Consider the following 72,089-nt stretch of genomic DNA (forward strand, 5'->3'; position numbering starts at 1 on the left):
AACATAAAACACGCTCAGGGGGAGAATCAGGTCATGGATGGCCTGTCCTGGGGCCACAGAGGCCGTGTGGACTTGGAGTTGGGAAGCCCCGGCCGACTGCTGTGAATCCTGACTCTACTGTTTATTGGCTGTGTGACTTTATGTAAGATACTTAACTTCTCTGAGCCTCGGTTTCATCATCTGTAAAATAAGGGTAATAAAATCCATCCACTTCCTAGCAGTTATGAACACCAAATGGCTGCTCTCCAGCAAAGGCGTAATGAAAGGAGGCTGCTCTTGAACCACTGTCACCTGTGAAAGGGCCTGGAAGAGCATCATAGTAAATGCTCCATAAATGTCATTTAAAAAATTAATTGAATTCTACAGCTGTTCTATATTTGCTCACTGAATTGAAGTAGAAATAGAAGAGAAAGAGAGCACTGGAGAGAGTCGGTTCTGTTGACGAAGGTTGAAATGTTCTGCGCTCTAGAACAGGGGTCCCTGGTCCACGGCCTGTTAGGAACTGGGCTGAAAGGCAGGAGGTGAGTGGCGGGCGAGCAAATGAAGCTTCGTCTGCAGCTCCCCATCACTCCCCATAGCTAGCATTACCACCCGAACCATCCCCTCTGCCCCTCCTTCTGTGGAAAAATTATCTTTTACAAAGCCAGTCCTTGGTGCCAAAAAAGTTGGGGACCACTGCTCTAGAACACAGTTGTCACTCTCCAACTCATAATCATTCAGTGTCTTCCATCTCACTTTGACACTCAACGTCAACTCCTCCCCTCATGTGGTCTAGCCCTGGCCGTGTCTGTAGCATCAATTCCTACTGTGCTCACTGGGTTCCAGCCACAGAGGTCTTCGCCCTGCTCCTAGAACAAGCCAAGTGAACGCACATCAGGGTCTTTATGAGTTTTGGTCCCCTCTGCCCGCATCCCCCTTTCCCATCATCATGTTTACAGCCATCTTCCTCACTTCACTCAGGGCTGTGGTTAAATGTCGCCACCCCAGAGAGACTTCCTTGGCCATTCTACATGAGACAGTGCCCCATCTCTCCTCTTCACCCTACTCTATCCATCTTCCTGCTGTTTAGTGAGGGTACTATCTGTGTGTTTTATCATCTGGCTACGCTGTTAGAAAGTAAACTCCATGAGAGCAGGGACTTTGTGGTTTGCCTGTGTATCTAGAAGAGTGTTTGGCATATGTTGAATGAATTAATGAAGGAAGGCTGGGTGAGAGAAGAGAAAGCTGAGCATTTCCTTTGCTAGGTCCTGAGCTGGGCTTCACCATCACTCTTTAGAAAAGTATATCCTCAGCATTTCACACTTGGGCTCAGTCTTTGTCACTGCAAAGCCATAATGTCCCAAATCACAATTATGGTCTTTCTCCTCAGGCTGCTTTGCTTCCAGAGAATCCTGTCTCAGTGAATGGCAGTAGCATCTTCCCAGTTACTCAAATTAGAAACCTAGGAGTTTTCCGGGGTATACCCCACTCCTTTGTTGCCTAGATCCAGTCCATCATAACATCGTATTGATTTTGCCTTCTAAATATCTCTCAGGTCCATCTGTGTCTCTCCATCTTTATTGTTAATACTCTCATCCAAGGAATCATTATTTTTCACTTGGACCTTGTGACATCTTACTATCTAGTTGACTCCCTATTTCTATGCTTGTTCCTCTAACAATCCATTCTCTTCACAGAAACCTGAGTAATCATTACAAAATGCAGAACTGATTATGCCCTGGCCTCCCTCCCTTGCTTAGATATTGCAATGATTTCCCATTGTTCTTAGCATAACACTGAGGTCCCAACCTTGGCTCATTGGGTTGGGTACCATCTTGCCCTTACCCCATTTCATCAGTTTCCACTCTGCGCACTGGGTGCCAGACCCTCGGGCTTGTGCCGTGTTGATCAGGCGCCTTCCCAGCTCCACCGGCACACTCTCATTGTCCTTCTGCCTTGTTGCCCAACTGTGATTAGTTAATTTCTCATCCTTTAAGTTTCAGTCCAGTTATAGTCTGAAGTGTATCCTGATCCCACAGACTACAGACTGATGTGAAACATCATAGAACAAGTGGCTTCTCTGTCAGGGAGTTTGTCACAGTTGTCACCAAGGAATTGTGAAATGATGCCTACATTTCCTACTAGATTATAAATCCCTTGAAGTAGCATTCTATACACCTATCTTTTTCTTAGTTTATTGAACTTGTAGGAAAGCATGCATTTATTATTTTGTTTATGCTTATAGAAAAGATTATCCACCAAGTTGAATTTAAAAAAAAATTTGTGTCTGTCAATTAAAGAAAATGAAGAAATAACATGTACAAACTCCTTTTGCATGCTATCATATTTCGTTCTTAAAGACGAAATGAAACTGGTTTCTTGTCCATTTTGTAGCCAGAGAAACTGAGCCTCAGAGAAGCCAAGTATCTTGCCCAAGATTCTGTATATACATCTATCTTATGACAGTTTTTCCAACATTTATTATAGAGTTGCACAGAGAAAGCACTTAGTAGGTATTGTTGAATTAATGAATGTGACCCCACCTTGAATGTGACCCCACCTTGAGTGGTGGACCTGATGGGATTAGGTCCTGGCTTTGAACCTGAGGCTGTCTGACTCCTAACCATACCAACATTCTTTCCAGAAGTGTCCTGGTCCAAAGCTTACCAAGGGCCAAGAGAGGAGAGGAGGACTGGAAGTTCCAGCAGGCTAGAAAGTTCTGCCTGAAAGCAGGGGCTGGGAGTCACCATCTGCAGTGCTGTGGTCCAGGTCCACAGAGGTGCTATGTTCTCAGCCCTCACCATCAGCCTCCAAGACTGGTTTAGATTCTCCAAAAAGAGTTTACCTTTGCTTTTTCACTTCTCTCAGTTTTTGAAGCCATGACAGAATATCACCTTGTGGGAGGCACGCTACCTCATTTGGAGCTGTTAAGATAAGGGAAGCAAAAGCTTAATTGATGGGAGAGGGATGAGGTGGGTGCTGCTGTATATCTGAACATGAGGCTTGTCAGAGGAAACTGGATTTGTGGTGACAGCAGCAGCTGAAACTGGGCCATTCTGCTAAAGAGCAGAGAAAATTCATTCATTCATTCATTCATTCAATCATTCATTCAAAGTATTGCTAGAGCTCTACTATGTACTGGGCACTGATCTAGTACAAAATATACAAAAATGAGGAAAAGAAAGAAACAGCTGGCACTGTCCTAATGGACCTTATATTTCAGTGTGAGAAGACAATAAACAAATCATAGTTACATATATACTCACATTAGCTGATAATATACACTTTGAAGAAAAAGAGCATAAGGTAAGGGGCTGATAGACAGGGATGGAGAAGGGCTAGATTATTTTAGATGAGTAACCAGAGAAGGAAGGCCTTTTGGAGTGGATGACATTTAAGTAAAGGTCTAATGATTAGGCCATATGAATACAGAAAGCTTTCAAGCAAAGGAAGTAAGTGACATAGGAAGCAGTTTGGTACATGATTAGTCAGGAGAGGATAATGCTTTAAAAAATACCATTCACTCCCACCGTGGAAACTCAGTGGTTTAATATAAAATAGGCTTAGTTCTTGCTCAGAGCAAAGGCTGGTGTGGTTTTAGGGGATGTGCTTCACATATTGCTTCAGGAATGCAGGATCCTTCCCTCTGGTGGCTTTACCACCCCCTAGGGACTGGGCCCTCGGCCAGGTGGTCTGCATCCCAGTGGCAGGTGAGAGAATGGGTTATGTGGGAGGTTTGTGCAAGCTCTGTCTGGAAATGGCGTGTGTCGCTGATTTTCTTATTCCACTGCTCAGAGCATAGCCACATGCCACCGCTAACAGCATGGGAGGCTAAGAAAGGCAACCTATCTCTGCGTCCAGGAGGAGAGGAACCAGGTTTGGGAAGCAGTTAGCCAAATCTCTTCCCAGCATATATGAAGAATAGATAAAAGCCAGAATGACTGTTGCTGAGGGATCAAAGGTGAAATTTGAAAGTTGGGCAAGTGCTAGGGAAGGTAGAGCCTTCAGGCCATAGTAAGGACTATGCATTATTTTCCTGAGCATGTTGGGATGCTACAGGGAGATAGTAAACAAGGGAATGGGGGCTTCCCTGCTGGCCCGGTGGTTAAGAATCCACCTGCCAGTGCAGGGGATACTGGTTTGAGCCCTGGGCCAGGAAGATCCCACGTGCCGCGGAGCAACTAAGCCTGTGCACCACGACTAATGAGCCTGCGCTCCAAAGCCTGCGAGCACAACTATTGAGCCCATGTGCCTCAACTACTGAAGCCCGAGCGCCTAGAGCCCATGCTCTGCAACAAAAGAAGCCACCACAATGGGAATCCTGCGCCCTGCAATGAAGAGTAGCCCACACTCGCCACAACTAGAGAAAGCCTTTGCTCAGCAATGAAGACACAACACAGCCAAAAATAAAATAATTAATTAAAAAAAAAAAGAAATTAAGGCTCACATGATTAAGTTGCTCATGTCAGATCATATTATTTGAGCTGGCAGAATTAGACCTCCACCCAGATTTGGGGGCTGCTTGCCCACTGCTTCTTCATCTATCTTGTAGTCAAAATAATAATTCCTGTGCTGAAGGAGAAAAAGAGGAAGCAATAAGATGAAAGAGAAAAAGGGAGGGAAACAAAGTGTGCAGGATAATCTGTTTTCCCCTCCGTATCCACTCTTCATTCTTCTAGTAGGTGAACACATTCTATGGAAAGGCTAGAGTATTCGATAACGTTTGTGTTATTTCAACTGGGAAAGGACTGGAGAGACCTGAACAGTCGCTAACACCTTGCTGATTTGGCAAGAAACACATCTCAGATTGAGTGGGGAAAGTAGGATGAGATGTTGGAAGAAAAACAAGGGAAAACTCCATCCATTGTCCTTATATCATGAAGCAGATGTTAATCTGGGTTTGCCCCTGTGTGAGAGCGCTAGATTTGGGTTGCAGTTGGAGGTGAGGGAAGGTATGACAGGCTAGACCCATGATGGAGATGATGGACGTGGTAGAAAAGGGCAGAAGAGCCACAAGGGGCAGGTCCCATTTAACTGAAGTGTGAAGAGGTCAAATTCAGGGACTGAAAAATAACTGTAGATGGTGGAAAAATAGATGGGACTGACCAAAAAAATATCCAGAATGATAAATAAGGTGCATATAGTGAAGAGAAAGATGAACCTCGCCAAGGAGGAGAGGGAACAGCCCATCCATCTGCTGCCTCTGTTTACCTCAGTAGTTGAACCAGGCAGTGTCAGATGGAGATTTTCTAACTCCATCATCCCTTCTAGATTTATGAATTGGCAATCTATTGTAGGGTGGAACTTTCCCTTCTCCTCCATTTATTGATTCATTTGTATTAGCATGTACTCATGGCTTTCCATTTCACTCAAGGTGTTACAGTATGTTACAATTACTATTTTTATACTCCAGTTGTCCTGGGCTTGGCCAGTGGGAATCCCTTTAAAGGGATTCGTGTGCCCTTCTGATGTCTCCATCATTCTTCAGCATTTCATTACTTTCTGGCACAAAAAGGCATTCGTTTCATTATGTATGTTTCTTGCCCCAGCCCTGGAGAGAGCCAGGTCTTCAAGAAGCCCAGGTTCCTCTTAGTGGAAAATGGTATTAAGAAAGCAAGATCAGCCTTCAGAGTGTTGTTGCTTCTAGAGGCTCTCAATGTATCAATCAATGTATGGATACACATGTATACACCTTTTCCTGTTTAATCCAAGTATCTTGTCATCTATCTATCTACCTGCCTACCTACCTGTCTATCTATTACAGTCCAGCCCAGTGCTCTCAAGTGATTAGCATTCCCATTTCCTTCATTGTAACTCCCTTATCTGACAATGAAAAACCTGGCTCCCATTACTCTCAATGTATTTATTTATTTGCTCAATCTCCTGACCACACCAGCTGAAAATCTGACCCGTGGCACATTGGTCCCTCCCATCACACCTCCATTCCCACCAAGCATGCTAGCCAACAGCTTGGAGCCAAAGAAGGGAAGGCTCTTCTCTGCCTCTTTCCACTACTTGACCCCAAGGCCCCTCAGCTTGAGCTCAGGAGTGCACGGTTCCATCAGCTTCTGGCTTTCACCCATGCCCTGATGTCTCCCCAGTACTTTCATTAAATAACAATCACAGCCACAAAAACACTTCTGTCGATTTCTGGTCCTTCCATTTTGTCACAGAGACTCTAACCTAGTTTATTAGCTGAATGCGGTGTGGTGGTTTTCTGCTCCTATTTTCTTAGCATCCCTTCAGGGCTTCCTCATTTATCCCTCATTCTTCTAATATTCAGATTTCCCCGTCTTTTCTGGATAACAAAACAGGTGCCAAACATGTTGAGGGATGTGAACAGATCCTGGAAGACAGAGGGTGGAGTGACATCTGATCTAGAGCTCAGTCAACCCCTGGTGCCCACCTCCCTGATCTGAGGATCTCTTGCTGCTTTTAGCACCCCAAAGACAGGCTAACAGCAGCACCTAAAGAAAGGGCTGGTCACCCCCCATATCCAGCCAAGCCCTATGGTACGCTGGAGAGAAATACTCTGCACCAGAGCTGGTCCAGCCCTAGCAGACTCACATTACTAGCAACAGGCTGAATGGAGCAACAGAGTTATGGGGAGTGGTGTATCGTGCTTGGATCACACCATGAGGGTGGTTGGCTTCCAGGTCTCTTCAGCTGAGAACACAGCTCCGAGTATGTCCTGCATTCTAGGTGGTGCTAAGTGGTAGGGTTACAGGGTTGAGTATTAATATTAAAATAACAATAAATAGTCCTTTTGTTGGACATGTACACACTGCTATTATTTAAAGTAGACAACCCGCAAGTACCTACTGTATAGCACAGGGAACACTGTTCAAGACTCTGTAATAACTTAAATGGGGAAAGAATTTGAAAAAGAATAGATACATGTATATGTGTAACTGAGTCACTTTGCTGTACACCTGAAACTAACACAACGTAGTTGATCAACTATGCTCCAGTATAAAGTAAAAATTTAAAAATAGATAAATAAATAGTCCTTTTCCTCAAGTAATTCACTGCCTAGTTTAAGGGACAGGCAAGTGAACAAATCATTGCAATGCATTACATTTGGTGGGATGCCAGAAGTATGACAGAAAAATAGAACAAAGAAGATCTGGCAGAGATTGGTAAGGAAATGTTTTCAAGACAAGCTCATGAGCATAGGAAGGGGAGCAACCATAGCCAGGCTGAGTTTACAATAGAAATAAAGGCATGGAGGTGACGGAGAACTTGACACTTAGTGGGTGGGGGGTGGGTAAGGTTTACGTTAACAGAATGTTAGGAAATCAGCCCGGTCACACGTGGAGAATGTGCTGTACAGTCCAATTGGTACAATCTTCCTGTCCTGGAGGACAATCTATATTTCAGCTTCCTTGGTCTTTGACCCATTAATCTCACCTTTATGAATTTATCCTAAGGAAGTAATCAGAGAGGTAGGAAAATACTTATGCACAAAACCATGCTTATCTCAGTATTATTTATAATAGCTATTTATAATAGATAAATAAAGTGCCTATGGTGAAAAGGACGATGAATCTCACAAAGGAAGAGAGGGAGAATACTCATTGGAACAATAATATTTCAAAACATTGGAAATGACTTCTCTGTCTAATAAATTAGGGAGGCATATTCATGCGTCCGTGGAATGGAACATTACACCGGGGTGACTATGGAGACTTTAAACGCAATGTTTTAGCACGCGATCAAATGAGGTGGGGAAACGTTACAGTTTATTATTGTACAGTTAAGCAGGACGTGGTTTTCCAGGCATCCAGGTTTCTGCTCCTTGTGCCAAAGTAGCTTGATCTTCCATTTATAAAGTCAACCATTCCCTTGGTGGAGCAGCTATGGGTTTAGGGGAGAATAGACCACAGCCCCCAGCTGTCAGCTCCAGGGTGGGGTCGCGTGGGTTCAAGTCCATCAGCTCACCCACTTTGTCACTAGGGAGGCCCTCCCTCCCCCACCCCCCCTGCCGTGAGGTTATGGGAATGAAACTACAGGCTTCTGCTTCATGATGCAGAGAGAAGTCTTCTCTCGATTCCCTTCTGGATGGTGTTGTACATGGGTTCAAAGTCTGAAACTGAAATTGTTAATTTTGCTGCTACAAACAATGAAGTGAGCCTGAGAATGAAGCCAGCCCATGTGAATGGCATAGGTGACAGAACGGCAGAGAGAGGGAGCTGGACTTCTGAAAAAGCCCTACTTTTGGAATTTTCTATTATAGGAATAAAGAAATGTCTTTGGTGGTTTAAGACAGTCTGATTTGGAATTTTGGCTACTTACACATGAAAACATCTTACCAGATACAATTAAGAGGAAATAGCAGTAAATGAAACTGCAAACACAGATAATTAATTTGCTATTTTTGTACATAATGAATTCCTCAACATGTTTTTAAAAGTAGAGTAATGGGGGAGATGACAATTCAATGGATGTAGGAAAGTTGGTGGAGAGAAGTGCAGAGAAGGGGGTGTGTGCGCAGATGTGGGAGCCTGTGAAAGACCCCTCGTGGGAAGGAGAGGTGAGGATAAGGAACTCAGTACAACCACTGTGGATGAGCGGAGGAGGGGAGACCAGGCAAGCCTGGGAAAGTTGGAGGGTCAGATCAGGCCAACGTTAACTTCCTTTTCCTTTTCCTTTTTTTTTAAAAAAAAAAACTTTTTATATTATATTGTAGTTCATTAACAATGTGTTAGTTTCAGGTGTACAATAAGGTGATTCAATTAAACATATACATATCTATTGTTTTTCAAATTCTTTTCCCATTTAGGTTGTTACATAATATTGAGCAGAGTTCCCTGTGCTATGCAGTAGTAGGTCCTTGTTGGTTCTCCATTTTAAATATAGCAGTGTGTTATCTTTTAAGTCATGAGGCGGCGTGTCTTAATTCTCAGAGCAAATGGCAAGTCAGGAACAGTTTTAAAGGGAGCTTGGGAAGCAAAAACTGGGTGGGTCTGGAGAGAGGATTGGATTTACATTTGAAGTGGAAAGATGATTCTCTCTGTAAAGCGGAGAATAAATTCAGGGGGGTGTCAAGAGGGAATGAGGTGGTCACTTAGGGCCCAGGTCAGTGCACACAGGAGTGGGTGATAGTTGTGCCACAGTATAATGAGTGCATGATTTGGGAGTAAAATCAATGAAACTTTCCCGTAGAAGAAACATGGGGAGGTGAAGGAGACTCCTCAGGCTGACGTCTACAATATTTAGAACTGATTGTACTACAGGTGTACCTTGTTTTATTGTACTTCACGAATATTGCATTTTTTTGTTTGTTTTTAGAAATCTTCATTTGGTGGCAATCCTGTTTTGAGTAGGTCTATGGGCTACTTTTTTCCAATAGTTGCTCACTTTATCACATTTTGGTAATTTTCACAATGTTTCAAACTTTTTCATTATTATATTTGCTATGGTGATCTCTGATCAGTGATCTTTGAGGTTACTGTTGTAGAAAGATTACAACTTGCTGAAGGCTCTGAGGATGGTTAGCATTTTTTAACAATGAAGTATTTTTTAATTGAGATATTTATCAATACATTTTTTAGACATAATGCTATTGCACACTTAATGGACTACAGTGTAGCGTAAATATAACTTTTATGTGCACTGGGAAACAAAAATATTCGTGTGACTTGCTTTATAGCGATGCTTGATTTATTGGAACCAAACCTGTAGTATCTCTGAAGTATGCCTGTAATGAGAGAGAAAAGGTATGAAACATGAAACTGTATGGCAGGATATGGTGACAAAATTAACATGCAGCCCATAGGCTACACTGAAGCTGGGGTGGAGTAGGAGCCGGAAGGGTGCTGCAGGCTGTAATTACCAGAGGAGACTGAGGGAGGAGTAAGGCCCTGAAGGAATGGGAGAGTTTGGACAGATCATGGAGTTTTGTGGTTAAAATGTTGTAGTGGACTTTTTGCTATCTCAAAGGGAGCAGAAACATTTTTTTTTTTTTTCAATCTGAGAGAGACTGAAAAAGCTATAGGATCAGTCTGAGATTTCATCCAGGGGAGAGAAAAGAAAACACAGTTCATAGAGCAGGCTGCAAAGCCCTGAGAACAAGCATCAAGTTGGTTTCTGCTCAGACTCTACTCTGTTGAGTGTATTTAAACATTGATAGCTTTTGGCAGAGCTAGTGACTTGTGGTAATCTCTATCCCAGGATTAGTAACAAATCTGTTGGGATTTCATCTAGAGCAGGGGTTGACAAACCATAGCCCAAGAGCCACATCCGGTTCACAGCTGCTTTTGCAAATAGAGTTTCACTGGCTCCCCGTCACACCCTTTTGTTTAGTACTGTACCCAGGGCAGCTTTAGCAATACAGTGGGAGAGTTGAGGAGTTGTGACAGAGACCCTTTGGCCTGCAAAGTGAAACATATTTACTGCTTGACCTTTAAGAGAAAATGTGCTGATCTCCAATCTAGAGAAACCAAAGAATAAGTTCACTTCCTAATGCAACGTAATTTTACAGAGAGAGATACTGATTTAAATGGAAAAAAAATTTCAAGAAGTTTTTATTGAACAGAATGTGAGAGGTCAAATACTAGAAAAAAAGAAGTGAAGTTTTATCCACATCTCTACTGCAGTGTTACTCTACCATTTATGCCATTCTTCATTCACCTAGTAATTACTTACCGAGTACGTACTGTGTGCCAAGCCCACAGCTAGCTGGGAAGAACCCCTGTCACCTTGAAGCTTTGTTCTTAGGAGTAGGGGAAGAGTGATGGGAAGAAAAAATTGAAATGAAAGTAAAAATGTATGGAATGTTGATGGTGATGCGTGCTACGGAGAATCATAGAGCAGGAAAGCTGGGGGGGAGGTGGGGGGGATGGGGATTTGAAATAGGACGGTTAGGCAAAGCCTCACTTGATGAGGGGACATTTGGGCTGAGACCTGATGGAGGTGAAGGAACGTTGCCATGTGGCTCTGGGGCAGAAGCCCCCTCAGAGGGGCCAGAGGGCCGATGTCTTAAGGCATGAAAGTGCCTGCTGAGTTAGTACAACCGGAGGAGGCAAGTGTGCCTGCAGTGGAGCGAAGCTGAAGGAAGCAAAGTGAGAGAAGACATAGCAAAGTCAGATGATGAGGGATGATTGTAGGAACTTTGGCTTTTCTCTGAATGAGAAGGTGGGCAAAAGAATAGTATGACCTGACTTACATTTTGAAGGGTTACGCTGCCTGCTTCTTGAGCGTAGACTGTCAGAGGCCTGGAGAGATGGAGGTGAGCCAGTTCAGAGGCAATAATCCAGGCCAGAGGTGATGTGGTTTGGAACAGGGCAGGCAGCTGAAGTGACAGCTCCAATGGGACTTGCAATTGTGGTGGACATGAAGTATGAGAGAAAGCACAGCCAAGTGTGACTCCAGGGTTTTGGGGATGGGTAACGGGATAGATGAGGGAAGCCTGTGGGAGGAGCCAACTTTGGTTGAAGATTAAGAGATTGAGTTTGGATTTGTTAGGGCTGAGATGCCTATGACATCCACATGGAGATGTCAAACAGACAGAGGGGTGTATGGGTCTGGAGTTCAGGGGAGAGGCCCCTTTTGTTTTAGTCCCGGATATAACCATTCCAGAAATCTGGGGAGACCACAGGCCTGAGAAGGGCAAGATGCTGTTGAATATGATGGATTCAAACGCTTTCAGACTTAGGGGCTATATAAAGCTTGCCTTTAGGTACCTAGAGGTACCTTTTCCTTCTTTTAAAGGAACTGAATGCTGAAAATCACTTAAAACTTATTTTACCTAACGAATAAAACGTCTCAACAAATATGCTTCCAATATCCTATTGCTTGATTTTCCTAGGAAGGCCTTGTAGCTGAAAAGTTAAAGCAAAACAAAAACAAACAAACCAACTGTTGAGGTTCAGGGCAGACCACCCTGAAATATACCACTTTGACATATTATTTTCAATTAAAGTTACTTAAGAAACAGCTGGTTCAAGAAGGAGTCTGATCCTCCATTGTCCCCTTGAAAGCAGGAGATATATCTCTCGTGTGAAAGGTACCCTCCCTGGACCAGTGGATAGAGAGACCTCTTTATCACCAGAGGCAGGGAATTCAGGTCCAAGAGCTGTAGAAACAAACTCCATTACTTCCTCCCTCATTTACTAAACTAAGCTCAAACCTCTTTGTCTTATCAATTCTTCACAAATTTATCATTTCTTTGTCTAAAAAATTTAAAAGCTGCCTGCTTTGGTCACCTCTTTGAGTCTCATATCTTTGGGGCCCCTGTACATACAAAATTAAATTAAAGTTGCTTTTCTCCTTTTAATCTCCCTTTTATTATGGGGTGGGCGGAGGCTCAGCCAAAAACCTAGAAAGGTAGAGGGAAAACTATTTCCCCTCACCCACACAACCGACCACAAAAGAAGAACAAACTGTAGTTCATAAGAATTAGTCACAAAGGGTCTTGCAAAACTTAAAGCATGTTATACATGTCTCTTTAAAATGCAGAGTAAAACCTTGTGGAGAACCCACGTTTAGCCGTTCTTTTTTAATGGAAAAGAGAGTGAGATGGTAAAACACGGTCCCCGTGAGTGATGTTTAGAAAACCACACACCAGCTAATGCTGGAGAGGCTCATCTCTCCCATCGTTACAAATCCAGATTATCTGCTCATTCTTTCTGACTGAATCCCGGAAGTGGTCCCTCACCCTCTGAATAACACGCCTCGAGGGAAACTTTCCCCCCCGTGCTGGTCAGTCTTCATTTGCTGCTGCCTCCTCCAAAGCCGTCTATTCTCTGCCTTTCTTTGCTCTGCTTTGGGCCACAGAAATCGGACCTCTACATGCTGTGCTGTGTATTTTCCATTGCTCTTTGGCGTATGGTTGAGTTGATCAGTGGGAGCACCAAGAGGAGATTGGAAGGTGGGAGGAGAGAAATGTTGGGGTATTTCTTCCCCGGCTCCATCCCTGCTCTGGGCTGAGATTCTGGTGTGTCTTCATCCCTTCGTGGCTCAGCTCTGGTTGAGCATCCTTTCTCCTGCAGTAGCTCCAATTCACTATGTTCTGTTTTTGTTGTTCTCGTGGTTTTTTTCCTGTTTCTTTTCTTCTCTTCAGGCTCGGGAGCAGTGGGACATTCCCACTGCTGCCTTCCCTGGATGTCTCGACATCCCTTGGTAGCTCCTCAACCCTTGCAACACCTCTGTAAATGGTTCCGCCATTAAATAGTTTTCAAAATCTCCCTTCAGGTTGTCTTTCATTTCCTACTGGAATACTGACTGATAGATACATCACCTAAGTTTTTTAAAGAACTATTTCGAAAAGGGAACTTTCTTTCTCATTGTCAAGTGAACTAAGCACATGTTACTGAGCATACCAGGGGTCGGGCACTTTGCTAAGCATTAGGAAAGAACAATGAATAAGAATGATGAAGAAGAGATCCATGGTCTGAACAAGTGGACAGTCTAGTTAAAAAGAGAGTGCCTTTTTTTTTTCTTATTTTGTTTTATCCTATTTTCTTACAATTTGTTATTTTTTTCTTATTAGTAATGTATATATGGCAATCCCAATCTCCCAATTCACCCAAGAGTGCTTTTTTTAATACAAATTGTATACCCTCTATTTATCATTGTCTCCACATTGTATCCTGGCCACATATCATGTAACTAAGTTTGCATCTCAAGGCAGCATCTATTAAGAAGCACATGGTCCGTGGACACAGTTATTCTGCCATAGACCATGTTATATTTATTACCACCTCATGAGAAAATCATGTAAAAATAATATTTAATGAGTTGAGGTTTTATTGACCTTTCCTTGCAGTAAAATGCTCAACACTCAGCATTATATTGATACTTGGACGAGATCTCCATGACTGTCCAGTGGGAAAGTTTGGGGATGAGAGAGTTAAACATTTCCAGTTGGGTAACCCCAGGTTGTGTTTTGAAATGTTCTCTCTTTCACTTGTTTCTTATACATGCATATTATTTGTGAATGAGTTAATCACATCTGGCATCTTGCCTGCTTTCCCCCCACCCTTTACTGCAGTGAACAGAAAGAGGACCATTCTTTTCTTTGCAGCTGATAGGATTTTATTAAACTGAGTTAGAAAGGATCTGAACAAACAACTCCTTCCTGATTTTTGCCAGAAAAAGGCTACAGCTTGTTTCCTAACTGAAGTTGTTATTTTTGGTAAACGTCCTCAATAAATAAGCATGCTTTATTGCGAAATAACTTCATGTATTTTCCTTGGCATACATTTTGGAAGTGGTTCATTTTGTAGAGTACATCAGAAAATAACCTCACTGAAAGCTGGGCAATCAATTGATAAGGGCTTTATGGAGAGTTTGTTTGGGGAAGAGTAGCTGTCAGGTTTCCTCCTCCATAGAATGATTTTCAGGTTCCAACTCTTGTCACCATGCTTTGTGGAAGAAAATGCTGAGGATCCCGAAACTCACTATTTTATGTGTTGGAATAAATTAAAAATCACCTCTACGAACTACTGCTCACCTGCCTTTGATAGACTTGTCCCAACAGGATTTTCTTTCACATCATCATTTTACACGATTGCACAAAATTCTATTGCATAGATGTGTCTCAGTATTCTTAACCGGTCTCCTATTTGAAAATCTCAGTTGTTTTTAGTCTTTCAGTATTAATAAAGATGATCCAGTGATTCCTTGTCGTCAATCTTTACTCTCATGTATGACTAGCTCCTTAGTTGTGCAATAGTGGGGTCAAAAAATAAGCTAACCTGGAAGACTTGTGAAGATATTGCAAAACTGCCTTCGAGAAAGGCAGACAATGAAAAAGTTTGCTTTCCTGCATGCATTTGACTAGGATATTAAAAATTTTTTTTAAATTTGTTAGGTGAAAAACAACCTTTAATTTGTATTAATTTGACTAATGGTGAAGATGAAAATTGTTTGCACATATTTATTAGCCATTTCTCTTCCTAACCTTCCTCCCACCCTCTCTCTTGAACTAACTTCCTTCTTTCCTGCCTTCTGCTTCCCTCCCTCCCTCCTTCCTTCCTTTAACCCTTCATTCCTTTGAATTGCAGGGTCACCCTCATGGCAGATGCTGTAACTGGCTCTCCCAATATCCATTCTCCATTTCTTTTTTAGTGCAACAACTTCAATTTTATTCAGGGCTGTTATTTGCCCAATTATTATTGTTAAATTGCAACGATAACAATATCAACAACTGTGTTTCTCAGCCTATCTAGCAGCTGGGTTTGTGCAGTCCTAGCCAATGAGATGTGGACGTCACTGGGAGGGGCTTCAGGGAAAGCCCTTTAAAATGCGGGAGATAAACCAGCCTGTTGCAATTTTTTGACTTTGACCTGTGTCTTTCGTCTTCTTCCTGCCTGACAATAAGACTGCACTGCTGCAAACCTTTTCACTGTGTGGTGAGGAGGTGAAGAAAGTCACCTGCTAGAGATGGTGCAGCAGGAAGATCTGGTCCCTGTTGGCAAGATGACATCATGATGCTTCTATAACAGCCCAGATTTCCCTGCTTCCCTCCAGACTTATTTTACATGAAAACAACAAAACCTCTGTTTGCTTAAGCCCTTCTAAGCTGAGCGTTTTTTTAGGTGGAGCTGATATACTCTCTGTCCCTATTTAATTTTGGTTATTAATGTAGAAGAGCTCTTTTGATTGAGAGGGTATGAACACCTTATTTAATGAGTATGGTCAAATCTTTTCCAGTTTTTCATTTTTTAAAATCTTTTTTTTTGTGTGGTCTCTTGATATTTAAAAAATTCTGTTATCAAATTCATCAGTCTTTTGTTTTATATTTTCTGCCTTAGTGTCATACTTGGGGAAACCTTCTGCAGTATGTGATTATTCACTTATATTTTCATTTAAAACTTAGGTTTCATTTTTTACATTAAAAACACTATGATGGCTTATCTGCTGTTTTCCTCTCCCACACTCATGGCAGACATTGCTAATCGATTATGTCACTCATTCTTAGTGAGCAGCAAGGTAGGCTGCAAATCTTTTTCAACACCATTTTCTGGGCCTCCACTACCAAACAATAAAGGTTCGTGTAGCATAAAAGTCACTTGTCATCATTGATTTATAGCATTTTGTATTAAAAAAAATCTTCCCCTCTAAGCTACCTTAAATAATGTCTTAGATAAGATGAAACATAAGTAAATAAATAGAGAGGCTGATCTACTGGTAATTTTAATAATATTGGTCAAGCATCACTGAGGGCAGATTATCAACTGTTAATATTTCACAGACTAGAAAAGAAGCTAAGAAACATTTAAAAAAAAAATATGTAGCTTTCCGTCTAAAAAGAAAGTCAAGGAATTTCTCAGTGGTCCAGTGGTTAAGACTCTGTGCTTTCACTGCCAAGGGCCTGGGTTCAATTCCTGGTCGGGGAACTAAGATCCCACAAGCTGCGCGGCACGGCCAAAAAAAAAAAAAAAAATAAAAGGAAAGTCAGTACAATTCAAGTGATATCCCTCAAATGACAAAATCACTGATCTATTTAAAGGAATCAACAACAATTATTTAGACAGACACAGATGTCGTCTTTCAGCTTCTCACTTCCACAATATAGGCTAGTGTTTGGGTAGTCTAAGTAGTTGTGGAGGCGTCTAGGTCCCTGGTGTGTGAAGAACCATGCCAAATTAATGGGAGGACTTAAGAGGGAGATGTGCATCTTTGCAAAATAGCTCAGAAATAAGGAGCAGCAATTAATGAATTAGAAACAATAAATACAAATCTTTTGGGGGCAAAAAGTTCTTCAGCAAGATTTGAGGAACTAAAAGGAAGAGGAACATCATCTGTGGATCCTAGAAATAAATTATCAGGAGCATTTGGGAGTCATGGCAATTTTTCTTTGACATTCAACTTGGCCCATTCCCTTCATTCTCTCTCTTGGAAACTGCCCGCCTTCTACCTAATTTAGAAGATGCTGATACCTATTATGACTTTCCTTCTCTCTGTCTCCTTGGAATGCAAACAAAGGGGCACTGCAGATGTAGACGCACATAAAATTGAAAGGAAATAATTCTTAAAAATATGTGTCCTGTAGTTCCTTTCAGGGTTTAATTTATATTACTGGGTTCTGAAAGGAAATGCTAGACAACCTCTAAAAGCTTCCTTCTAGCTAGTGTGTGCCACGGAGCTACTAACTGAAGATGAGTGGCTGGCTGTTCTGATGTTATCGATGGTGATACCACAGCATAAAGTAGGAAGAAATAAATGGGACTGGGCTTCATTGGTTTAACCTCTAGAAGAATCATGGAGCTAAGAAGAGAGGTTGTGGGACGGGATCAATAGTTGACAAATGAAAAGAGTCTCAGTCAGTTGGAAAGGGCATTTATTTTCGCATGACGTAGCAGAATAAATCACCTGTAGAATCCCGCAACTCAGGATGTCTTTTGCTAAATAAGACTCTCTGTTTTTTGTTACCTAAAATCTTTGAGAACTATAGTACAAAGTTTCCTTTTTCTCTACATTGCATAATCAGGAAAATAGAAATACAGCTCTCTAAATTCATGCTGGAAGAGAAGAAAATCTATCATCACTGTCATTGTCCTGATCAAGTACTTATGCAATGTATAAATTATGTGGAACAACGTCGGGTACCATGGAATCAGCTTCAATAAAATGTGATTCCTCTTCCCATCAAGTTATTTCCTCTCGAAAAAGTAGCTTATAGACTACTAGTAACCTATGGTCTCCACTTTCTTTTCTACTGAGAGGATGATCTCAAATCGTTATGTATCTCTCACTAGTTCTTGGTGTAAGTAAAATTTATCTTTTACATTTGTAGGACTCTGGGTTGCATGCATCATAAATATGTTTGAGTTATTTTGAAGTTATTCTACCCTTGTCCTTCCTGTTCTCCATCCATTCCCTGCCTTTACGGCTAATGGCTCGTGTCTGCCATCGCGTTGCTCTGTGCACTGGGGTGCTGAGTCCTCTGGGCTCATTCTCGTGGACCATCTTGTTGATTGACCTCTGGTTGGTTTTGACAGTAGGAGGTGCTGTCAAATATGAACGAAGGTAAGAGGAGGGAGAGACCTGGATATTCATTTCTTTCCTCTGCTCCTCTTTGAGCAGTGGTTGCATTCCCCAGACCACAGCTTCCCCCTAGGTTTTCCTCACTCCTGCAGCTCTTGTTGGCTCTCAACATACTATGTCTTCCTTTATTTCTTGAACCTAAGGTACCGATGCCTTCCAGGTATTTGCTCATCTATGGGTGCCTCGCTGTATTTGTCAGTTTTTATTGTGGCAACAAACAACTGAAGAGTTTCAGGGGCTTAAAACAATAGACACTTGTTTTTGGCTCATGTTACATGAGGTGTGTGGGTCAGCTGTGGATCAAATTCCAAGTGTCTTCCCATTTTAAATCCCAGGCTGAAAGGATATGATGTTTTCACGACAGAGGGCAGCAACTCAAGAAGGAGGGCCAACACAAACCCTGTAATTACGTATAAATCTTCTGCTTGGATAGGACAAAGGTCAAGTCTACTCATATCCAAGTGGCCAAAGTATGTAACATGGCCAAGCCTAAAGTGAAATAAGTGGGGATAGTTACTTCTTCTACAGAATTCTCAGATGATCTGGGTGACCTTTATTTCTTGCTATAACACTGGCTAATACAGTTATCTATAGGGAAAAAAAGAACATTTATTAAAGTGATACATAGAGTAGTCTCTCTGAACCCAAAGGCAGGGACTGCAGTTGGCCCCTGGCAATGAACTGGAATAAGAGACTTGCATGCTTGCTGTTTCTCATCTCTGCTTATTGCTGTTTGCTTCCCTCTTTCTCTTTCTGTAGCACAGCTTCGTTTGCTTCTTTACCTTCATGTTGGAAACATCATGGCTAACAGTCCCTAAGTGTCTCTTGGTTCTACCTTTACATTCCCAGAGAAAACTTCTGACTGGCTCAGTGTGCAAGAGGTGCTCATTTCCAGCGCTACTGAAAGAATCCAACTGGCAAGGTCACATTGTACAAAATAGCTGCTGGGATCCAGCAATGTCACTACATCGATTATGCCAAAGTAAAACTGATAGGAAAAGATGGGGGTGGCAAGACCATCCAGTAGGTGCCCCCACTATACATAGATATTGTTTTGGTCAAACAGCATTTATAACTAAGTAAAAGTAATTTACTTTTGCTTTACCTTTTTGTTTAGTGCAATATCTGCTCTATACTTAAAAGACATCTGGGCTTTATAATAAGTCAACTGTCCCTTGTTTTTAAAATCTTTGATTTTCTCTATGCAAGATATTATGTCTAAATATTCAACTTCTTCCAAATAAAGAAAGAAAACATCTTAAGTAGACATCTCTCTGAAGACACCTGAGAAGTCCAACTACCTGTTTACTTGCATATATTGCTTTAAGCCTAGTAATAAGAACATTTTCACTGATATACCAGGTAGTTTTGAGGGAGGGATTTTGAATGAAGTCTAATTATTTACACAGGCTTTGGTATGTCTGCACTTGTATAAAAGTATTGGTAGCAAGAAAATAATAAAAAGAGTATTGTGTGGGCTTCCTAGGTGGCACAGTGGTTAAGAATCCACCTGCCAATGCAGGGGATACGGGTTCGAGCCCTGCTCCAGGAAGATCCCACATGCCACGGAGCAACTAAGCCTGTGCGCCACAACTATTGAGCCCATGTGCTGCAACTACTGAAGCCCACGTGCCTAGAGCCCATGCTCTGCAACAAGAGAAGCCATGGCAATGAGGAGCCCGTGCACCACAACGAAGAGTAGCCCCCACTCACCGCAACTAAAGAAAGCCCATGCACAGCAAAAAAAAAAGAAAAAGAAAAAAAAAAAAAAAGGACCCAACACAGCCAATAAAAAAAAAAAAAAAAAAAAAGAGTATTGTGCTTTAAGATTCTTATCATCTGTTCAGCTCATAATCTATGTGATATTTACTTCCACCTCAACACTGCTATGAGCTAAGTATTCTAACTCTGTTTTGAAGATGAGAAAACTCAGGGAAGTTGAGTAACTGGCTCAAGGTCACACAGCTATTAAATGACACTCAAGACACAAATCTAGGTTGAACTAACTCCAAAGTCTGTACTTGTTTGAAAATTCTCTAGGATGGTGTCAGACCCACAGTAAGCATTGATAAACATTAGCTCCCTTTTCCTATAGACTCTTTCCCTCTGTTATACTATGATTTGAACGGTTCTTTGAGAAAGTGAGTAGAGTGGGATTGTGATAAGGTAGGCTGCATTTGCCACATTAGTGCCAGAGGGGCTCTGCGAGTGAGCTGCCTTCCTAGATCCTATTGGGAGTGGGATCTGAGCTTAACCCTCTTAATTAAGATTTGTAATTTCTCCTCGGCCTACCAAGTTCTGCAAAATTGTTTTCTGTTTCAGGGATTGGAGCAATTCCATGGGACCTCTGTTTGTTGTAGTGTGGATGACAAGAAAGAGAAAAGGTAGAGAGCGTGCATTACTCGTATAGTCCTGGGCTTGTTCCATTTTAGAGGCCATGTGGAGCCATGCACCATCTCTCACACGATTTACTTGGGAAATGTTCTTATATTTTCTGAATGTCTTTATATTCCAGTCAAAAATTTTACATATAAGATACAATGGTATATTTATTACATTACCATACTGTACCTATTGCAACTACATAGAAACTATATATAAATGCATGTGTACACACACATCCATATATATGGGTACAGATGAGAAGAAACATATTTATTTTATTGGTGATGAGATTATGGGTAATATTTTTAAATTAAAAAATACTTGACATCTGAAAGTGATTTGTTGAGTTAAAGAAAACAATAACGAATACATCATAACACTTCAGCTAAACAGCTACAAACAGAAGGAAGAATCTGGGGAAACTGAAAACATTTTGAATCATTTAAAACACTTCAGAACATAATCATTTATCTCTGCCAGGATACACAAGACATTTACACTACGGTTTTCCTCTGGAGAGGGAAGCAGAGAAACGATAGAAAAGGGGTGGGAGAGAGGACTTCCATTGTATATCATGTTGATACCTTTAGAATTATGGATCCACATAAGTGTGTCACTAACAAAAAATAAAGACGGAAAAGAAAACATTCTTCCCTGTTTTATTAGGTGAAGTAGAATCTTTTAAGAATTCACCAACTCTGTTTTTTTAATGGGTGTTTGTAAAACAAATGTTTTTAAGTACATAACTTCCTATGTTATCTCAATACATTATACCTTCAGATACATAACACTTAAAAGGCAATAGATTTATCTGGGCATTGTGGGACTTTCCAAAAAAGTGGAAAATGTGATCTCTGGCTTTGGTGAACTTACTATTTTTTGGATGATAGAACACATAAAGTATAAATAATAAGGCAAGCTAAAAGTTGTGTATATGCAATTATTACTGCAATGCCTAATATAGACTGAAATTAAACAAACAGAGATCAGAGTGGGCTAGAGCACATAGAGAAGATCTTATGCAATGTTTGTATTAGTTAGCTCATGCTAAGGTGCCATAACAAATCCATCCCAATAATTCAGTGGCTTAAAGAATAATATATATATTTATTTCTCCTGTAGCAGTCCAGAGTGGGCTCTCAGTTAGCTGGGTTGGAAAGATGCTCAGATGGACAGTTGTTTTGCTCCCTTCACTACGCAGCATCTCAGGTCCTTTAGGTCATCTATCTGAGCTAGCCAGAGGGAAAAGAGCACGGACAAGCCTGAGTGAGCTTTTACATGAGCCCACACTTCCCTTTCTCTCACGCTGTACCAGGCCGTACCTCACTGCATGAGAGACAGCGACATGCAGCCTAGGCCAGCCACACCCTTGACCCTTCCACTGCAGTGGGGGGAGGAGCCGGCTCCACGCTGGTGGACAGCTGACAGTCTCTATCATAAATATGGAACATTGGTGATTCAGAGGAATAAAGAAGAGAAAGAATGGCTTTATCCAGACAGGAATAACAGTAAAAATAGCCAGGCTGTTAAACCTCATCAGGTCACTGATTCTTTATTTTCTTTTTTAAATCTTTATTGGAGTATAATTGCTTTACAGTATTGTGTCAGTTTCTGCGGTACAACAAAGTGAAAGAGCCACATGTATATGTATATCCCCCCTCCCTCTTGAGCTTCTCTCCCAACCTCTGTATCCCACCCCTTTAAGTCTTCACAAAGCATCAAGCTGGTCTCCCTGTGCTCTGTAGTAACTTCCCACTAGCCATTTATTTTACATTTAGTAGTGTGTATACGTCGACGCTACTCTCTCACTATGTCCCAGCTTCCCCTCCCCCTGGAGGTCATCGATTCTTTATCTGATAAATAAAACCTACTCTAGATCACTTCCAAAAATGTTTCCATCTTTTAAGTTTCTGTGGTTCTGGGAGCTAGCATTCAATGAGTATCGCATTCAGCTGGAGCAATGTCTTCCTGTTGGAAATGGTACAAGATAACTCATGTCAGGTGGGTAGAGGGGGTGTTGAATAATCTGTTTTTCACTGGAGATTTTTTAAAAATCAAGTGACAGATATTGATCAAGTACCTACTACGTACCAGACAGTTTGCCCAGTGCTGTAGCAGACGCAGTTAACTCATTCTTTCTGAGAAAAGATTACAGACTATTTATGGGGGAGCTGAACGGAAAGAGAAGATTACAAATGAAGCAGAACAGGATATGTTCCCAGGGTTCCAGACCTCACAGTATGGGGTAGGACATGAGGTGAATATGAAATGACCCTTGAAGATCCTTTACAAGATTTTTATGAAGAAAAAAAATCTGTAACAAGAGTTTGTTTGCCTGTGATTTTTCACTGACAATTGGGAACATAAAATTTCCATTCACTGAAAGTTCTGATTAATTAACTTGGGGTTAACTATACTTTTGCTGCAAGTAAAAATGCATGACTCCATCCCTATTTTATAGGCAGTGAATTAATTTAAGATTCTTTATGAAGCAAAATTGGACCTTTAGGCCATTAAGGCTTTCCGCACAATTTACCTATTTCTATGAAAATATATTCTCAGGTGTTAAAATCAGTTGAAAATTCTGTCAAGTGTAGTAACTGCTGTTAATTCTTAACCAGTCATACCTCTAATACATCCTAGGATGCTCATCTTTGGACATAATGGATTTATTCTGACTTTATTTTTCTATAGTTTTAGCTTTAGAAAATTCTGTGTTCATAGAGAAATCACAATCCTGAGGATTCTGGAAAAAGAGCATTTCCAGCCAATTTCATGTTCAGTTTTGGCTTCTGGATCACATCTTGCTATAAAGTCACTGCAATTATTTTTGTTTTGTTTTGAATATCTGCTTCAATTACATTTCTGCTATAACACAAAACCTGGGACAAGGAGTCAGGAGACCTGCATTTCAGTAGACTTTGTCACTTACCAACTGGGCACGTCCTTTACTCTGATGGAGCCTTGGTTTTCCTTGTCTGTCAAATGAGAGGGCTGAACCAGAAGACAGTGCAGGCTGCACTCTCTTTGAAATATTACTCTTCTATACGTTAATGTTGGTTTGATTACTTTATTTGGTTATCAATCTATTAGTTTAATGTTCATTTTTAAAAGGGTCGGTTCCTTCAACCTTTTTAAAAGTATTGTCAGAAGCCTTTTTGAATCAGCACAACCTAGGGTGCTTAAATAAGATGCAGATTCTCAATTTCCCAATTTACAAACTCCATTTACTAAATCAGAGTTTCTCAGGAAGTAGTTCTCAGTCTTTAATGTAAATATAAGTCACATGGGGATCTTGCTAAAATGAAAACTCCAATTCGGTGTCTGAGATAGGATCTGAGATTCTGTATTTCAAATAAGCTTACAGGTGATCCTGCTGATGTTCCGATCACACTTTGAATATCAGGACTCTCTAAGCTATAATGACAGCTCCCGCCCAGCAGAACCATGTCTTGTTTTTTTTTTTGGCGCATGGGCTTAGTTGCTCCACAGCATGTGGGATCTTCCTGGAGCAGGGATTGAACCCGTGTCCTCTGTATGGGCAGGCGGATTCTTAACCACTGCACCACCTAGGAAGCCCCCAGAACCATGTCTTGCACGGAGAAAAAATTAGCCAATTGTGGATTGTTTAAGATGTAGCAATTGTGTTTATAATATAGCATGTAGCATCTGGGTCATATAAAGCAAAGAAGACTGGTGTTGTGGAATAAACATTAACGAATAGAATGTGATATGATTCAGGTCCCCTTACGAGCAGTCATGTCAGAGAACCACACTCACTATTGCTCTGTTATTCTAGATCACAAGAATGTGTTGAAATTCCAAGAAGCAGTAGGAAGAAAGAAAACTGTTTCCTTTCTACTGATTGCTGCTGTGCTACATGCTGTCCACAGGTTTTTTCTCTTCCCCAGATTTTACAGGACATGTAGTTGGTATGATCACATTGTCCATAGTCGTGGAAATATGACTTCTTTTCTGGTTCTGCTTGGTGATGAGTAATAAGATTGTATCCATGGAGGGGTGAAAAGGTCTTCAAATTAGTTTGCTTTCTTGTAAATAGCTGGCCTCAAGAGATGCTGAGAAGACACCTAACATCTCCCTGAAGATTACATTTCTGCTAGTGGTTTTTTATTTTTTAAATTAATTTTTTTATTGAGGCATAATTGACACACAATGTTATATTATTTCCAGGAGTTCATCTATTAGTTTAATTTTGATTTTTAAAAGGAAAATTACATTTTGAACAACTTGTGATTGGGTATAAAATTAGATTTCATGAATGTCCTTTTCCTCAACTGCGGTACTCAGAGGCAAAAATGGTTTTATAGAAATGTGTGCATTTGCATGTTTAAATGGAATCTGATTTATATTGTGCCAAGTACCATTACTGACAATTATGTAGGCTTTGAAATGAAACTACGACTAAAAAATACATACGGTGTATGTTCTATGCCAATTAAAAAATATGCCTGGGGAACTTTCTCTCTTTCTTTTCTAATTGCACAAATCCTGCTAAAATCTAAGAATCATGTAGACTGATTTAGTTTTTTTTCTTTGCATAGATATGTTGATACCACTCAACTTTTGAACATCAGATAGTTTTAAATAACATTTCATTTGTCATAATAATAATTATAATGGCAGCTCACAATTACAGAATTTTTACTAGAAGCCAGGCTATGGGTCAAGAGGTTTATATGTGTTATTCTTTTACTCTGCTTTAAAATCTCCATAGCCTAGCTGCTCTGCTTACTATGAACATATGGAAAATCTTAATTCTCAGTTGATAAAACACACACACACACACACACACACACACACACACACACACACACTAAACCACTGTGAGGAAAAGAAATAAGAACAGTCTTAAAAGACAAAAAACCTTAAAAAAACACACCCTGAAGTCATGTGACAGATTTAGCAAATTCTTTTTATTTACATAGAAATGTGTACACATACTTTCTCTGTACACGGAAAATTCTAAGTGTATATACATATATGCTTCCCACATATTTTACAATAAATAGTATTTTAATCTTGCTTCTAGGTGAAAATAAAAAGATGTCTCAAAGTATTTCACACCAACCACAAGATTACAAAAGCACCCGATGAACTCAGAGCAAAAATTTCAAGCCTGTACTACCACACACTAAGTCTAGTACAATTTTTACAAAAGACAAAAACCAAACACTGTGCAGATATCACCAGGAAAATGAAAGAGATGGAGATGCAAAATAGAGATGCAAGCTATTAGCTGTTTGAACAACATAATAAGAGCCTTTTTGTTGGTTAGGACTGGTCTTCCTTCAGTCCTCAATTTAAAGTTTTACTTTAACTGATATTTTACAGATAAGAAGGGGGAAAAAGTTAACATCTATTGTAAAAAAGAATAACCATTCCATGAGTCTTACAAGCTCTAGAAACCTTTGCACTGGTCAGCCAGACTATCCTTCTGTGCTCATTCAAAGACCATCCAGTTCTTTGACACAGGATGACCGCTGACCCCTTCAGAGAAGATAAGGAGGACGTGGTTGTGAAGCAACATTAATTAGGAAGTCATCTCAAAAGCCTGGTGAGTCAGATATCTTGGTTATTAACACTTAATAATTAGCAATGTTTAAATATGCTCTTTATTTCCACCATCTGATCCCTTATGTAAATAACTAAATGCTAGAAGAACTGAACCTAAGAGGCTAGAAATAATGAACACATTATCCCAGAACTCCCTCCCTCTAGTTCCAATTTCTTTCCCATTCTAGCCTAGAAAACAATCACTTTCTCTCAATTTCAGCGTTGTCACACACAAGTATATAAAAATCATACTACCAAATGAGTAGAATGAGGTTATAGGGTGAATACAGATTTATGATATTTTTGACAACCTCACATCATTGAATTTGGCAAAACATTCTAAAAACACCCTGATCGTCATTATTGTTGAACTGACTTACAATAGATCCAGATTTGCTTTCTTAATACACTAATATTGCTACTCAGATGAGAAGCCTAAGGATGGTGACCAACCCAGGGTTAAGTGTTTAAATCCCACTCCACTCAACTCTAGCTCAGTTAATAATGTATTTCGTTCCCCTGTGGCACTGTAACTTCACACATGAGTTTTGAAACAAATTCTACCTCTTCATCTCTCATATCAGTAACAGCACAGATGTGTGAGAAAAGACAGCAATAAAAAAAGAATTTGATGTCAGAAATGTGATTCATCTATCAAATACAATCTTTTCAGTGACTTTACTGAATCTGCTATTTTTAAGGTAACTTTCCGAAACATATTTCAAAGGCTGGCTCATTTCAAGAGCGATGTTTATCACATGCATAATTTGGTTCTTTCCTGTTACACGTTGCTCTACCGTCGACTCTTAGAGAAACAATAATATCTGGAGGACTTAGCCCGCCTACGTGAGAGCGATGGCTTCATACACAGTTTGACTCTTTAGATTAAGGTACTTATGATCAAAACAAACACAATTCACATTTAAAGATGTTTCTTTTTCTTTCTTTTTTTAATTTGAAAACCTTAGAGGGAATGCAGGTTCACTGCCAGAAACAAAAGGGATCCTTTATCATGAAGAGCCGGCTTGGTTCTTGGTCATTCTAACTGAATATATATTTGTCCTTCCTTTCTATTGGCTGTGGAAAGATTCATCCAGAAGATAAGTATGGAGTCTCACTATGGTAATTGTAGTCAGGACAGACCTTTTGCACAAGTTTATAATCAACACTGTAAAAGGCAATGTAGATGCAAATGACCTTGAAGGGCTTGGAACACAACCAGGAAACGTGGCTCTGAGTCTGCTCCTGGTAGCAGATCTTGGACGGGTCAAAGTTGCACAGGGCAGTCTTCTTCGCCCGATCTGTTTTTTCATACTCAATGCGACAATTGAAAGATTTGGATTCCTTGGTCTCCAAGGTAGACTGTGGGGAAACTTCAAATTCCACCACTTTGGAGGGGGGTACCAAGCTCACTGAAACATTGCCCAGGCCTGTGGAATTATGTCGGAAATAAACACTGAAGGTTCCATTTCCATGGTCAACGATTTTCCCCGTGATGAGGAGGTTGAGTTTCACAGTTTTAATGTTGGAATGGAAGTCGCCCCATCCAAACATTTTCTTAAATTTTCCCGTTTTCACTATTGGCCTCCGTTTAGTTCTGGCCAAGGGCTCCTGAACTTCCGTGATGTTGGCCAGCCAATCCCAAAAGTTCTCCATGCTGTCTGCATACGCCAAGTGTCCGGGCTTGGGGACTGGAGACTGTTTAACAAACAGGCGCAGAGGGTTGATGATCCTTGTGTGCACCACGTTTCCCACCAGTGTCCCCGCAGCATCTTTGTCCTCCCAATCCAGCCCCTCCGTGGCGTGCACCACCTTTTTACTGTCACAAAATAGCTGTTTAAAAAGAAGAAAGAGAAACACACCTTAGGTTAGGCTTTGAGTGCACACATTCCAAAGCCGAAGCACCCAGTTAATTCTTGTAATTTTATTTCAATTCCTGCTAAATAGCATTTCACACACACAGCTGGGCTCCACCGTGTACCAAGATGACCATTCAATTCAAGCAACGTAAATCCGTGAGTACAAAAATGGAAATGATGCGATTAAGAAGAGAGTATAATCGGCTCTTGTATCTACAGGTTCTGAATCCAGTGGATTCAACCAACACTGACTTGAAATTAAAAACAAACAAACAAAAACCCCTCCAACTCATCCCCCCCAAACCAGAAATTTCCAAAAAGCAAAACTTGAATTTGTCATAGTCTGGCAACTATCTACGTTACATTAGGTATTATAAGTAATCTAGAGACGATTTAAAATATACAGGAGGATGTGCATAGGTTATATGCAAATACTAAACTATTTTATGTGAGGGGCTTAAACATCCCTGGATTTTAGTATCCAAGGGGATCCTGAAACCAAGCCTCCAGGATACCCAGGATTGACTGTATTTCATTTTAATGGGTTGATGTGGTTTTAGTCTCTGTTTCCTAATCTTTACAATTCTATCTTCCCAAACTGGGGAAATAGCATATTTTGGTTTATTATTTGATAAAAACATTAAATTTGTAAAGTCTTTTCCTTTAGGTAGAAAACAACTCTAGAATGCTGAGGTTTCTACCATGGAGCTAGAAACCATCTGAATATGAGTATGAAAAAACAGATCGGGTGAAGAAGACCACCCTGCGCAAATATCAATATTTAGTATTATATTCAAAAGCTTATGTCATATAATTTCATAACTTCTGAAATAGCTCAATTTCAAATTCTGTCACAAAAAGTAGTGTGAGTAGGAAGTTCTACAAAAGTTTTAGTTGAAAACATATAATTTCAAATTTAGCTGCCTTTATAGAAACAGAAATAAATTGGAAATGTATATTTTGAATCAATTAATAAACTAATTGTTGATAAACAAATTTTATTACAACTGAGTAATAGCCTGAAAGATAGGATTGCTAAGAAAGAGTCATGTGCATGTGTTTGGTGGATTCCACAGTATTTTGGTTCAAATCATACCCACTGAAACATAGCACTCTATTTGCATTTGATTTTTCTTCTTATTCTTTTTGTAGTGTGAGTCCTCACGATTTCTAAAATCATTTGGTTAAGTCAATATGAATATTGAGGGACAGAATCATAATATATGAAACTATTGCCTGGAGTGAATATTTATGGCTGAGTTATAAAGTCTGGAAAATAGAGCTTTCTAGTGGAAACACAGATAGCCTCTTATCTCTAATGGCACAAACCACTCTGGTAATGATTCTCTGGAAAACTGTCAGCATGATGAACAGGATGAGAAACAAGTGAGGCTGTGTTTATGTACAGTTTCCCCAACGCTTTCAAACTTGGCAAAGCATCTGGTAAAACCAGTCTCAAATTATTACAAAAATTATTGCTTTCAATCCGATTTTGAAAAAAAAAAAAACGTAGCTTGGATTGTAAATATTGCACTTGACTATATGGTAGAGTTTAATAATATGAAGTTATATTTCATATATTCATAAAAGTTTCAGTTCTTAATAGAGTTTTGTGAGAAGTGTTTTCACCTATACTTTGTCCCCAAACACTTCAGAGGAGGAATTCAAGGACTTAAATGTATGTGTGGATTTTTCTTTTTCTTTCTTCTTTTTTTTTTGCTTTGGTGCAGAGGGGGCACATAATATGTATTGGTCCCTTTGATTAATTTCCTGAAAGCTTTGCCCACTCATATCTAGTATTTTTAAAAATTCTCTTCTCTACTTAAATTACTGAAGTTTTTAAAATCGATATGCTGCACGTTCTTACTGTCTTGAAAACCTAAATCCATACTACCTCTTCTCAGGGGCTCACACATCCTGAGTCGATACTTCTTTCTCTCTCCTGGTGTTGAAGGACTGGCATGTTCACCAGGAAAAGAGGGATCATTACTCAGGATTTCTGGCTCAAAATATTCTGGGTATTTCTGATACTGTAACTAGCTTTCTTTCTTTGAACACTCTTAACTATAATGTGCACAAAACCTCATTCAGATCAACTGGTCACCCAACCCATGGAGGTCAGTACTGGCTCCAGATATGACTCAAATTTCCTGAGAACTGATGCAACCTGGTCCAAGTGACTTGCCCCGTCCTCTTTCCAGGGAGATGTTCAAGGACACATGGGCAGATAAGAAACCCCTTATTGATCAAGGTCCAATTTCTCTTCTCTGTGCTTATGATTCTTGCTCTCTATTATCTATTTTTTATCTGTTTTCAGTATTTCCTGAGATGTACTTTGCTTGCTCAATGCTGACAGTCACACCTACCATTCCCGAGAATCGCTGGTACACAAGAACTCCGCCTTTACTTCCTGATCTCAACTCCCCTATTTGTACAACTTCCTAACTTCTTCCTTTGCTCCTGCCTTCCTTTCTCTCTTTCATAGGGTAAATTCCCCCTTTTAGCTTGCTTAAAAAAAAAAATCTCAATTCTTAATTTTACACACCATGCTCCCGATAAATATTTTATTAGCAGAATTAAGATCCATTTTCCATTCATAAATATTTTTTTGCTTACAAGTATGACAACACTCTTTGCTACCAAGAGAAAATATGCTCCCTTTTTTTCTTAAAATGTTTGGTTTACATTACACATTTTCCTGAGTTTTTTCTGCCTGGATCATTTTTCTTGATTTAGTGCTTTGCCTGATTTCCCCCTTCTTTTTCTGTTATAGAAAACCTATCAACGTTGAACCCATTGTTCAATGACAAGTTTTCAATCATGTAGAGACTCAAATTAGCTGATATCGGTGGATTTTAGAATACATGATGGGCCCTATTGTGAGATAGACATTATGAGATCCTTCTCTTATCGTTAGGACTTCTGGTGTGATGGTTCTGAGAAAACTCAATAATAACTACTCAAAAAGTCATGTATTTTTACATTTCTTAAATATTTATTTATTTGGCTGTGCCAGGTCTTATTTGTGGCACATGGGAGCTTTAGCTGTGGCATGCAAACTCTTAGTTGCAGCATGTGGGAGCCATTCCCTGACCAGGGATTGAACCCAGGCCCCCTGCATTGGCATTGCCGAGCCTTAGCTACTGGACCACCAGGGAAGTCCCAAAAAGTCATTTATTGACTTAAAAAAAAACTAAAGATTTTCTTTGTAGTAACATGTTGCAGCAACTTGACCCAAACACATGTGAATCACTCTAGGAGATATGAGTGTGAAAAAAAAAAAAAAACTAAGCTTATCAAACAGATAAATTAGACGTGATTATTTGCTTTTAGAAAGGCTCTTCAATTCTTCAGAAAAGATTCTCCATATAAGAACTTAAAATGAAATTTTATTCCTAAAAAATATATTCTAACACAATACTCTTCAGGTTCAAACCTGCTCAAGGAGCCCTTGATTTTAAGGTTGGCCTGTAATAAAATAATACAATTTAACTCTTAAGCACAGATCTATAATCGTTCTCTGTTCCAACGAAAACAGTCACTGATAGTTCCTTAGATAAAAAAGTAGATACATGCATTTTTAAATTTTTTTGCTTTGCTGTAGACCATCATATTTGTAACTGCCTTTAACAACATTAAACAAGTTGAGAAAAGCTGCATATAACTTCATTTGTTTATTACTCTAAAATGCATGAACAGTCCTTAACAAGTACTGATTTCCAAATCTAAATGCAAATTTAAAAAAGCTATCAGATGATGTTGTATCAGTAGAAAAGTATGATTAAAAGGGTACATGTATTTCCAGTTGTCTTAAAAAGCTGACAATTGTACCTCCTCTCCCAACTTCCTCTCCCTTTGGTGTAACCTCTTCAGCCTTCACCCTGGAACATTTTCTTAAAGGCGTGCATCACTGCTGAGAGGGAACCCTCTCCTAAAGAGGTCTACATAGATAGTTGTTTGACCAAAGTCCCCAAGGCTCATGCTTAACCTCAAAAGACCTAAACAGGGATGACTGGGGTTTCAATGAACCACAGCCCTGCCCTGCACTCAACCATATACTCCCAATATGGAAGCAGCATGGTGGAAAAAGCATAGGATTTAGTGCCTAATGACCTTATCACCCCTTCATTTAAAGTGTTTGCTGTGAGCCCCCATTTTCTCACCTGTACCTCTTTTGCTGGTTGATTGTAAAGATTAAATAAAAGAATGGATGGAGGGCTTCCCTGGTGGTGCAGTGGTTAAGAATCCGCCTGCGAATGCAGGGGACACTGGTTCGAGCCCTGGTCTGGGAAGATCCCACATGTTGAGGAGCAACTAACCCCATGCACCACAACTACTGAGCCCAAGTGCCACAACAACTGAAGCCCGTGCGCCTGGAGCCCGTGCTCCACAATAAGAGAAGTCAGCACAATGAGAAGCCCGTGCACCGCAATGAAGAGTAGCCCCCGCTGTCTGCAACTAGAGAAAGCCCGTGCAGCAGCAACGAAGACACAACACAGCCAATAAATAAATAAATAAATAAATAAATAAATAAATAAATAAAATGGAGAAAATAAAATAAGAATGGACAGAAATGACTGGGCCCCACCTCTGGCAAAAGGCATTCAGTGACTGCTGGCTGTTGCATGGTCCAAAGGATTGTTCCGTGCCTCCTATCCAAGAACTGTCTTCAAAGGATTATATGGGTTCTCAGGTCTCCAGGAAACTGCTTAGTGGTTAATCAAGCAACGTGTCCAGTGCCATACAATACATTAAAGAGGAGAAATCCACCTTCTCAACCCCAGCGCATCAATCAAATGCTGCCTCATGTTTCCAGTCCTGCTGACATCTGAGTCATGTCCAGATCACAGCGACAGGTGAGCTCTCTTTGCCAACAAAATGTGTTTGTGGGTCTTTGATTTCAGCCTACCAAGTGAGTCAGCAAAGGATCTGAAAGTACAAAGTGTCTGGCAGGCGCCCTCATTCCTATATAGACAATTTCAGTGATACGGCATGCTGGGAGAGGACCGTAGGTGGTTCTGAACCTGTTGGCAAACTACTCTGTCCAAGGCAAGGTTGTTAGATGTTATGTGCAAAACACAAGGCTGTATCCCCTGTTACTTTTGTACTTGCTGGGGCTCTCTCTGCTACTATCAGCATCACTGCTGTCTTCTGTCCCATTATATTACAATAATAATGCACAAACATTGAACCACATGTGCAAAATGGAGTTTAAAAAAGGAAGTAAAAAGAAGAATTGCTGTGCTTTATCTGTTTGAACATTCCTTGATTTCAACACATTTATCAAAGCTTAAGTAATTTATGTCTTGGCAGGGTGTATCAATTTCACAAAGCACACACATTAGCTAGATACAATGATATCATATTAGCTTTTTCTGCATCTTACAGAAGAGCTCAAAAAGATTGATAAAAGCTCAAACCTTCATCAATTAAATGAAGCAGGTGGAAGGAAGGAAGGAGAGGAAGAAGACTGTATTTCATTTCAGTTCTTTTGTTTTTAGGGGGAAAAAAGCTGACAGGTTCACATCATTCGTCATAACAAGCTGGAGCTGAATTTTACTGATAATTAAATGCATTTTTTCCCAAGAGGCAGAGAGGCTGCAATGAATTTTATAGTAGCAGATGTGAGAACTGTCATGAATTACGGAAATAATTTATAAACTAAAAAGCGTGTTCCTCTGCAAATACTATATCAGAAGTTTTTTTTTAACTGTAATTTGTTATGTATTTTCCAATAAACATTTTATTTTAGAATAGTTTAGTTTACAGGAAAGTTGTGTGGTACAAAGACTTACCACATACCTTGTACCCAGTTTCTTATATTGTTAACATCTTATATATTACGCTTGTCACAACTGATGAGCTAATGCTTATACCTTATTATTAATTAAAGCCCATGCTTTAGATTTCCTTAGTTTTTCCTTAATGTCTTTTATCTGCTCCAGGATCCTAGGTAGGATCCCACATGACATTTGGTCATCATGAATTTTTAGGCTTGTCTTGGCTGTGACTGTTTGTTGGTCGTTCCTTGTTTTTGATGACCTTGAATGTTTCAAGGAGCACTGGTTGGGCATTTTGTAAGAATGCCTTTTCGTTTGAGTGTATCTGATGTTTTTCTCGTGATTAGACTGGGCCTTGGGGAGGAACAATACAGAAATAAGGTGCCAGTTTCATCATTTCATCTCAAGGGTACATGCTGGCAACATGGCAATCACTGTTGATGGTAATCTCCGGCTTAGGCAGAGAAGATTTTTTTTTTCTGTTTTGCTTTCAGAATTCTCACAAGGCTTGTACATTTTGTTATCATAAGCTTAGTTTAATTTTACATTTAATTCAGTGGCGCTTGGTTTAGGATTGATTTTTTTAAAAAGTCAGGCACTCTCAAGCATTTCAATTTTATAACCCTTTACCACATCACTGAATTAGCTAAAATAACCTCAGTTGTTTAGGAAATTCTACACTATTTATAAATTATTCTGGCACTATTGTGTGCTATAAATATGTCTGTCATCATCATTATTATTATTGTTATTTTATATTTATTTGGTATTTATTTCTTAAAAATGGGGCCCATTTTGATAATTGGTAGCTCAATAAAGAGCTTAGTCTATAAATATCTCACATGGAGTCGGAATTACCTGCTTGATATATTAGATCCAAATGTCCCTTTTCTCAGTTTTGGAGCTGGTCCATTGGACTTAACTCTATACATCCAGGGAGTCAGTATCAATATTTACATGGGGCTTTCTTTGCAGGTCTGTTTACCAAGGGGAATGAAGCTAAGGAAAGAGAGCCTCACAAAGCAGTGTTCTGCATTCATAGTAAGCTGGATGCTGCAGGACCATGACTGCTACTTGGTTTCTCTTGGGATCTGAGACAGTCAAACCTTTGCTATAATTATGGGATAACCGTCTTCTATATGTCTATCCTTGTGATAGCTTTGTTCCTTCCCGGTAGAGGCATGTTGGGATGGGTCCTAAACTGTGGGGGGGCGGTGGAGTAGAGGGGGAGGACATTTGTCTACACCCATGAGTAACAGAAAGGAAGCGAAGGGCATTTCAAGTTGTGAGTTTCTGGGGTTCTAATTCCATTCAGTGTATACCATGCCATGATCAGTTCAGGTAGCTCTATCCTACTGCAATCCTAACAGGTGGTATTTTTAATTTATTATTTGAAGAAGCACTTGTGGATGAAATATCAAGACCAGCCTTGCTGTCTTAGTCCAGGGTTTAGCAATTGCTTTTTTTTTTTTTTTTGGCTGTGCTGGGTCTTAATTGCAGCATGTGAGATCCTTAGTTGTGGCACGTGGACTTCTTTAGTTGTGGCATGCAAACTCTTAGTTGCGGCATGCATGCAGGATGTGGGATCTAGTTCCCTGACCAGGGATTGAACCATCCCCCTGCCCCCAGCATTGGGAGCCCAGAGTCTTATCCACTGGACCACCAGGGAAGTTCCCAGGGTTTAGCAATTCTAACTTTAGCCCCATCAACTCTTCACTTACACGCGGTACCAGGGGAGAAGGAGACGCTTCAGTGTCCTGGGTAGTTGAAGCCTAGCTCTTCAAGCTCACTCCCTCAAAATACAGCTCAAGAGACTTGATGACCTTAACACACCTTGTTTAAGAAAGTGGGAAACCTGAAATAGTTTAGAAACATTCCCACTTTATTTTTGCAGGAGTAAGTTTATGGCTTCACTGATTTTTATCTTTGGCTGCAATCACATGAGTGCTACTGTACTCCCACATGGCACTTGCAAATTATTGGACTGAGAGAAAAAGTGGAGTGCCCCAATGAAGTCTGTGCATTGCAGAGAAGAACCTGTTGGCACATTCTCCAGTGGCTGAATGTACCTAAGTAGAAAGATCGTTCTAAGAGTGAACAAGTGAATGAAAGAAGCCGGGGCGATGAACTCAATCAGAACAGGTGAGAACTGAAGCAGGGAAAAGCAAGCAATGGGAAGAGCAATGCTTTGATTTCCTGGAAGGAGCTGGGATCAGGAACCCTGGGATGGAAATCTGGTACTGTCACTTACGGTCCCATCCTCTTGTGCAAGCCACATGCCCTCCTGAGCCTGGTCTTCTCGAAAGTAAAATGGTGAAAACGAAAGGTTGGGGCTGCACTTCAAGGAGACGAAGGAGGCTCTGAGGTAAGAAAGTGAGCTAGAGTGAGGCGGGTCCAAGGGCAGAAGCACCTGTAAAGAGGTGAGTTCTGTAGTCCGGGGAGAAGTGGGGAGGCCAGGAACCTTGGTCACAAACGCATGTGTTCATCTTTTTTTTTCCTTTTTTTAAAAAATTAAATTATAGTTGATTTATAGTACTGTGTTAGTTTCAAATGTATAGCAAAGTGATTCAGATATACATATACAGACACACATATACACACATATATACATATATATACATATTGTTTTTCAGATTCTTTTCCATTATAAGTTTATTACAAGATATGGAATATGATTCCCTGTGCTCTACAGTAGGTCCTTGTTATCTATCTACTTTATATGTAGTCGTGTGTCTCTGTTAACTTCAAGCTCCTAATTTATCCCTCTCCCCTTCCTCTTTGGTAACCGTTTAAGTTTTTCTACGTTCGTGAGTCTGTGTTTTGTAAATAAGTTCATTTGTGTCATATTGTAGATACCACATGAAAGTGATATCATATGATATTTGTCTCTCTCTGTCTGACTTACTTCACTTCGTATGATCATTTCTAGGTCCATCCATGTTGCTGCAGATGGCATGAGTTCATTCTTTTTTGTGGCTAATATTCCATTACATACACACACACACACACACACACACCCCACATCTTCTTTATCCGTTCATCTGCTGACGGACATTTAGGTTGCTTTCACGTCCTGGCTATTGTAAATAGTGCTTCAGTGAACACTGGGATGCATGTATCTTTTGAATGTGTTCATTTTTAATCACTGATTCAACATGTATGTATCAAATGCCTTCCAGGTGCAGTATCTGGGCATTGGGAACACACTGCTGAACAGGGGCAGGTGCAGGGCCTGCCTTTATGCAACTTGCAGAAGATTAGGGAAAAGAAACATTACACATATGATCATAAATAACATCCCACTGATCTATAGTTGTCATAAGGGCCTGGAAATATGTGTATACATGCCTAAGTCTATATCTAGATAGATACATCAAGCAGGGAGTGCTAGTCCTAAAACAGGGGAGGCAACAGGGCAGGGGGTGAACAGAATTGAGTAACTAATACCTGTATTCTGATGAGAGAAATGAAACCCAAGATACACTAGTTGATTGTTGAAAATGAATGAATTAGTGGCAAGAAAATGAATTGATCTTGGTATTTATATTCCTTTTTTTCTTGTTCCAAATTGTATATTGACTTGTTTATAATTACTAATGAGAGTGTGATAACATTATAAGACAAGTTACATTTTTTTTTTAGCAAAACTGATTTTTTCTTTTCTTGTCCAGCTTTGTTGAGGTATAATTGACAAATAAAATTGTAATATATTTAAACTGCACAACTTGATGATTTTATATATGCTTACATTGTGAGAGGATTCCTACCGTCAAATAATTTAACATACCCAGCCCCTCACATAGTTACACTTTTTTTTTTTTTTGTGAGAACACTTAGGAAAGGGTTGTTAGTAAATTTCAATTATACAACACAGTATTATTAGTTCTAGTCACCATGCTATACACTAGATCCTCAGAACTTAGTCATCTTATGACTGAAAGTACACGTCCACTTCTTTTAACAATAAACAGGCTCCAAGGTTCAGTCGGTGCTAAATCCCTGACCTGGAAGTCTTGTGCTCAGGGCTGGCAACCCTAGCAGGCCTTGTGTTTCACCCTTCAATCTCCTAAGAGCTGTTGAAGGTTATAACAGATATTTTTGGGATCTAGGACAGTCAGACCTTCGCCGTAAACGTGGTATAACCCTCTTCCATTATCCTATATAATTATTACAATATATACTAATGCTTCTTGATAATGAACCAGGTATGTTCTGGGTAAATAATAATATTTTGAAATAATGTAGGTTTGTCTTTATATTTATAGGTGTGTTAAGATCTGTTAATAGATGACAAATCTGACTAATGTCTATGATTTTCACAAGAACTGATGAATGCTTTAAATGACAGGTAAGACACAACGACCGAATTTTTTCCTGCAATTATAGCATTGAAGAGGGATCTATACCTCAAGTGGATGTTTTCAGTTTTTGTTTTCAGTATATTACAGTGAATATAAAATATTTATAACCCATACTGCTTTTCTTTCAAATGCTTGCCATAATAGAAATAATGCACCATGCATAGATTGAATAGGTCACCTACCACTAACAAGGAAGGCCACACCCTTAACTATTTTATAGTACATCAAAATATGTAGTCCTCTGTCCATCAAAGAAAAAAAATTATGACTTTCCTGGATCATGCGGAATGAGCTGAGTGCTGCAAACTTGTGAATTTATGGAAAACTGGGAGGGTTGACTTTTCCATGATAACAGGACTGGGATATGCTACCAGAGATAAATTGATTCAGATCTGTACAAATATTTTTAAAGACAGCTGGCTTGCCCCCCTTGGATATCCTGGAAGCATTTATTAATGTTTTTTCACAGTGACAATCATTGCTAAGTGCCAGTTTGGAAGAATAATTGGTTTGTTTAATAGATCTGTTTATAATGTTGTTCCTGATGGAATCTGGATAGCTAGCCATCAATTATTTCACTGGGGGTATTAGTTCAAGCCAAGAACCCCCAAAGTGACCACTGTTATACAACTTACAGGGTGCTTGCAGATCCCAATATAGCTGATCAATTATAGAAATAATGAAAAGTGGGTCTTAGGCTTCATTTATGTTGCATATATATATATGTATATCTTATGTAATTGTATTGCTTTAAGAATTCTGTCCTGTATCCTGTAGTTAAAACAAAACAATGACCTGCTCAGCAGGAAGAAAAAAAACCCTACTGTGATTGAACTTAGCATCCCATTAAATTTTTTGCTTGTAAACCAATCCTGGAAAGCATTTTCTCTGGGTAGAAATTTGCAGACTGTCATCCCTGCTGACAAAAGAATACGTATCTGCTGGACAACATACAGCGCTACGTTGATGATTAGTAGTACGGCTTGCCCTAAAGTCATATTTCTGGGGCTCCATTACAGAACTGTCACAGCAGATTAAAAGAAGAATGACATAAAGGGAATGAAGAATGACCGAATCAAACATATATAAATGTATTAATTGCATCTATTAATATTTTGTGGCATAATGTGGCATTGTTTTAAGATTCATTTTGCAAGTTGAAAAACAAATGATTGCTTAGGAGGAGAAAGCTAAACAATGGACGTCCTTTCTGCTGAGAGTAGCAAATTCATTTTACCTTCCAGATATCTTTTAATAGCTACCCTTTACATTTTTCTAAATTGATACAGGAACTAACAGGAAACATAAATGTGAAGACAGAAATCTTAGCAGTAAGAGCCAAAAAGCTAGATTGCAATGCTTGGCAGTAGTTTTATTGCTAAGGTTAAATATGGCAATTCTTATTTTATCTTGCTGACAGTAATCTGGAAAATCAATGACACAACCTCTGCAAAAAATCTTACACATACACGCACACACAAGCACATATTCTGACACACAGAAATATCACGTGTATAAATGCATGTGTGCATGCACATACCATAATCTCTGTAAACATTTAAGAGAAATGGTGTGATACTAAGTGAAGTAAGCCAGACAGAAAGACAAATATCATAGGATATCATTTATTTGTGGAATCTAAGAGAAATGATACAAATGAACTTATATATAGAACAGAAGTAGACCACAGACATAGAAAACAAATTTATGGTTAGCAAAGGGGAAAGGATCGGGGAAGGGATAAATTAGGAGTTTGGGATTAACAGATACACACTGCTATCTATAAAATAGATAACCAACAAGGACCTATTGTAGAGCATAGGGAACTCTACTCAATATTTTGTAATAACCTATAAGGGAAAAGAATCTGAAAAAGAATATATGTGCGTGTTTACACACACACACACACACACACACACACAGATGTATAACTGAATCACTTTGCTGTACCCTTGAAACTACCACAACATTGTACACCAACTACACTTCAATAAAAAAATTAAAAAAAATAAAAGAAATGGTGTGAAAGAAAACTTAGATTTCATTTTGTATTTGCGAGCTGCATAAAAGGGGTTCTTTAACAAATTATGAACAGACTAGAAGTAAATGTTAAGATGGCTTGCGGTAAGGGACTGCTAAATGTTAGGCTGTGGCCGTACTTCCCAAGTAAAACAGGGTCAGAGTGCAATCTCATTCAATGCAAGTTTTGCAAAGTCAAAGGTATTCTTTTGATCACCTGATAGAAACCATTCTTTCACTGTTAAGGAGTAAATAACTCAGCATGGTAAGTGGCACTGTCTCTTTTCATCCCTGTGTCCTTAGAAGCCCCAACCAAGTTTTCAATGAGAGAGAAGAGCTTTGTGTGATGGGAACACATAAACACCTCTGAAATAGGATGGCCTGGGAGAGATGACAGGCATCTGTGTCTTGACCCCTAAAAGCTGGCATTTAAAAAGGAAAGTTGCAACAGAGGAAAAGAACAGTGAAAGAAGTGGAAATGGCAGATACTATGTTAGTTTAGGCAGAATTTCAATGCAGGATGAGGAAACATGGTCAGGTTGGTGGGTGGCCCGGGCAGGAGACAGGGGTTAGGAGAGGTGCACTGTGTATGGCTTTGTACTTTCCCATCAAGCCTATTTGATATTTCGATCTTTAGGTACCAATAATCCAGCAATTAGCACATACTGCCTGTGATAGTTAGTTTTAATTGCCAACTTGGCTAGGCTCTAGTACTCAGTATTCAAACACAAAGTGCAAATACCAGGTGCTGCTGTGAAAGTATTTTGTAGATGTGGTTAACGTTGCCAGTGGATTTTTTTTTTTTCAGTTCAAAATGTCAGCATCTGTTGGTTACGTCTTTCACCAAACATGACGTTCAGTAATTTAAAAGAACTTTTCAAATGGTTTTAGATACACAGTATGATTTTTCACTTAAATGTAAACATTCATAGTCTATTGGGGAATTTTACATAAATATGCTGCTTTATGATGATGACCCAATATATGTATGTTTTTTAAGGTCAGTGTCAGTTTCCACACTATAATACACCAAGTTAATTTTAAAAAACCCAATGTATATTGCTTGTGTATACGAAACTGATAATTGTGTCAGAATTATTTTTGTGGTAATCATTCTTGACATTTATACTTAGAATTACAGAGTCTCTGTAGCCTTAGAGAACTTAAGAGGCTTTCCAAAGTCCAAGTATTGAGAGACAGCAACAAGTCTAGGAATCAGGTCTTTTGTATCAAGTTACTGCTCTTTCCACACTAGTACTGTAATGGACCTGACACACAAAAAACGCCTGAGCAATGTAATATAAATAATAATATACTATAATATGTGCCTTATAAATAAACATTTTTTTCTAAGTACAAAATGAAGTTTACTCTAGAAAATGAAACTAATAAAACTGAAGAAATTAAAGTCTTCATTGCTATTTTAATATTATTCATATTTTCTCCCTATGTAATATAAATAATACATATCTTATATAGTACCTTTACTTATTTTTAAGGAAAATGTATTCAGTTGCATAATAATTCAAATGCTCTAGAAGAAAAAAATCTTGCTGTTACTAAGAGTAAAATCTAAATTCTAATCAGGGTCAGTTTCCCCTAGACCTCCTCCCTGAATCTTGAAAGACACTTCACTGTTCCATCATTGGGATCGTGGGACACTGTGGGAAGAAGCAAGCAAGCTCACTGTCCTCCGGGCGAGCTGGGGTGGCAGCCCCTCCCTTGTAGCCCAAGGAGGTATTGTCAGCCTTGGTCTTTGCAATCACGGCTCTGCCCTCAGAGTTTTGTTCTTTCTTCATGTTGCCCCTTCTCTCACCTCTCAGTCCGGGCTGGCAAAGTTTCTTTCTTTCTTTTTTATTTTTTTTGGCCACGCCACATGGCATGTGGGATCTTAGTTCCCCGACCGGGGATCGAACCCCATGCCCTCTTCAGTGGAAGCAGAGTCCCAACCACTGGACCACCAGGGAATTCCCTGGCAACATTTCTGATGGTATAAAATTCTTAAAACCTCATCAGTCTCCTGTGTAGTTCACTGGGGTCCAAGCCATCAAGAAGAGCACCCTCCAAGCGTCTTTTCTGGATAACTGTGTCTCCCCTCTGGTTTCTCCTGAGATGGTTGATTGGATCCATGGGCCATACACCCAATATCTTTAGCAAAAGCTTTTCAGTCACACCCTTCGGGGTTTTCTCCAGAGCAATCAGTTGACCTTAATTAAAGAGATTATTCTTGATGTGGTGGGTGGGCCTTATCCAATCAGCTGAGATGTCTTAAAAGCAAAACTTCTTCCCTGAGGGGGAAGACATTCTGCCTCAAGACTGCTGCATCAACTTTTGCCCAAGAGATTCTGGGACCTGTCCTATGGATATTAGAATTGCCAGCCCCCCAACTGCAAAAGCCAGTACCTTGAAATAGATTATCTATCATCTATCTATCCTACTGGTTCTGCATCTTTGCAGAACTCTGATACACTGCCTTTTGATTTTAATAATTATGTTCATGTGTGAATGTCTTATTTTCATGACAATTATGCCTCTTCCTTTCTTGTAGAACCTTATACAGTGGACCCTTGAACAACATAGGCTTGAACTGCACAGTCTACTTATATGCAGATTTTTTTTTTCCACTGAATACACACTACACTACTACACGATCTGTGGTTGGTTGAATCTGTGGATGCAGAACTGTGGATACAGAGGGAAATGTAAAGTTATACCCCAATTTTTGAGCAGGAGGCACCCCTAAACTCTGTGTTGTTCAAGGATCAACTGTGTAGGGATACTTGATGGTGACTTAATCATGGGTTCAGATTTAGGATCTAGTGATTCCATGTGGCTCCCAGAGAAAAGTGTGAAAGTTTAGATATCTGCACTTGTCATATTGCTTATTATTATTATTAGTTATTTTTTTACCTTTTTATTTTTTTATTTTTTACAACAAACTGCATATATTTAGAGTGTACAATTTGGTATCCCAATCTCCCAATTCATTCCCCTCGCAACCCTCCCCACTTTCCCCACTTGGTGTCCATATGTTTGTTCTCTACATCTCTGTCTCTATTTCTGCCTTGCAAACCAGTTGATTTGTACTATTTTTCTATAATCCATACATATGTGTTAATATACAATATTTATTTTTCTCTTTCTGACTCACTTCACTCTGTATGACAGTCTCTAGGTCCATCCATGTCTCTACAAATGTCCCGGTTTCATTGCTTTTTACAGCTGAGTAATATTCCACTGTATGTATGTACCACATCTTCTTTATCCATTCATCTGTTGATGGACATTTAGGTTGCTTCCATGTTCTGGCTATTGTAAATAGTGCTGCAATGAACATTGGAGTGCATGTGTCTATTTGAATGATGGTGTTCTCTGGGTATATGCCCATTAGTGGGACTGCTGGGTCACATGGTAGTTCTATTTTTAGTTTTTTTTTTTTTTTTTTTTTTTGGGCGCACAGGCTTAGTTGCTCCGTGGCATGTGGGATCTTCCTGGAGCAGGGATTGAACTCATGTCCTCTACATTGGCAGGCGGATTCCCAACCACTGCGCCACCTAGGAAGCCCATATTTTTAGTTTTGCAAGGAACCTCCATACTGTTTTCCATAGTGGCTGTATCAATTTACATTCCTACCAGCAATGCAAGAGCGTTCCTTTTTCTCCACACCCTCTCCAGCATTTACTGTTTGTCGATTTTCTGATGATGCCCATTCTAACTGGTGTGAGGTGATACCTCATTGTAGTTTTGATTTTCATTTCTCTAATAATTAGTGATGTTGAGCAGCTTTTCATGTGCCTCTTAGCCATCCGTATGTCTTCTTTGGAGAAATGCCTATTTAGGTCTTCTGCCCATTTTTTGATTGGGTTGTTTGTTTTTTTGATATTGAGCTGGATGAACTGTTTATATATTTTGGAGATTAATCCTTTGTATGTGGATTCGTTTGCAAATATTTTCTGCCATTCTGAGGGTTGTCTTTTTGTCTTGCTTATAGTTTCCTTTGCTGTGCAGAAGCTTTGAAGTTTCATTAGGTCCCACATTTATTTTTGTTTTTATTTCCATTATTCTAGGGGGTGGGTCAAAAAAGATCTTGCTGTTATTTACGTTGAAGAGTGTTCTTATGTTTTCCTCTAGCAGTTTTATAGTTTCTGGCCTTACATTTAGGACTTTAATCCATTTTGAGTTTATTTCTGTGTATCGTGTTAGGAAGTGTTCTAATTTCATTCTTTTGCATGTAGCTGTCCAGTTTTCCCAGCACCACTTATTGAAGAGGCTGCCTTTTCTCCATTGTATATCCTTGCCTCCTTTGTCATAGATTAGTTGACCGTAGTTTATCTCTGGGCTTTCTATCCTGTTCCATTGATCTATATTTCTGTTTTTGTGCCAGTACCATACTGTCTTGATCACTGTAGCCTTGTAGTATAGCCTGAAGTCAGGAAGCCTGATTCCACCAACTCCGTCTTTCCTTCTCAAGATTGCTTTGGCTATTCGGGGTCTTTTGTGTTTCCATACAAATCGTAAAATTTCTTGCTCTAGTTCTATGAAAAATGCCATTGGTAATTTGATAGGGATTGCATTGAATCTGTAAATTGCTTTGGGTAGTATAGTCATTTTCACAATGTTGATTCTTCCAATCCAAAAACATGGTATGTCCCTCCATCTGTTTGTGTCTTCTTTGATTTCTTTCATTAGTGTCTTATAGTTTTCTGAGTACAGGTCTTTTACCTCCTTGGTTAGGTTTATTCCTAGGCATTTCATTCTTTTTGTTGCAATGGTGAATGGGATTGTTTTCTTAATTTCTCTTTCTGATCTTTCATTGTTGGTGTATAAAAATGCAAGAGATTTCTGTGTGTTAATTTTGTATCCTGCAACTTTACCAAATTCATTGATTAGCTCAAGTAGTTTTCTGGTGGCATCTTTAGGATTTTCTATGTATAGTATCATGTCATCTGCAAACACTGACAATTTTACTTCTTCTTTTCCAATTTGGATTCCTTTTCTTTCTTTTTCTTCTCTGATTGCTGTGGCAAAGACTTTCAAAATATGTTGAATAGTAGTGGTGAGAGTGGACATCCTTGTCTTGTTCCTGATCTTAGAGGGAATGCTTCCAGTTTTTCACCATTGAGAAGGATGTTTGCTGTGGGTTTGTCATATATGGCCTTTATTATGTTGAGGTAGATTCCCTCTATGCCCACCTTCTGGAGAGTTTTTATCATAAATGGGTGTTGAATTTTGTCAAAAGCTTTTTCTGCATCTATTGAGATGATCATGTGGTTTTTATCCTTCAGTTTGTTAATATGGTGTATCACATTGATTGATTTGTGTATATTGAAGAATCCTTGCATTCCAGGGATAAACCCCACTTGATCATGGTGTATGATCCTTTCAGTGTGTTGTTGGATTCTGTTGGCTAGTATTTTGTGGAGGATTTTTGCATCTAAATTCATCAGTGATATCGGTCTGTAGTTTTCTTTGTATGTAGTATCTTTGTCTGGTTTTGGTATCAGGGTGATGGTGGCTTCATAAAATGAGTTTGAGAGTGTTCCTTCCTCTGCAATGTTTTGGAAGAGTTTGAGAAGGATGGGTGTTAGCTCTTCTCTAAATGTTTGATAAAATTCACCTGTGAATCCATCTGGTCCTGGACTTAAGTTTGTTGGAAGATTTTTATCACAGTTTCAATTTCATTACTTGTGATTGGTCTCTTCATATTTTCTATGTCTTCCTGATTCAGTCTTGGAAGGTTATACCTTTCTAAGAATCTGTCCATTTCATCCAGGTTGTCCATTTTATTGGCATATAGTTGCTTGTAGTAGTCTCTTATGGTGCTTTTTATTTCTGCACGGTCCATTGTGACTTCTCCTGTTTCATTTCTAATTTTATTGATTTGAGTCCTCTCCCTCTTTTTCTTGATGAGTCTTGCTAGAGGTTTATCCATTTTATTTATCTTCTCAAAGAACCAGCTTTTAGTTTTATTGATTTTTGCTATTGTTTTCTTTGTCTCTATTTCATTTATTTCTGCTCTGATCTTTATGATTTCTCTCCATCTACTAACTTTGGGTTTTGTTTGCTTTTCTTTCTCTAGTTTCTTTAGGTATAAGGTTAGATTGTTTACTTGGGATTTTTCTTGTTTCTTGAGGTAGGATTGTATTGCTATAGACTTCCCTCTTAGAACTGCCTTTGCTGCATCCCATAGGTTTTGGATCGTTGTATTTTCATTGTCATTTGTCTCTAGGTATTTTTTGATTTCCTCTTTGATTTCTTCAGTGATCTCTTGGTTATTTAGTAGAGTATTGTTTAGCCTCCATGTGTTTGTGTTTTTTACAGTTTTTTTCCTGTAATTGATTTTTAATCTCATAGCGTTGTGGTCAGAAAAGATGCTTGATATGATTTCAATTTTCTTGAATTTACCAAGGCTTGATTTATGATCCAAAATGTGATCTATTGTGGAGAATGTTCCATGTGCACTTGAGAAGAATGTGCAATCTGCTGTTTTTGAATGTAATGTCCTATAGATATCTATTAAATCCAGCTGATTTATTGTGTCATTTAAAGCTTGTGTTTCCTTATTAGTTTTCTGTCTGGATGATCTGTGCATTGGTGTAAGTGGTGTGTTAAAGTCCCCCACTGTGATTGTGTTCCTCTCAATTTCCTCTTTCGTAGTTGTTAGTATTTGCCTTATGTATTGAGGTGTTCCTATATTGGGTGCATATATATTTATAATTGTTATCTCTTCTTCTTGGATTGATCCCTCGATCTTTATGTAGTGTCCTTTCTTGTCTCTTGTAACATATCTTATTTTAAAGTCTATTTTATCTGATATGAGTATTGCTACTCCAGCTTTCTTTTGATTTCCATTTGCATGGAATATCTTTTTCCTTCCCCTCACTTTCAGTCTGTATGTGTCCCTAGGTCTGAAGTGGGTCTCTTGGAGACAGCATATATATGGGTCTTGTTTTTGTATCCATTTAGCCAGTCTGTGTCTTTTGGTTGGCGCATTTAGTCCATTTCCATTCAAGGTAATTATCAATATGTATGTTCCTAGTACCATTTTCTTAATTGTTCTGTTTTTGTTTCTGTAGGTCCTTTTCTTCTCTTATGTTTCCCGCTTAGAGAAGTTCCTTTAGCATTTGTTGTAGGGCTGGTTTGGTGGTGCTGAATTCTCTTAGCTGTTGCTTGTCTGTAAAGCTTTTGATTTCTCCATCGAATCTGAATGAGATCCTTGCTGGGTAGAGTATTCTTGGTTGTAGGTTCTTCCCTGTCATCACTTTAAATATATCGTGCCACTCCCTTCTGGCTTGCAGAGTTTCTGCTGAGAAATCAGCTGTTAACCTGATGGGGGTTCCCTTCTATGTTATTTGACATTTTTTCCTTGTTGCTTTTAATAATTTTTCTCTGTCTTTATTTTTTGTCAATTTGACTACTATATGTCTTTGTGTGTTTCTCCTTGGGTTTATCCTACCTGGGACTCTCTGCGCTTCCTGCACTTGGGTAGCTATTTCCTTTCCCATGTTAGGGAAGTTTTTAACTATAATCTCTTCCAATATTTTCTCAGGTCCTTTCTCTCTCTCTTCTCCTTCTGGGACCCCTATAATGCGAATGTTGGTGCATTTAACGTTGTCCCAGAGGTCTCTTAGGCTGTCTTCAGTTCTTCTCATTCTTTTTTCTTTATTCTTTTCTGCATCAGTGATTATCACCATTCTGTCTTCCAGGTCACTTATTCGTCCTTCTGCCTCAGTTGATCTGCTATTGGTTCCTTCTAGTGTATTTTTCATTTCAGTTATTGTGTTGCATATCTCTGTTTGTTTGCTCTTTAATTCTTCTAGGTCTTTAGTAAACTTTTCTTGCAACTTTTTGATCTTTGCATCCAATCTTTTTTCAAAGTCCTGGATCATCTTTACATCATTATTTGGAATTCTTTTTCCAGAAGAGTGCCTATGTCCTCTTCATTTAATTGTTTTCCTGGAGTTTTATCTTGTCCCTTCATCTGGTACAAAGTCTTTTGCCTTTTCATTTTCTGCGCCTTTTTGTGGCTGTGATTTTCAGTTCCACAAGATGAAATACTGCTGATACTGCTTGATTCTGCTGTCTGCCCTCTTGTGGAGGAAGCTGTCTAGGAGGCTCGTGGGTGCTTTCTGATGGGAGGGATTGATGGTGGGTAGGGCTGGGTGGGTGGAGCTCAGTGACACTTTAATCTGCTTGTCTGCCAATGGGTGGGGCTGTGTTCCCACCCTGCTGGTCGTTTGGCCTGAGGTGACCCAGCACTGGAGCTTATGGGCTCTTTGGTGGAGCTAATGGTGGACTCTGGAAAGTCTCATGCCAATGAGCACTTCTCAGAACCCCTGCTACCAGTGCCCCTGTCTCGTTGGTGAGCCACAGCTGCCCCCCACCTCTGCAGGCAACCCTCCAACACCAGCAGGTAGGTCTGGTTCAGTCTCCTATGGGGTCACTGCTCCTTCCCCCTGGGTCCTGGTGAGCACAATTTTTTGTGTGCCCTCCAAGAGTGGAGTCTCCATTTCCCCCAGTCCTGTGGAGGTCCTGCAATCAAATCCTGCAGGCTTTCAAAGTCTGATTATTTGGGGATTCCTCCTCCTGTTGCTGGACCCCCAGGTTAGGAAGCCTGATATGAGGCTCAGAACCTTCAGGACTTCTGCAGTATAACTGTTCTCCAGCTTGTGAGTCACCTACTCAGCATTTATGGGATTTGATTTTAACACGACTGCACCCCTCCTATCATCTCATTGTGGCTTCTCCTTTGTCTCTGGATGTGGGGTGGGTTTTTTTGGTGAGTTCCAGTGTCTTTCTGTCGATGGTTGTTCAGCATTTAGTTGTAATTCCAGTGCTCTTGCAAGAGGGAGTGAGCGCATGTCCTCCTACTCCGCCATCTTGATTCTCTCCTATTATTAGTTATTTTCTATTTGACTCTTCCTCTTGTAAACTCCTTGGTGGCAGCTACCATATCATCCTCACCTGTATGTCTCCAGCACTCATCATGGTGCTTGATTCACAGTAAGTGCCCAGTAAACACTGAATACATAAATCTGACTGGCAACGTGGAACATCCTGGACCTTTCACAACTTTTTATTTCTTTAGGCTTTACTTTTAGGCCACTTTGGGAAATGTTTTAAAGCTTAAATAAAATGTAGTTGGTAAAGGAGTCAAGTAGGAAAAACAGTGGAGATGGGGAATAAGGAGTTACAAGTTGGGAGAATGGAACTGAATAATAAATAATGATAATCAGATAGAAGAATAACGAAACCTCTACTGTATAGCACAGGGAACTCTAATCAATATTCTGTGATAACCTATATGAGAAAAGCTTCTGAAAAAGAATGAATATATATATATATTCATATATAATATATGTCATATATATTCATATATAATATATGTCATATATATTCATATATAATATATGTCATATATATTCATATATATGTCACATATATATATAACTGAATCACTTTACTGTACACCTGAAGCTAACACAACATTGCAAATCAACTGTACTCTGATAAAATTTAAAAAAAGATGATGATGCAACATAAAAATGAATAATGAAACCTAAATAAAAATATTAAAAATAATATTTAAAAAATCAGTAGGAATTATTAAAAGAATTAATTTCAAGGGGTCCTCATAGCGATAACTTCATCCAACACCTGTAACTAACTGACAGGTCTCCACCTTTAGCCAAGACTCTTTCTGAAGTTCAAGATCCATAGAGCCCACTTTTTAAAAGGCAGCCTCACTTTAACTGAACTATGGAAAGTATACAACACCAGTTTTGCACTTTGTAAAACATAACATGATGCCTTCATGGTCGTGGAAGTAGCAGTTAACAGTGAAGCTGGAAGAGGAGCGGGAAGGCTAGGAGCTCTTTGTTAGAACTCACTGACTGCAACGCTTCCTCATCCGACCTCCTGGGCTGATGTCCTGCCTGCACAACTCCCTGAACTTCTGTATGTTGGTGACAACTGGCCCAGCCAGGTTTACATCCTGGGAGCCCTCTTTCAGTCATCTGATACTTGGCTAAGGTCAATTGTGGCTTTTTTCTTGGCATCTGCAATCATTTGCAAACAAGAGATCAAAATCAAAGTCTCTTCTGTCTCTCTCCCCTCAACACCTCTCCCCACACCTGGTTCAGAAGTCCTGGGAAAGGTCAAACAGGATGGTCCTGGGATTAGGAGCTGGTTCAGAAACACAGGCAGTGGGCCAGGCTCTGTCTTGCAACCATTTCCTGTCAAACCACATCCATCAGGCATCCGGTCCAGTGAATTTTCTAAGATCTGATTGTGAGGCTTTAAATAGCTCCCTGTTCCCCAGTGCAATGATGTCACACTTTCAGAGCTATGGAACCTTTTCCTGCTAAAGTAAGCTTTTGTAGAATCTCAATCTATACCAGAAACATGAATGCCATCTACATGAATGGTTATACATGAGTTCAACTGTGTAACAACTATTTTTATAAGCTTCATGAATGAGTACAATAAGGATCTTAGAACAAGCATGGAACTTGAAGTCAGAGGTAACAGATGACTACTGCAGTCATATCAGCCTCGAAATGGCTCACGGTAGCATCTCTTCCAAGAAGCGTCTATGACAATCTGATGGACTTTGTTGTTCTTCTCCCTTTGGGCCTCCACCATCATGCGCCTATAATAGCACCAGAACTGGTTGGTCTCCCTTCATTAGGCTGAAAACTTTAAAGACACGGACATTTTCTGACTCTTTGTTGTGTTCCCAATGCCCAGTGCATTGTCTAAAATAAAGTTCATATACTTAGTAAACATACGTTGCTGAAAAAGTGTAACCCTTCCTATAAAATGCCAACATCATTTCAATATTGACTGAATGACTTGGTTACACTTCCCCTAAGATTTTATGTATTGCAAAGTCATTCCTGGCTTGGACCCAAATGGCAATATAATATTTTTAAATTATTGGAGATCAAATATGTGAAGTTTAACTGACTGTGGTTTATGTAGAGAGCCTGGAGAGTAAAGCCATGCTTGAGGAAGGAAAAAAGTGGGGTGCTACAAACAATTCCTGAGGGCATCTGGGCCATCCTGGCCCTTGGAGACTCAAGCATAGATCCCAGCCTCTGGGACCCAGGAGAGAAGGGTCCCTAGACTTGGTTGCGGGGGGGGAATGTGGTCAGATTCAGGAAGGGACCTGGAAAGGGGCGCCATGGCTTACCCTAGTTAAACAGGAAAAGAGAGAGAAAGATTCTTGTGGCGGGTGTCTTCCCGGGCCTGGGGGAGAATTATCAGAGCCTCCGCTGAAGTACCAAGGAGAGAGGATGCTTTTCTGGGAGTGTCCATGTCACAGTAAAGAACTAAGGAAGAAGATATTCAGGTAACTTTCAGTGCTGTGGGAAGATCTGATGATTTCAGACCAAAAGTGTTCTGAATCTCAATCATGTATAGTCCATTTCCCACTGTACTGCACTTGGCTTTTGTAGACATATTTAACAATTCATTAAACAGGCCAGAATACTTAATACCTGGTGGAAACCTTTTCAGTGTGTTACTGAGGGAGGAGGAGCAATCAGTGGCTCACTAGCTCTTCATGTACAGATAAGTGTCGAGAACCTGTCCATCTGTTGATGAAAGTTGGTTCACTTTGGTGCTTACTGAGCAGCTAGGATATAAAGATCATGTAGATAACATCCCCTCATTACGAACCTGTAGTGGAATCAAGGGGGCTGCACTTGTGGGAAGTAACTTGAAGTGATGGCAGAGGAAGGAAATGGTCAGAAAGCAAAGTTATCCAGAGAGTGAGAAACTTGGAATGTAAACTTATCCTGCACAATACCCGTAACAGGGTCACTTACACTTATTTCCTTTCTGATTTCCCTCCTGCAAATATATTCTCCTCCCTGTGCCACCCAATCTCTCCATCTAGTGCTTCTCCATGCACCAGTCACTCATCCCAGCTCAGCTATTCTTGAGCCCTCCCACATCTGATTCACCACTAATTCCTATAGTCTATTCCCACAACTATTTTTCCTGTCTACTTGTCTTTACCTCCAGTGCCTCCTCCTTCAACAATGAGATCTCTCTCCTGGACACTGTAGGACCCTCATTCCAATCTTACCCCTTCCATGTCTCTCTGCGTAGCATCCAGAATGACCTTTAGGTAACCAGGCCATGTCCTCCACTGCTCAACTGGTCAGTGGACTCCACTGCACTGAGAATAAAACTCAGACTCCTCAAATGGTGACTGAGGTCCGCTGGCTCTTCCCCTCTTGCCTTTCCAATAGCACTCCCCTCACTCCCATGCAGTAACCTCTGTCACCGTCTATCAATTCCCCTTGAAAACCATCAGACAACTCTGCTCATGGCTCTCTAAGGGCACATGAACTTTCTGCCTTCTTTTACCTCCTCTCACAAGATTGCAGGTGACTCGGAATGTCCTGTCACATCTGTTCTGCACATATTTGAGGGGCACTGCTGCATTCCAGGCACTGGGATGCAATGGTGGATAAGATGGTGACAACTCCCACTTCACTCAGTGTGGCATGGAGTGGAGGAGATGGACAGAACACATGTAAAAACGCATTTACAAAATGAATACAAACTGTGGGGAGTGCAGAGAGGAAAAGCAAGAGGAGATTCACCAGACAATAGGGTGAGTCACTTGAAAGTGGGTAGCATGAGGGGGTGGCATTTAAACTTGCACAGAGGGAATGAATCGAGTTCATTGTAGGCACAGTGCAGAAGGGGTGTTGCGGGCAGAGGGCCAGTGTGTGAAACAGCAGATAAAGCACAGGGAATCCCAAGAATCAAATGAAGGCGGTTAGTGGGCGTGGGGGTATGGGTACAAGGTGATGGTGGAGAAGTAGGCAGGAGTCAGTAGGAAGTGTTGAATAAATACTTGTTGAGTTTTCATGAGGTGAATATACTCCAGCTGCAAAATTATACAGGCTGAAAAACGGAGGTCCTTAAAATTCAGAAAAACATCTAGAACTGAGGTCTCCACATTTCCAGTCTGCCGCTCTTTCTATTATCTCCATAGACTGTGAAATCCACAGCAAGACACAGAAGTAGAGTGGAGATGTGATTACTCACATCTGAAGATGAAGTGCCAGCTTCTATCATGCACAGATGGAACGTGCTTGACATGTATTAATGGACAGTCTTTTATCAGAAGGCGTGACAGCCACAGATAGTTTCCCTGAGTCCATCTTCATTCTGAAAGCAGATACTGCTCTCTGCCTGAATGTTCCCTGTTCCCCAAACTCCTTTTGTCTAGGTACCTGCTATGTTTTCTTTGGGTTGGCGAAGTGAAGTTTTTGGCCAACCCAATACATCAAGGAGCTTTTCCTCACTACTGGAACCAAATCGTAAGTCTGTTAGATGAACTCTTGGAATCTGAGCAGCCTTGTGAGAAGCTGAAGTACTCTGCTGGAGAGACTGTGTGTCCAGGATCTGAAACAGAACCCAGCTGACTCTAAACTTCTAGTCACACTTCCAAGACTCTGGGCGTGTGAGTGGAGCTGTCTTGAACCCTTCAGATCAATTCAAGTGTCAGCTGAGTACCTCCAAGTGATCCCAGTGAATGCGCCTTGGAGCAGAAGAATCAACCAACTTAGCCCTGTTCAAATTTTGGATCCACAACATCATGAGATATAATAAAATGGCTGTTGCTTTAAGATGTCAGATGTTGGGGGTAGTTTCTTATGCAGCCAGTAACTGAAACATGGAGAGCACATGTGCCTCTGTGAGGTGACAGAGTAATATCCACGACGTGCAGGTGCTAAAGAGATCATCAGAACTTTGCCCTCTGGACGAGGCTGTCTGTATGTGGAGTGACCTGCAGAATCAGCCTAGATGGTTCAGCCCTGAGCCATACTGATTTACGGATTCCACCCAAAGTCCTGGGTCTGCCTAAACTCGGCCTCCAGGATTTCACAGTCCTTGTTGAGGTAGGTTCTTGAAAAGTCTAGACCCAATCCCTGGGCTCCCCTGAACATGGTCACCTGAGTCCAGACTGCTGGTATGACTTCCACAAGATTCTAAGATCGTGTTTATACCACCGAGGGACCAATGATAGCTCCTCAGTGGCTACTGCAGAGGCTTTGTCAATCTGTAGATTTCAATGAGATTCACGATACATGTAAGAGAAGCTTTAGTAACTATCTTCCAGTGCTAAGTAACCATCACTCTGCTTTGCTTTGCCTAAGATTCCTATGTCTTGGGTCTTAATCGGGCACCTTTCGGCCCTGAAGATTCTTAAAGGTTAATTCTGAAAGGACAGTAAAAGAGAAAGAAAAAATGACCAAGCAAGCACTGTTAAACTAGGCTAACGGAAAGCAGGTGCAATTCAAGATTGTTGGTTTTATTTATTTAATAATATACTCACAACAGACATCATTTTTATACATTAACTTATTTGATATTTAGAAATATCTTACTTCTCATCTTGATATGACCTAATTCTAAAAAGGGGTGCCTCAGAATACTTGGATTTGTAATGTTTACAAAGGAATCACATCAAAGATAGCCGAGGAGAAAACAATTAGAAGAAGCCTAATTTCTTAAGTCAGCTGTCAGAACCACAAGAAAGCCTTTTTTGAATAAATTAAAATTTTTTCCTTGGTATACAGTGCACATAAATCATATTTCCATTTCATGCATATTCTTTTTATAAGAAATTTCCAAGAAGGAATTAATGATTAATAACACTTAACACCCTGCTTGCCTCTTTTCCATATTACCTCCGTTTTAATAACTTTGCTTGATTTGCTTTCATGCTTTGCCTCATAAATGCACTTAGGCTTCTCAGGCTTTGTCTCTCAACATGGCTGAAACACTTAGGAGAGGCCATCTGTTCTGGCCACCATGGCCAATTAAAAGAAGGATAAAAAATAGAAATGTGATCACCTACTTCTCACCAACTACGCACCTGCAGGAGAAAACTCACTGTTACAAAGGTGTGGGAGCTTCTCTATTACTAGCCTTTGGTCATTGTGGTAAGGTCCATTGTGGCCATTTCTTGATTTTTTTTCATCAAAAAGTGACTATGTCTAAATAGTGAGCTATGAGAACTATTTTGGTATATCTGAAGGGCTGTCCAACAGAAGCCAGGTGAGGTTTCTAATGGTTTGCCCTGGGTGTAGGTATGGAGACAGAAGGTAAGCAGACTGTGATTGATAAAAGGAAGTGCTTTCTAACCATGAGGACTGCCCGTCAGTAGAACAGTGTGCTCCTATAATGGTGTAATGGGTTGAGTTGTGTAATCCAAAAAAAAATACGTTGAAATCCTAATCCCTAGTACCTGTGAATGTGACTTTATTTGGAAATAGAGTCTTTGCAGATAAAATCAAGTTAAGATGAGGTCATTAGTGTGGGCCCTAATCCAACATGATGGGGTCTTTTTAAGAGAAGAAAAAATGCACAGGTAAAACACCATGTGAAGACAGAGACACACAGACAGTCTCTGAAGAGGAAGGCAGAATTGGAGTTTTGCTGCCACCAGCCAAGGAACACCTAGGGTTACCAGAAGCTGGAAGAGGCAAGGAAGCCTCCTCCCTTAGAAGCTTCCGAGGAAGCATGCTCTTGGCCAACACCTTGATTACGGACTTGTAGCCTGCAGACTGTTACAGAATAAATTTCTGTTGTTTTAAGCCCCCCAGTTTGTAGTACTTCATTATGGCAGCCCTAGAAAACTAAAACAGGTGGTCAGTTTCCCTGTTTTCATCACTTGAAATGTTAAAGCAGAATATTTGAGGTTATAAAGAAATTCATAAGTCAACTAACTATTCACTTAGACAAGCTTGATGTTTCTTCCAGTCTCAAATTGCCTTCATTTTTTTTGCCTTCATTTTTAATATACTTTTATATGGTTTGTAAATGATAATTGAGGCTTTAATAAGATCATGTATCTACTATTACCTTTATTATTTAATACTATTGCAGAAGTTCTGGCCAATTCAATAAGGCACAAAGAAAAATAATCAGAAAAACTCTTGGCAATGAAGGGACTAAATTATTATTGACTGCTGAGAAAAATAAGTTGGATAAATAGGAAATCCAAGGAAATGAAATGAAAAAGAATCCAAATTGATATTAGTTCAGCAGACTAGATAAGAGATTAATAAGCAAAGATAAATAGATTTCTATATTTTAGTACTAACAGTGTTAGAATGTAACTTGGAAAAGATGCTGTTCATGGTAGCATCATAAAGTTTAACATATGTAGAGATGGCCGAGGACTTCTATGAGTAAATTTACAGAACTCTACCGAGAGAAACAAAGGAAGTCTACATCAAATGGAGACGTACCATGTGCTTGACTGGGAAGAACGGATAGTGTGAAGGTATCACTTCTACTCAAAGAAATGTATATACTTCATGTAATTTGATCAAAAAATTCTAACAGGATTTTTTGGAGAACATAAAAAACGATTTTAAAGTCCATTCAGAAATGAAATAATAAATGTTAAACACCTCTTGGTACTGGAATTCTGACTAATGAAATTAAAATATAAACAAAAACTGATAAACTATTTGAAATAAATATGGTAGAAAAAATGTTCATAACCTTATCATAGAGAGATTTTACATATCATTCAGAAAAAGGGTAAAAATCACAATGAAAACATACACAAAGGGTAAAAACATAAAATTCACAGGAAAAGACATACAAATAGACAATGAATATTGTGATAAATACACAAATATCCACCTAAAAATAAATGACATAATATTTTCCAAAAGTTAGGTTGGATTTTTTAAGTGAAAGAACCAATGTTGAAGGTTGGGAAAGTGCCTGGAAAAATAAACAGATGCAATCTTTCTAAGAGAAATTTAGGCACATGAATCTATAGCCTTAAAAATGGTGATACCCTAAAACCCAATATTCCATGTTTTAGGAATTTACCCTAAGTAAAAAAGATGCCCCAAAGTACTGAGATATGGAAAGACAAGTAGAGCAATGGAACAGAATAGACTGTCCAGAAATAAACTTGCAAATATATGGTCAATTGATTTTCCATAAAAGTGCCAAACTAATTAAATGGGGAAAGAGTAGTCTTTTCACCAAATGTTGCTGAAGTATCTGGATATCCATATGGAAAAAATGAACCTCTTACACCGTACATAATAATTAGATTCACTGGATTCAATTATTACAGCTAATGAATTTTAGACCTAAACGCAAAATTTAAAACTACAAGACTAATAAAAAGGAAATAATTTTTAAGATTTTTAATAATTTTTGGCATAAGCAAAGTTTTCTTAGATAGGATTTAAAAAGCAGGAGCCATAAAAGAAAAAAAACCCATAAAATTGTATGTCACCAAAATTAACAACATCTGCTCTTTGAAAAATGCTGCTGAGAAAATGAAAGACAATCCACAGACTGGGAAAACATATTCACAATATATTTATCTTACAAGAGTTGTATCCAAAGTATAGTAAAGAACTCATTCAGCTCAATAATAAGACAAATAATTTTCTAAAATGGGAAAAATAGTTGATTAAAAGAAGATATGTTTCATTAAAGATACACAATTGTCCAATATGCTCATTATATGAAGGTGAGTCAAAAATTATCCGCACTCTGGCTGTGGAATTTATTTTAATTAACTTTTAGAAAAGACAAATACGTCATTTTTCAACATAATCTCATTGGTTTTCAATACACTTTGTCCATCTGTCAATGAGCTTTTGTATTCCCTCATTAAAAAATATTTTAGGCTAAGCTGGGAGCCATGAATGCAATGCTGTCTTCACTTCTTCATCAGAAGTGAAACTTTGTCCTCGTAGGGCTGCTTTCAGGGGACCAAACAGGTGAAAGTCCGATGGAGCAAAGATCAGGACTATAGGGAGAATGCTTTAACACCTCAAAATGAAGTAATCCACGACAGACTTAGATTTTGAAAAGTTTGTGCGAGATGGGTACTGAAACAACTCATGGAAGAGCATAAACAGAAGCGTTTGGATAACTGCAAACAAAATTTGGACTGATACTCTAAGGAAGGTGAAAGTTTCTAAAGAGAATCATTACTGATGACGAGACATGGATTCATCACTACTATGAGCCTGACAGTAAATGGCAGAGTATGGAATGGAAACATCCTCAATTGCCGACCAAGAAAAAGTTCAAAAATCAACCATCAGCTGGAAAATTGATGCTTACAGTTTTCCGGGGTTCTCAAGGGCCAGTATAGGAACATTATCAGGGAAACGTTTCATCAACAATCAACAGTGCTCATTACAGGGAGATGCTTATTGAAGAGCTGAAGCCTAAACTTTGGATTAAATGCAGAGGACTGTTATCCAAGGGCATTGTGATCTTGCATGACAATGCATGTCTGCACACTTCTGCCCACTCTGTAGACACTCAGCAAAAACATCGTTTTGAGGTGTTAAGGTATCTTCCCTATAGTCTTGATCTTGCTCTATCAGACTTTCACCTGCTTGGTCCCCTGAAAGCAGCGCTATGAGGACAAAGATTCATTTCTCATGAAGAAATGAAGACAGCAGTGCATTCAGGCTTGCAGCTCAGCCTAAAACATTTTTTAATGAGGGAATACGAAAGCTTGTTGACAGATGGACAAAGTATATTGAAAAGCAAGGAGATTATGTTGAAAAATGATGTATTTGTCTTTTCTAAAAGTTAAATAAAAATATTTTCCACAGCCAGAGTGCAGATAATTTTTGACTCACCCTCATAAAATACTCATTAGTCATCAGGAAAATTAAAATGAAATCCACATGTGATAGCACTGCATACCTACTAGAATGGCTAAAATTAAAAAGACTGATAGTACCAAATGGTGGCAAAGATGTGGATTAACTAAAACTCTTATACATTGCTGGTAGAAAAGTAAAAAATGAGCAGGGAGAACAGATAAATAGGGTTCAAGGTCTAAGCTGGGTGAGAGTGACGGCAGATCTTGCTGTGCCCCGTTTCTGAGACAGATAGATGCTAGCGAGAGGAGTATTTTTTGCTGGGATTAGACTGGGATTAGCTTTGGGTGAGCCAGTATTCTACCTGATCCCAACCCCTCTCCTGCTGGTGTGCCAAGTACCAGCTGTGGAAATATGTTCACGTTTATTTTCTTGTTAATAGTAACCTTTAATTCAAAATTCTGCAGGAGGACAAATATATATTAAAATATAAATTGAGGCCTGTGTGCTAGCGTGCACTCTTTTTTTTTTAATTAAATTAAATTAATTAATTAATTAATTTATTATTTTTTGGGGGGGGGTACACCAGGTTCAAACATCTGTTTTTATACACATATCCCCGTATTCCCTCCCTTCCTTGACTCCCCCCTTGAGTCCCCCCCCACCCTCCCCGCCCCAGTCCTCAGAGAGTAGCACAGAAATATATATACTACGAACTGTAAAATAGTCAGTGGGAAGTTGTTGTGTAACAAAGGGAGTCCAACTCGAGGATGGAAGATGCCTTAGCGTGCACTCTTGTGTAATAATGCAACATTGTTCCATTCATGTGCTGGGTGTGTCCTTGTGCTGGATGTGCAGTCTGAGGACATCACCGAGTTCCGTTTTCCCTATTTCCCAGTAAGCCATCTAAGGCAAACGGTAATAACCTCATTTTGCAGATGAGCGATCAGGGCAGAGAGAGTTTAAGTAACTAATCCAAGGTCCCCAAGCAAGTGAGCCCTGGAAAATAAACAGAGCCCAGTTCCTTTTATTACCCCCACAGGGATGCATCTATTAGTCCATTTCAATCTAGTACTCAAACCATTTTCAACATAATCTAAGACTTTTCTTCTAATTGAAAAGTTGTATAACAAACAAGCCCTTAGTAAAATATATATTTAGCACTACAAACACTTAACAAATAAAGCGTAACAATTTAACAAGCTTTTCACCTGCTCATATCTGGTTTCTAACATTTCTATTTTGCTGAAACAGTTTATGATATTGCTCACAATTACTGCTGGGTATCAGGCCGCATACATATTTAATGATGCCATTAATCTCTGAAAGGGAAAAAGGGAAGCTTGACATTAGGTTTAAATGGATAAGGAATTTATTTCCCTATATTTTGCACTGATATTTAATTTGAGGTTCTTGGATTGAAGCCTTAGATCTATGATTGATTAGAATTTGACATTGCTCTTTAGGTGTTTCTGTTCACTTTTAAGTATGGGCTTTTCCCTGCCTTGTGCAGCACATAAAACCTGGACCATTCAGCTCTCAGACCAGCACCTGCTGACCATCCTGTTGGCTGGACGTCTTAGTTAATGTCCTCCCTCCTGCTCATTTCTTGAATGCCTGAGAGATTTCACTTTACATTTGCTAAGACTGGTTCATTAAAATACTAATTTTAAACTGTAAGTATCTGTTGGTTCATATCGGCGGCTGAACCACAGTGGTGCTGATATCTTCGAACTGCAGGAGAGTTTCACATCTGTTCTCATCCCCTGGAGCCACCAGCAAGAGTTACCTTGGCATTGGAAAGGAGGCAGTTTGAAAGAGATGGAGAGAGCTGTGTTTTAAGAAAAGCAACAAAGGCAGGCAGGAAGAATTGTAAATATGGCAAATAGACTCCATTGTAAAACTATTCATGGTAATACCTTCTGGGGAAAAAACAGAAGCAATCAAATCAGAAGCATAGCAGGTAATAATCCTGTTCAGGTTGGGAGGATTTTAACTGTGCAACAGCTAATCTAATTCCTGGAGGGTCTGCAATCTGCTGGCCCAGTTGGTGGGAGCCGGGTGGGGTGGGTTATTCCTTGTTTTAAGATAAAGGTCAACGACATCTTTAGCCTGGAATAGCATCAGCCAGATAAGGGAATGCCCTTTGGATGGCAGAACTGAATACAATTCTCAGACTTTGTGAGAAGAGAAAAGAAAAGAAAAGACAGACTAAGTAAAACAGAAAGATTTTAAAAAAGGGAATAGGAATAAAAAGATGGAGAGGAGAGAGGAAAGAGCAAGAGGAAGAAAAAACACATCCTAGGGAGCAGCTGGAGTATTTTTTGAGCGTGAACTACACAGAAGGAGAGAGGTTAAAAAGGACCATTCACTGAATGTTTATGATGTGCTTGGTGATTTGGATCTTTGGGTCAGATGGATATTATCTACACTGTACAGATGAGGAAACTGAGGCTTGGAGAGATCAGAAGGCTGGGTTTGAGACTCTGGCTGTCTAACTCTATAGTTTTTCCATTATAAGACATTGTTCTTTAATATTTCAGAGAGGTACAGAGATGAATAAGACAGGCATCCTTCCTTCAAAGAGTTCATGGCCTATAGTACAAATTGTAAAAGCAGTGTCATCCACATGCTACAGAAACTTGCTTCATGTAACTGAAGGCTCTGACCTGCTTATAGAATGGGTCTTAGGGCATTTGGGGAAAGTCACTTGATAGCATTTCACTTCTGCGTGAATGTCGCCCCCGGCATGTGCAGAGCTAGCTTTTGCAGGGAGCCGGTCTTCCTGGCTGCCCAGGATAGGAGAGGAGAGGTTCAGGAGCAGGCATAGGCCAAGGCAAGTGTGGAGGAATGTTGGGAGAATTCTCTGCAACACTGAGGCTACTTTAGCATTTTCTAGAGGCTGTTTCTTTATCTTTTAGTATATTCCAGACTCAGGTCCTGACTTGAGCAAAACTCTAAAGTTGGCCCATAGAATCATATCGCCTCCTGGTTCCCACCCACAGCATCCACCACCGGAATTACAAGATATTCAAAGTTTTTCTTGAGTTACCTTCCAATGCTACCTCTTTCATCCCCACATCCCCTGAATAAATTAACCTGAGAAAAAAATATTAATGATGGAAACACAGCAACACTGTGGCTGGAGGGGCAGATGACTTTGACAGAGAATAGCCACTGCTTCAAAATATAGCGTAAAATGCTGCTGCCTTTGTCTACATGTGAGAAGTAAGTCTCCAAGTGCTAAGAACAACAACAACAACAACAAAAAGGGAAAGAGCTTTTAAGTCTTTGAGCAGACAAATAAGTGTTTCAACAGTGGTCAGCCGAAGGGAAGACAAAGAAGTTTAGGAGGACAAAAAAAAACAAAACAAAACGCTCTCTTCTGTTCTGAGTATAGCAGGAGGTAAAGCAAGTGAGAGCTACGTCAAACTTAATGAGAACTAAATCGAATTTGGAAATCATTTAAGAAAAATTGTGCTTCAGTTCTTATTTATATCTGCTGGAGAGAATGGGCTATGATCTCTCCCCTGTGTTAAATAACAAGCATTTAACCCAAGAACTTAGAGTCCATTTTTCTTTTATATCTCCAGGACCCAGGGACTGGATTGTTAATAATTTAGCTAATTGAGTAAAACCTAATACTTCAAATCTTGAAGCAGGGAAATAAAAATTCAAGATTTCCTGTAGATATGGGATGCATAATATTTAATGCTTCAGAGATCATTAGTAAAAGAAAATATTACAGCCATACACACCCTCAGAGAGTCTGATGAACGTCTCCCAGCTGCTGTTGAAAAATCATTAGCACCATTGGTACCAATTTCAAGATAAAGCACAGCTGACAGATGTTTGAAGGGATAAATCAGGCTGTACAAGGATAAAATAATAAGTCCCCAGTGCCTTTTAAAGGCAGAGGTGCCTCAGCAAACCATCTCCAGCCCAGTAGGCAACCGAGTGGTTTATTACTAAAACCCAGCACAGGTTCTAACCACATCAAGTTTTAAGTTAAGAATAGCTTTTATTGTTACCTCTGTTTTAAGGGAGTTTCAAAGATTCTACTTCAGTTACAATGTTTGGGACATGATGTGACTAAATGGGAATCATCTGGACAATATAATGAAACACAGCCGGCAGTGATTCTTCGTGTACCTTGTAACGATGCTTATCATGGTGATACAGCTATCATAAAAAAAAGGATGGCAAACAGGTACTCCTAACTGAAAATATGTACTCATTGGGAATCTGTTATGTGTCTATTCTCATTTATCATTTATAAGGTGGGTTAGTGAAACTTTATAACAAATACAAATGGTTAGGGCTTCATTCCAAACTATGGAACCCTTGGGAAGTACAGACTTCTGCTACAACAACTCCCAGGACAGGAGTTATTACACCACTTACTAAATTGCATTGTAATGATTTGAATGCATGCTAGCTTCATCCCCTCTTGCCCATACCGGATGTGAGCCTATTGAGGGCAAAAGTTGGATCTGAGTCACCTTCTGTCCCTCAGAGCCTTAGACAATGCCTGTGATACAGCATATTAGATAACGGTCTTAGTATTTTCCTATATGTCATTATGTGACAGTTAATTTTATAGTCAATTTGACTGGGCCATGTAGTGCTTAGATATTTGGTTAAACATTATCCTGGGGGTTTCCATGAGAGTGTTTCTGGATGAGATTAGCATTTAAATCAGAAGACTGAGTAAAGCAGACTGCTCTCCCTAATGTGGGTGTACCTCATGCAATCAGTTGAAGGCCTGAATAGAATGAAAAGACTGACCAACCCCTGAGTAAGACAGAATTCTTCCGGTCGGCTAGCCTTCAGATTGGAGTATTAGCTTTTTTTTCCTTGTTTTTGAACTTGAACTGAAACATTGGCTCTTCCTGAGTCTTGTGCCTCCTGGTCTCCAGCTTGCCAGCTTCCCCTGCAGACCTTGGGACTTGCCAGCCTCCATAATCATGTGGACCACTTACTGTATCAATAACTTTTGGTACACACTGGCTGTGAATAAATATTGTATCCTTACAATGTTGTAAGGATACAATCCTTACAATGTTGTAAGGATACAATAAATGATCCTGAGTAAAAAATGTTTTGAGGCTATTAAAGTGTAAAACGTAAGCAGTTACAAGGGAGGCAGGGACTGACAGACAGCCCAGGCTCTCTGAGTCTGTGGTTCATTACTCTGGCCTTGCTTTAGAATCAGTGCTCCTTAGGATATGATCCACAAACTGTCACCAGTCCAAGATAAATGCTTCTGTGTTTAGAAACTTTTACAGCAATTTGGCATTTGCAACAACATCCAGTCATGTGGTTTTTCATTTTACAGAAGTATCAGATTGGAACTTAAAACAAGCAACAACAGCGTCAACCGGTCATTTACACAGATAGTTTGGGAAACACTGACCTAGAAAGCTTGTGACACCTCAGGCCAATTAATTCAGAATGAGGGGGATATGGAGACTGAGTATCTCCTGGGTATTAAGCTTCTCAGGGGATTCTAATGTGGTGATACTAAATAGATCTAACAACTGGCTCAGCACAGGTACTAACCAATCAGAATGGCGGCTGGTCAGTGCCCACCAATCAGAACAGACACAGGCTATAACCAATCAGCACTAGGGTACCAGCTGAAGAGCAACCTTTCATATTAAAGGGTCCAAATGGGATGAATCCCTTGATGAAGAAATCTGAGATAATTTGGATAGATGCAGCCACATGTGAAGGAAAGATATGTATTTTTAATCCATATAGAGGTGCTTTAAAGGGATTCGAATTGAAAATTTATGGGTACACAATGGCTATGAAGTAGAATAAAACTCCATTATGGAATGGAGCTAAGGCACATTGGGGCTCAAATTATATTCCTCAAAATGTGACAGCTATCTAGAGTTAAAGGCTACTAAATGTGGTGTCTTGTCTCCTAATAAGAAAATAAAGGGATATCTATGCTATTAGGTTGCTATACTCTGAGAGCTATAATATGTCAAGTGAATTTTATTCAACAGGATAGAATACATCACCATATTTTTCAAAGTAAGCACTTTTCAGATTTGTAAATCACTTCAAATTCATACAAAAATATTTGTGTAGTAGAGATGCAAAAAAATCCTATTCCAGAAAATATTATTATTATTAATATTAATAAGATCTGTGTTTGTTTCTCCTTGATTTAAGATATGGAATTCTCATACTATAAGAGTCTTCCTCTCTCTCTCTCTTTCTATATATATATGATATATACATATATATCATATGTATTCTTAGATATCAGACATCTCAATAATCATTCTTCTAAAAAAATGTGTTCTTTAAAGTTAAGATGAAGCAATGACACTTCAAACTGCTCTTATTTTGGCAATATAAAAGCCCAAGGAATGTCTTCTGCCTAATCCTTCTTAGTAGATTTTCTTCAATTACTGATTTCCCTGCATTGTCATTGCAATTTGAGAAGTTACCATTAATCTAACTGAATTCTCCACTTTATTTTGAATTTGTGCTATACCATCACTGCCAAGTTGGTCATCCTGTTTGTGTTTGAACATGTCCAGTGACAGGTATCTTCCAAGAGAGCCTATGTCATCTTTAAATTCCCTATTAAAATCCATACTGATATGAGCTGAACATTGCCTGCCTATAATGTTATTCTGTGGTCTGTGTTCTCTCTCTCTCTCTCAATCTCTCTCTGGAGTGCTCGAGAAGAAGCCCAGTGAATAAACCTCCTAACAGCGGAGGACATTCATATCCCTGAACCAGCTCCTCTTTAGACTAAGCACCTCCACTTGTTTCAGTCACAAGTTGCACTTCAGTTCCCATAACCATCCTGGTGACTTTGCTCTTACTGATACTGTTTCACAGTACACTGACTGCTCACCGCTAGTGGGCTCTTCTTCTGAGTTGAATGTGAAATAGCTATTTGTCCTCATCCTGTTTATGCCACTTATATTGGTCATTTAAATTATATAATTTAATACAATAGTACATAAGCTGATGAAATATAAGTGAGGAAAGAAAGTTATCATTTATATGAAAATCAAGTTGAATGCTTAAAGCAACGTTGCAGATGAGTCTCAAGATATTTCTGTTGAAATAAGTGAGAGCAAGAAAACTGTGAAAGGACAAAAGAAAAAAATGTATAAATTCTAGAAAGATTTGAATTGACTGGAAGTTGTCTTTAGGTAATTGCTCTATTAAAAAAAAAAAAGCAGCTAGAAATCTTAGATAAGTAAGGATGGAGTTTGTTTAAATGAGAAAATGAAAAACTCCAGTCAGGGGAGCCATATGCAGGGGGATGATATTCCAAATATTATTATAACCAATTAGAACACACACCTAGCAAATGAGAATGGAGGCCAGTCACAAACCACAGATATGGCCATGTCAGGGTGTACTGGCAAAAGGTCAGCTCCACCAGCAAAGGAAAAAGCTTGATCCTACACCAAAAATCTGTAAAAGAATGAACATTCATAGTTGAAGTTAATAGATTTTATGAATCACTTAAAGAGTTGCTATGATAAGCTAGAGATGGGATCTGAAAAAAGTTTGACCCCAAAGAGCATTTGTTTGACATCTGTGTGTATTGCCTGTGAAAGCGTTATGCTATCGCTTTTCTCTTACTAAACACCATATTCTATTAATATAGTCTGGGGTTGCATAAGCATTCTGGAAATCTTATGCACATTTGGAAAGCTTTCACCATATTGATGACTCACAACTTTATTTCAACTAAAACTTTTCCATACTTGCTCACCGTGTATCCTTTATCCTCTGGTGGTGCTGTTCTTTCTGTACCCATGTGCCAGAACTTTAAATGATCCCTTTTAACTTTTTTCTTTCTGGATTTGGCCCATCGTTCTAGCCTGCTGAGATCCTTTTGAATCCTGTCAATCTACATATCCCGCCCCTACCTCTCTGAGCCTCATGTCATCAGCTAATTTAATAAGTAAGATGTGTGTCTGCCCTTTTAAAATCTGACCTTGTCAGAAGGCTCCCTGGGCAGTCAAGCTGATGACTCTAGATACTTCCTCCACGTCTTCCTCACTGGAATAACTTGTGATCGCAGTCACAACTCTGGCTGTCCCAAGATGCCAGGGCTGTCTTTCAGCAAAACCTCACACGTGTTGCTTTCCCTATCTAGTCCACAATTGCATTTAGTCCAATATACACAGCATTGAATAAATGTATTTAGATCAGAGAATTTCATTCTTTTTTCTGGCATGGGATGATAAGGAAAGCCTATCTGGGAAAAACAAAAGCCAAAACAGCTGCTACTTTCCCCAGCCATCATACACACAAACTGCTCCCAAATGATCCTCAAAGCCGTGAACCTAAACTCGGGAGAAGAATAAACAAAGACAAATTAAGATGTTTTAGAAACTATCTGAACATACAATTGAGCCAGCACTATTTCTTACATCAGGATTGGAATATTGCAAAAGGGTGTATTGATTGCCTAAATCTAAAAATAATTTCATTAACGGAGGCAGATGTAATGGGATTTAATATGCAAATTAATGCTGCATTCACTGAAAGATATTAAATAAACCCATTTAGCAATTTGACTGAAAATCACTAATAAAATTCAAGACAGCTTTGTTTTCTTCCTTCACAATTTTACTGAAAACTCCTGAAAGACAATAAACGTGTTCTGAATATTCCACACAGAGGTCTAGCAATAGGCCCAAACTAATGTAAGGTAGAGTGCTTATTATTCTTTGAATGTTGTTCTAAATTAAGGAGACAAGTTGTAGAAAAGTTAACTACTGTGAACTGGAAAACCTCCAATTAAGTGGTTAGATTCCAACCTCTCCTTGACTCAAAGGCTGGAGGACGTTATCAACACGTAGGGAAATCAAGATGGAAAACAAGGGCTGGTTTAGACAACAAAACACTCTGATTCACTCTCCATGTTGACAAAATACTCTATGCCCACAGACCTAGGCGATGTCCGCATACACACACACCAACTGGAAACAAAAACAAGTGAGCGTTTAAATTTAGAGCAATTATGACAGCAAAAGCTGTGTTCTCTGGCGTTCTACCAAACCCGAAGCTGCAGAAACCAGCACTTCACTATTCCCTTGGCCCCTGTGTGTGCTCTAGCAGCAGGACTGGCAGTTGAGCTAGTTCCAATCATCGACGAAGATATTTAGACCCCACAGGACTGACTCCGAGAGTCACTAGGGGAAGCTGGGATGTGGGCTGGTAGTTCTGGTTGTGGACCTGCAGCATCTCAGGACAACAGGGTCAGCCGTCGGGCCCAGCATCCCTAAGGAGGAGGAGAGGGAGAGCCCCTCAGGAACTGCATTTTCCTCTCTTAAATCCTGTAAGCAGCCTTTGCAGCTTCACTTTTTAAAAAACATTTTAAAATTGTGGTAAGGTGTACATAACATAAAACTTACCATTTTAATGATTTTTAAGTGCACAATTCAGCAGCATTAAATATACTCATGTTGCTGTGCAACTAATACCATTATCTATTTCCAAAACTTTTTCATGACCCCAAACAGAAACTCTGTAACCATTAAGCAATAACTCCCCATTCATCCCAAGGCCCTGATAACCTACTTTCTGGCTCTATGAATTTACCTCTTCTAAGTATTGCATATAAGCAGACTCACACAATATTTGTCCTTTTGTGTCTGGCTTCTCTTACATAGCACAATGCTTTCAAGATTCATCCACATTGTAGCATATATTAGAACTTCATTCCTTCTTATGGCTGAATAACATTCCGTTGTATGTATGTACCATGTTTTGCTCATGCATTTATCTGGTGATGGACACTTGCTTTGTTTTCACCTTTGGCAGTTGTGAATAAATTCTTCAATGAACTTTGGTGGACGAGCATATGTTTGAGTGCCTGTTTTCAATTCTTTTCAAATTTCTTGTTTTTCAATACTTAGAAGTGGGATTGCTGGATCATACATTTCGCAATGATAATTCTATGTTTAGCTTTCTGAGGAACCGCCAAACTGATTTCCACAGCAAATGCACCATTTTACATTCCAACCAGCAGTGCACAAGAGTTCCAATTTGCAGCTTATCTTGAGACCCAAGCAGAGTGGTTAGTTCAACTGACAGTTACCTTGAGGTTACCTGGCATCCTGACTCCACCTCAGACTCCATAAGATAAATTTTGCTATAAGCTATTACAGTGTATCAGCCCCAGTCCTACACTAAAACTTTTGAGTTTCCTTCACTAACACTTTTTTTTAAATGCTTTAGGCTAATTACTCTTCCATTAACATAGCTTTCATTCACTCACCCTCCACCTCCCTCTCTGCTGAAACAGTCTAAACCACCGCTGTCTCAAACTCATCTAAACCACCCGGGGCCCAATGCTTATCCAAGCTGGCAAACCCACCACCCACTTCCTCAGCCTCTGCCTGACTTCACTTGGGCCCTCAGCGTTTCTTGCTGATATCCTCCCTCCTTAGTGAATGCTCCTCTTGCTGCCATGTTCCTAGGACCAGCTGCCCACTTCCCAAGATGAGGTGAGATGCTGCTTTTAATTCAATGCAGTCTTATGACTTGCATTAATTGAATTCCATGTAAAACTCTTAGCCAGGGAAAGGAAGCTGACTAATTAATGGACTCTCCTATAGGAATTTCCTCCACCTTTTTCTAGCATTTACACATTCCTCTCAGTCATCTATCTGCCTCCAACCTACTTGAGGCCATAGTTATCTCATGACAACAGCTTCCACACTTGTCCAAACTTGTCTCGCTGCCTCTAAACTGCACCTCAGTAGAATCCATCTTGTCAACTGCAATCATAGCTCTTACAGCACAAATTCTTTTACTCAAACCCTTCAACTGTTCCTTAGTTCCTACTCAAGATGATTCCAGGGACTTCCTAGGTGGTGCAGTGGTTAAGAATCCGCCTGCCAATGCAAGGGACACGGGTTTGATTCCTGCTCCAGGAAGACTCCATATGCCGCCGAGCAACTAAGCCCGTGTGCCACAACTATTGAGCCTGCACTCTAGAGCCCGTGAGCCACAACTATTGAGCCCATGTGCCACAACTACTGAAGCCCACACGCCTAGAGCCTATGCTCCACAACAAGAGAAGCTCCCACAATGAGAAGCCCATGCACCACAATGAAGAGTAGCCCCTGCTCACTGCAACTAGAGAAAGCCCATGTGCAGCAACAAAGACCCAATGCAACCAATAAATAAATAAATTAATTAAAAAAAAAGAGATGATTCCAGCAACCGACAGTTCGGGCCTCCCACGACGGCCCAACCCACTTTCCCCACACAATCTCCCACTGCTGCCTAGCAGCTCCTGTCTGCCCCTGCTGTGCATGATGTCCTCTGCATCTGGCTCATAACTTGGCCTTTGGGTTCTTGTTCACCAAGGCCCTCTGCCTAATGAACCTCCAAATTTGTTCAAGGATAGAGTTTCCGTGATAACTCCAGCTAGAGGTGAAATGTATATCCTCTGTTGGTCTCATGTAGTTTAGAGCATTTGGTTTATGTTTTAGTTTGATCTGAAAAGTGTTCGGTGAGCTTGGGGTGCTGCTAGACGAGCGCAGATGGCCAGCTGCCAAATGGTCTCCATCAGGTCACCTTAGGACATTCACTAACATCAGGCTCTAATCTTCGGACTGGTAGGTGGGGAACCTGACTTTGAGTATGCTGGGCAGAGTTGTTTCTTAGGAATGGAGACACATTATCTGAGCTCATGGAACTGGGTGTGTGTGTGTGTGTGTGTGTGTGTGTGTATGCATTGCAGGATGCCATGACCTTAATTAATTTACAATGACAACTATAACCTGCATGGATAGATGCACGTACGCCATGTGAGTAGGAGCATCTCTCCCTGATGGAGAGACTGAAACTAGAAGCCAATTTCTAACCAGAGTATTAAGTGGCTGGTCAATGACCCAAAATGGGGACTTCTTTGTCATAGGGTTTGAATGGCTCATCTCCTTAGGCCAGCGGCCCCCACCCTTTTTGGCACCAGGGACTGGTTCTGTGGAAGACAGTTTCTCCATGGGTGAGGGGGCGGGTAATGGTTCAGGCGGTAATGCCAGCCATGGGGAGCAGCAGACGAGGCCTGGCTCGCTCGCCCACTGGCCTCTCACCTTCTGCTGCTGTGGGCTCAGGTTTGATCCCTGGTCAGGGAACTAAGATCCTGCAAGCCACGCAGTGTGACCAAAAATACATACATACATACACACATACTAAAAATAAAATAAATTGTCTCAAGCTTCCTAACAGGCAGTGAGTGGACTGGCAGCAGTCCATGGGCTGGGGTTGGGGCCCCCTGCCTTAGGCTGATGAGCACTGGAGTTTGGAACTTACTCCTCTCTGGGCTGATGACCTTCTGTCCATTCACTTTTACTCCAAACAGCCTAAATACAGTTCTCCACAATATCACCTGCCCCAACCCTAACACATTCCTTAAGACATTCAGGCACCTTTGAGTGTAGGTTTATTTTTCCTGAAATCTGCAGCAGCACACGGTCTCTAGTTTAGACCAAGGTCAACCACTGTGAACGTGTCTAAGTGTACCTTCCTAGTTTAACTGCAAGGCAAAGCTACTTCCCCTCTTCCCTAAGCTCTTAGGATGGACTTTACCGTTCTGACGTGCACTGATTATTCTGTGTCACTGGGCACTACCTCCATTGCACTACAAGTACTTCGGCTCAGCCCTTATTTCCATGTCTGGACGGAAAACTCTTCGAGGACTCGTCCAGTGTCTTGTAGGTCTGTCTATACCCTACATGGCCTACCACACAGCAGGTATCCAGCTAGTACTATTGAGAAAAGGAACAACTTAGTAAATATTCTATGATAAATTCCCTCTAATTCGTCCTTGTCTGTTGTGTCTACCATTTGTGATTGACTTGAGACAATTTATTTTATTTTATTTTTAGTATTTATTTTTGGTCACACTGCGTGGCTTGCAGGATCTTAGTTCCCTGACCAGGGATCAAACCTGAGCCCACAGCAGTGAATGTGTCGAGTCCTAACCACTGAACCACCAGGGAACTCCCGAGACAATTTTAAATGTTGGTTGTTCACAAAAATGCTCTGAATGAAAAAAATTAAATTATCCAATGCCTCCAGGCTTTCAATGGTTAACTGTGGAGACTCAGTCTCTGCTAAGTTGAAAAGGGCTTCCTCTGGGAAGAAAACTGGATTTGGAGGTTATTCAGGATCTGCTTCCACCTGGAGCTGGGACCGGCCCTTGGCTGCTGCCCGTCTGAGAATCTGACCTCCTCTGACTTGAGCAGCAAGTCTCAGAGTTACAGGAGGACGTGCCGGATTTCCTCAGCTGTGTTGCTGGCCCCGCAGTCTGAAGAGGAAACGCTATTCATTGGGAGTAACAGATATTTTTTCCCCCTGCCATCTTTAGGCGGCAGGGAGACAAAGCACAAACGGAGTGAACGTGGCTCCCAGCTTTGCTGCACGGTGCTGGGTGGCTGGGGCGCTCAGTACTCATCTCCTGATTTTGACGAGGGAGAGGGAATGCATAGGAAA

General features: G+C 39.9%; 1 protein-coding gene across 1 annotated transcript; it reads right to left on the reverse strand.

Annotated features, from left to right (window-relative positions):
* Positions 1 to 25,270: 25,270 nt before the first annotated feature.
* Positions 25,271 to 41,750, reverse strand: NXPH2 (neurexophilin 2). Its single transcript, XM_057746479.1, has 3 exons — positions 41,639 to 41,750; positions 35,823 to 35,998; positions 25,271 to 27,765 (listed from the first exon to the last, which is right to left on the reverse strand). Exons 1-3 carry the CDS (start codon positions 41,748 to 41,750, stop codon positions 27,022 to 27,024), a joined length of 1,032 nt encoding a protein of 343 aa, XP_057602462.1. The 3' UTR covers positions 25,271 to 27,021.
* Positions 41,751 to 72,089: the final 30,339 nt, after the last annotated feature.

The sequence above is a fragment of the Hippopotamus amphibius genome, chromosome 8 (genome assembly GCF_030028045.1).
Source record: "Hippopotamus amphibius kiboko isolate mHipAmp2 chromosome 8, mHipAmp2.hap2, whole genome shotgun sequence".
NCBI lineage: Eukaryota > Metazoa > Chordata > Mammalia > Artiodactyla > Hippopotamidae > Hippopotamus > Hippopotamus amphibius.

Excerpts from the sequence above, each read along its gene's own strand:
- NXPH2 (XM_057746479.1), bottom strand. The coding sequence starts at position 41,750 with ATGAAGAAAGAACAAAACTCTGAGGGCAGAGCCGTGATTGCAAAGACC. Across the intron at positions 35,999-41,638 it reads CCCAGCTCGCCCGGAGGACA|AACTCACCTCTTTACAGGTG; the intron begins GTGAGCTTGCTT and ends CCCGGACTACAG. Across the intron at positions 27,766-35,822 it reads TTGCACAAGAGGATGGGACC|CTATTTTGTGACAGTAAAAA; the intron begins GTAAGTGACAGT and ends CTTTTTAAACAG.